Raw genomic sequence first — 72,089 nt, 5'->3', positions numbered from 1 at the left:
CATTAGCCCGGATGCGCGAAAAATATTACTGGCCTGGTATGGGTACCGATGTTCAAACTTATGTTAGGGAATGTGAGGTATGTAAGGGAAATGAAACCCAAAACTCTTTCCAGAAACCACTCATGGGAAAGCAGCACGTAACTGAAAGACCTTTCCAACGATTATTTGTTGATTTTATGGGCCCTTACCCACGTAAGTGTGATGGTAATGTGTATGTGTTTGTTTGTCTTGACAATTTTTCCAAGTATGTCTTTTTAAAACCTATGCGTAAAGCCACGTCTATATATGTTATTCAGTTTTTAGAGAAAGAGGTTTTTCACATGTTTGGAGTCCCAGAATATATCCACTCAGATAATGGCAAACAATTTGTGTCCGATCTGTTTACAGAGTTTTTAGAAAAATATGGAACAAAACATGGGTTGGATTTTATATAAGGTGCCACGATTTTCAAACTTTTTTCGATTAGTAGGGGTTGAGGGGGTCCTAAAAATCACCAAAATGGAATCCGCAGCTCTAGGAAACTCTTAGTTTATGAAATATAAGCTTTTTAATTTCGAAATTTTGTAAAATTTAAACTTAAGCCCTGGACTTAAAATTCGGGTCGGATATGTCGACAGCGGTATCAAAAGACGCGTATTTGCGTCAAGATTCAGAATCTGAAAGCAGAAACTATATTTTTTTATCTCGTTTAAAAGTTAGAATTACTGTGCATGGCGTAGCCGGTGTTGGATCGGCTAAGGGTTGTTTTTTTAAAGTGCGGCCGAAGGCCGCTTACGCAGAAGGGTGTGGATATACCACACACCCGGACTTGGTTTGGCGTAGCCCAGGGTTATTTTTTATAAGCGCGTCCGAAGGCCGCCTATGCAGAAAGGTGTTCTACGCAGAATTACTCTGCATGGCCACCAAAAAAGAGGTTTTTAAAATTTTTGGTAAACAAAGACTAGAAAATTTAAAGATACATATACATCAGATAAAACGTATTTTTAAAGTTATTTTTCGATTTTTTTAATTTTTGAAATCCATCCACTAGTTTCGGAGATATGAATTTTCATAATTTCGCCTTTTGACATGGAATTACCCCCAAACCTTTCATTTGCACCAAAATAGAAATATACCGTTGGAGTCAGCATAAAAATCTCTATAAAGTCCGGTTTGTTATTTTTTTTTTTGACAATTGTATGTATTCTGCACTTGAGCCCTTTTTCTAAATTCTTATCATAAAAAATTTTAATATTTACTTAAAAATCTCGCGTTACGGTAAATTAAATACATTAATTTCAAATTTGTTGGAATATCCAAGTAGTTCGACTACGCTCAGTACCAAACACCCTTTATAACGAAATGTAACAAACAACAATATGTAACTGTATACTCTTTTCTCTCATTATAACTTTAATATGAAACATTGCTCTTTAATATTCTTTACAGTCCTTTGTTAACCGTATACGGGAGCGCATCGCTATTTTCTATATATGTGCTTAAATAAAACTTTACTTTAACTGTGCTTAGCTGGAATCCACCGTGTTATAATTTCTTATAGGTTATGGGCCCAGCCCACAAGTGCATTAAAGTATTTTAGTCGGACTTAAGTAATTAATTTAAAACGAAAAGTTTTCCTATTTACGCGAGACGTGATATTAATAAAAAAAAAATAATAGAAATGGCTGGTGTCGTGCGGATCGAGCCGCTAAACGCGGATAATTATGACACGTGGCGACTACAAATTCGAGCAATCCTCGTAAAAAACGACATGTGGTCATACGTTGACGGTAGCAAGGAATGTCCTACTGAGGCTGCAGAAGCAGCAGTGTGGAAAACTAATGACCAAAAAGCGTGCGTTGATATTACGCTAGCCATGAGTGCCAGTGAGTTAGGATTGATTTCCGAATGCGAAAACGCGCGGAAAATGTGGGTAAAATTAGAATCAACGTATCAGTCAAAGGGACCTGCGCGAAAAGCCACGCTCTTGAAGAAAGTTGCGTTGGCACGTATGAAAGAAAGTGATTTGGTTAGAGACCATTTAAATGACTACTTTGACGCTGTTGCTAAATTAAAACAAATCGGAGTTGAAATCGGTGATGAACTTTTAGCTATATTGCTCTTTTATAGTTTACCGGATTCTTACGAAACGTTTCGGTACGCTTTAGAAACACGTGATGAACTACCAAAACCCCACATACTTCGCGTTAAGATTCTGGAAGAGTCGGAGTCCAGAAAAGCTAAAGATGAGAGAAGTGAAAATGACGTGCTTTATGCCAAAACCCGGCAAAATAAAACAACCGGTTATAAAAGCAACAATACCCAGCATAGTGCATCGAAAAATCGCAATATTGTTTGTTATAAGTGCGGGAAAGGCGGTCACATCACGAGAGAGTGCAGATCAAAGGTAGATCACAAAATGCACAAAAGGAAGGAAGAAAAATGCCGCGAACAACAAACTGCTTCGTTAAACGTCACCGAATCCGTATTCTTGTGTCCAAATGGAAAGAAAAAATGGTGCCTAGACAGTGGTTGCACATCGCACATGAGTTCCAACAAAAACAAGTTCCTCGCGATGTCTGAAGTGAATCAAGTGCTCAATTTAGCAAACGAAAATTCAACAGTTATAAACGGTATCGGTGATGTGAGAATGACAATGGACAAAAAGGAAATAACGCTTAAAGATGTACTTTATGTGTCGGATCTGCGCACTAATTTACTATCGGTATCGAAAATAACCGATAAAGGCTATGAAGTGCATTTTCGGCAAAACGATGCGTTGGTAATCGATAAAAATAAAAATGTGTTGTTCTCACCTGAACGTGATGAAAACTTATATTTTGTGAAAAATGTGGCCGAAAGTACAGCTTTTTTGGTAAAACCAAAAAACGACGTCGATTTGTGGCACAGCCGATTGGGCCACTTAAATGAACATGACTTAAAAAATATGGCTAAAAATGGCAATGTTCATGGTCTAAAAATTGAGTCCGATCAAAATATGTCGGAGTGTGAAGTGTGCATTAGTGAGAAGTTAACTCGAGCTGTTTTTCCTAAAGCGACTGGTAACCGCACAAACGAGTTACTCGAAATCGTATACACGGACGTATGTGGACCAATGAGGCAGGCCTCAAACGGCGGTGCAAAATATTTTGTAACATTCATAGACGATAAATATCGTTGGTGTGAAATATATATATTATAAAACAAAAATCCGAAGTATTCGAAACTTTTAAAAAATTTAAAGCTGTCGCGGAAAATTTCACGGGTCAAAAAATCAAGTCACTGCAGTCGGATAACGGACGTGAATTCTGCAACAGTCATTTTGACAATTTCCTGCAAACACATGGTATTAAACGGCGTTTAACAGCACCGTACACACCCCAACAAAATGGGGTGGCAGAACGCAAAAACCGTACGCTAGTCGACATGGCGAGATGTATGATGAAATAAGCTGGTGTTCCGCCATCGTTTTGGGCGCAGGCCATTAATACAGCTTGCTACATACGAAACAGGTGTATAACAAAGTCGACCAGAGAAATTCCATATAAGACTTGGACAGATAAAATACCGACAGTTATTCATATGAAAGTTTTCGGTTCGAAAGCATATGTTCTAAATAAAGAAAAATCAAAGAGTCAATTCGATTCTCGAGCTGAACAGTGCGTGTTTGTAGGTTACTCCTCAGAATCTAAAGCTTACCGTTTGTGGTCGAAATAACATAGAAAAATAATAATCAGTCGTGACGTTAAATTTGTAAATGAACCCGGTTTCGACAATAATTATGAAGAGTTTTTAGAGAAAGAAAAAGAAAATCTAATTGAAATCGAACTGAGAAAGAACCAAAACAAAGAGAATATTAGTAATGAGAATCGTTGTGACAGTGACTCAGGTGTAAAAGAAACAAAACGCGGTAAAGGCCGACCAAAGCTATTGCGATTAGGGCTGCGCGGTAGACCTAAGAAAATTTATAATCTCGCTTCTTCCGGCGACACAGAAGAAGATGAATTCGAGGAATGTGAGGTGGCCTGCCTCGGCGTAGACCCTTCGAGTCCCCGTGAAGCATTGATTACGGACAACAGCTGCGTGGAAAACAGCAATCGAAGACGAATACTTGGCGCAAATATTCAACAAAACTTGGGATATTGTCCAGCGTCCTTCCCAAAGAAAAGTTGTCAGTAATCGCCTTGTATTCCAAAGGAAAGATGATGGGAGGAAGAAAGCGCGCCTAGTAGCAAAGGTTTTCGCCCAGGGACAAGGCGAATACTTCCAAGATACTTATTCACCAGTAGCACGTTCATTGTCAATCCGTCTACTAACAGCTTTATCAGCGGAAATGGATTTGGAAATTCACCAGATGGATGTAGTTACTGCCTACCTCAATAGCGAACTCGATGAAAGTGTATTCATGGAAGTGCCAGTAACGCTCGTAGAAACATTAACCAAACTTAAATCCGGCTACCCGTTGGGTAGTAATAATATTACGTATATCACTCAAGATGTCAAAGATACAACCAAAAAATGGCTCGCAGGCTTGCAGAAGTACTCAGATCCAGTTTGCCTCCTAAAGAAGGCGATATATGGTTTGCGTCAATCCGGTTTGATGTGGTACAACAGGTTAACCGAGAAATTACATACTATGGGTTTGAAGGCAACAAAACAAGATCCACGCCTATTTATTAAGCGCGAGAGTGTACAAATTTTAATGATCACGGTATATGTAGATGATATATTACTCGCTTCAAATGATAAGGTGTGGCTTAATGAAGTGAAAAGAGAGTTGGGCAAATCATTCGAAATGAAAGACATTGGTCCCGTCAAACGTTGTATTGGTATAGATTTTAAGCAAAACTTAAATTCGCACAATGTATTTTTATCTCAAAAAACCTATACTGAAACAATTCTAGAACGCTTTAACATGAGCCAGAGCAAACCTGCGTGTACTCCAATGGAAAGCAATTGCAAGTTAACAAAGCCGGAGAAAGCCAACGAAGAGGTCATGGCAAAGTACCCGTTTCAAAAGCTGATAGGTGCTTTAATGTATCTGGCTGTAACAACGAGACCTGACATAGCATATGCTGTTAATTACATGAGTCAGTTCAATACAAATTACAACGACGAACACTGGAAGGCGGCGAAACGAATCCTTCGATATTTAAATGGTACTAAAGATTACGGCTTACTTTACGAGAAAAACAGCAAAGAAATATACGGTGTCGTTAATGCTGACTGGGGAGCAAACCTTGCTGATAGAAGATCGTATACGGGATATGCTTTTGTATTGGCGGGTGCGGCAATCAGCTGGGAAGCGCGAAAACAGCGAACAGTCGCATTATCTTCGACGGAGCGCACAGTCGCATTATCTTCGACGGAAGCTGAATATATGGCTATCTCCGAAGCAACAAAAGAAGCGCTATATATTCAGGGCATTTTAAATGACCTAGGCGTGCCAAGCCAACAAATTTTAATGATAGTCAAAGCGCGCAAAAACTTATCAAGTGCATAGGCTATCGTTCGCGAACAAAACACATCGACGTGCGTCACCATTTCGTCAAAGAATGCTATCGATGTGGTAAAATCGGTCTGGAATACCTACAAACAGAAGGTATGCCAGCAGACGTGTTAACTAAAGGCTTAAGTGCCGTGAAGCATCGCCAATGCGTAACAGCCCTGGGCATTCTATCGATGTAATGTAGTCTCACGACATGGAGGGGAGGTGTTGGAATATCCAAGTAGTTCGACTACGCTCAGTACCAAACACCCTTTATAACGAAATATAACAAACAACAATATGTAACTGTATACTCTTTTCTCTTATTATAACTTTAATATGAAACATTGCTCTTTAATATTCTTTACAGTCCTTTGTTAACCGTATACCGGAACGCATCGCTATTTTCTATATATGTTCTCAAATAAAACTTTACTTTAACTGCGCTTAGCTGGAATCCACCGTGTTATAATTTCTTATAAAATTATTCAGAGAATTACAAAAACAAAATACATTGATAGTGTATGTTTGTTTGCATTTATGTCGACGTGCCACCACCTTATAATGTTCTACCAAGATAAAAAGCTATTGTTGCGGAGCTGGCAACACTATTCACCACCTTCATTTGTTTTCGGTTGTTTAATTGCAGTAACGAAAAAGCGACAATAGTATCGACGGGCTTTCCGCGAATATCTTTTAAACGAGATAAAAAATATAGTTTCTGCTTTCGGATTCTAAATCTTGACGCAAATACGCGTCTTTTGATACCACTATCGACATGTGCGACTCGAATTTTAAGTGCAGGACTTAAGTTGAAATTTTACTTAATTTGGAAATTAAAAAGCTTATATTTCATAAACTAATACTGTTTTCACACAGACGGCTTATTGAATAATAAAGGCAGTTTTCTACATTAAGACGCTTATTGAGCTCAATCTTCCCTACAAAATTCGAATCTATAATTATTTCATTAGTAGCTAATCGAATGCCTAATGTAGTCAAAAGCACAATGCAACTCTGTTGGCAGCCTTCCGATTCTTAGTTTTTTGTGTGTTCAGTGCTTAAAAATGTCATTTGTCAAAGTAAATGTCATTGTCTGCATGGCGGAACGATACAAGGTGGCCGCATCGAACAGCTGATTATAACCTTTTTTATTTTATTTGATACATCAACTACCGGCGCAGTACGATTTTGACATTTGTCCGTCGAATTTACAAGTACATGGCATTTTTTTATGTTTGTAGGTATGTCACCATGCTGCCACCTTGTATCGTTCCGCCATGATTGTCTGTCATATAGCATTGTCATTTTATTCGCTTGACATTTCATCCTTCATACTAATCGAGCAGTTACTTCTGTGTGAAAGCAAACATTTACGATTCCATTAGAAGGTGAAATGAGATCATTAAGTTTTTGTGTGAAAACAGTATAAGAGTTTCCTAGAGTTGCGGACGATAATTTTGTGATTTCGAAAAAAAAATTGGAAAATCGTGGCACCTTATTCAAAATATTCCCCCAAAACATATTCGAACTGCATTATACTCTACCCAAGGGAGTGCAGCGGAGAGAGTGAATCGCTCAGTGCTACAAATTGTGAGATATTTCATTAAGGAAAATCGAAAGATTTGGGATAGGTGCATTAGCGATGCGGCTTTTGCTCTTCGTAGCGCCATACACACCTCGATAAACTGCTCGCCATACTCTGCCACGTTTGGCTTGCCGATGATGCAACATGGCGTATATGAAATATGTCGCAAACTAGGCGCCGTTAAGGACACTGATCTACAAATATATGCACGAGCAGACAGATTACAAGCAATTAGGGATTCAATTATGAGGGAACTCAAATTAGCACATGAGCGAAGCCAAAAAGTTTACAACACCCTATCCAAAGATGTGAAATTCCAAATCGGACAAGTGGTATATCGCCGAAATTTCAAACAGAGTTCACAAATTAACAATTACAACGCTAAACTTGTCCCAAAGCAAGTTAAGTGTGTCGTGCTGAAAGCGATCGGCAACTCTAAGTACGAACTCGGAGATACCGATGGCAAGAAAGTCGGCGTATACCACGCTAAGGATATCTTTGTTGCGTAGTTACATGTTGAATGTTAGTTTGGGGTTGTATGTTAAATGTAGATGTGTTATGTTTTCTAGCTTTAGTTTTTGACTTGACCATGAAAGTAATTATTTATGCAAATATTTATATTTATGACTATTTTTATACTGACATTACTGACTTATTTACTCACATATATATTTATTTATTTATATTTTTTTATTTATTTATTTTATTATTATTATATATATTTTTTATTACCATTTTACTCTGTGATATTTTTTTCTAAATTACTACAAATTGTGATAGAGACTTATACTAGGTTTAAACACACACCAAATTGGCAATTTATACTCTTTGGGCAATTTATTACTAATTTGTCATATTATTAATTTGTCATATAATAAATTGTAATAATAAATTGCCAATTTAAAAAAAATTGCGTAATAAATTGTTTCAACCTGCAAATGCAACATTGTAAAGTGTGTTTATTGAGTATATTTAAACGTCACTTACGCATGGCTGAACTATATGGTTGGCTCATTTCATCAGCTGATTTTATGTCTTTCATTTCAGTGGAGTAGGGACTGTCAAAAGAAGATGGCAAAATCAAAATGAAAACAAAACACTGAACACATTTTCTTACAACACACAAAAATTTCAAAGTTTAATGTTTTCATTCCATTCTATTCACCTATTACCAACACGCACATTTTGACAGTCTCAACAAAGATATGTTGTTACTGTAGAGATGAGCCAACCAGCTATCAAATTACTATTGTGTAAGCTAAATAGAGTTGTATGAACACCACTCAATTTAAATCGAAATAGCCTCAATTTATTTTTCTGTTTGAACATAGTATAAGATGCATATCTGTGATATAGGCTCAGATATTTACCAGTGATATAACTTTACATTTAACATGCATGTCCTTCTAGTCATTAAAATAGGCATACGTCTGTGAGAGTAGAAAATTGAATAATTTTTCGTGCTGCCATTATAATTGTTGAACCCAAAACCCTAAATAATCAAAATAATAGGGAATAGTCCGGCCTTAGGTCGTGGGTCAAAGCCACACGTTAGGCGCTTGAAATAAGCTTTAGGACAGACTGCGCTTTGAATTTTTTTTACGCCCACGCACCATGTTGGATGCAACATCGGCGGTTGCGAGCCTGTAGCGGAATAACTTTGTAATTTTTAATTGTCACCTCCCATTGTAGGCTGGAACGCTTTCCAGCATAGGTTTGTAGGTACATATATATGTACGTTCTTTGTAGCCACGTCTCTCTTCGACGCAGGCGCCTCCGTCACGGGGTTAATCGGTAAGTGCTAGAGTAGTAATTTATTAACATTACTTCATACATACTAACATACGTATACAGTGAAATTCCCCATTACGGACAGTCTTTATAACCGGACACATTTTGGGCACACAGGTTATTCATTCATTTTTTCATACAAATATCATCCTAATAAACGGGCACTCTAATAACCGGACGCGGACAAAGTATTTCAAACCATTTTCATAAAAAAATTTCTCATAACCGGACAAAATTCAAAAGCATCACAAGCAAGCTTTGTTGTTCATTATAAAAATGAAATAGGTGATTCCCCTTTTAACATGTATGCACACATTCAAGCCGTGTGTTTCAAATTAAGGGAAGTTTTCCATTCAGTTTGTTGTCAGTTGCATGCGAACGGTTGCGTTCAAAGTTCGTAAAAATATGGCGCCGAAAAAGAAGGTACTTTCTATTAGAGAAAAAATGGAAATTATTAATGTTTTCGAAAGACATAAATTATCAGTACGTGGAGTTATAAAAAGGTAAAGTATAGTGAGCCCAAAAATTTAATGGTAGTAGGTACACGTTTCTTTCGCTTTGAAAGGTTCAATATTGTCAAAACACAAGCTGCTGAAATCAACAAAAATAAAGAAAAAAATCGTTATAAATCGAAATCTGGAGTTAAGGTGGCTCTGAAATAGATAAGATGTGTTTTAGTTGGCTCGCTAAAGCTAGAAGTCAAAACATTCCGATTCCTGGTCCAATTTTGAAAGCAAGGCAATGGAAATTGCAGGCAAACTGGGTGTACCTAATTTTAATGCTTCAGATGGATGGTTAAACAAGTGGCGAATAAGGAATAATGTTGCTTTTAAATGCGTATTTGGTGAAGCTGCAGATGTAAACCAGGATGGTGTCGAACAGTTTAGGACAAAACTGCCATCTCTGTTGGCCGGTTACACGCCTCAAGACATTTACAACGCAGATGAAAGTGGCTTTTTCTTTCGTGCCTTACCTGATCCGAAAAATGTGTGGGCGGTAAGTTATCAAAAGAAACGTGGCTGGAGATAAGGAGTTCAATTTACAATGTACTTAATGGATATATGTATATGTATTTATATATAATACTAAAGTATGCAAATATTCGTTACTTCCAAAAATTTCTTAGATAAACCATGTACAATATAATTTATATGTGTGGTATATATTTTGTGACTTCATCCCTTATAAGCAGACATCTTCCATAGCCGGACAAAGACACTGCGACGGTGAGTGTTCGGTTATAAGGAATTTCACTGTATATCCATTTTTTTATTTTAAACAAACCTACTGGAAGCCAGCAGAGGCTAAGGAGTTGTTGGGCTACAGTGGCAGCCCGATAATCATGCACACTATGTATTCAGCAATTTTCAGTTGAACCTTTTATTCAGCTCGGTTTTTATGCTGAAGTTTTGTTTTCATATTAAATAAATTTCGATTCAAATTTGATCCATTTTTTTATTCTGTTCTCTTTGTATATGAATTTCCTCTTGTTTTAAGGTTTTTGCGTCAATCTTTTTTGCCAATAAATAAAAAGCTTTCTTTAGGCTTCCTAAGCTTTTCACAGTATATTCTATATATCTATCTATATATGAATGCACCGTAGGGTTGGAAACACTAGTATTAGTTATCTTTTAGTTTTAGCCTTAAGGAAAAATCAATACAATCGATTTTTTTTTTTTATTTTGTTTATCATTATTTTAGGATAAATATTTAATAAAGATTTATATCAAGAAGAATTTCCGAGCTCTAGGCCACACATATATATTAATAATAAAAATGCAATTAATTATACCATATATGTTGTATTCATTTATTTTGTCGATATTTCGATTGCAATAAGAAATCATCTTCAGGGCTGTAAAAAATAAATTTTTCTATGTATAAAAACCACAAATGCACAAACATAATCCAACATTTACACTTGTGAATGCACATTGTCGACTAATTTAATATTTCAGTGCAGAACACAGAATATCATAAACAGAAAACAAAGATGTATACAAATAAATAAAATAAATAAATGTAAGGCGCGATAACCTCCGAAGAGATCTAAGGCCGAGCTTCTCTTCCAATTTGCGTCGTGCTCCTCTTGATTTTCCCTACAAATTGGCCCGACGGGACCTACATGATTTTATGCCGACTCCGAACGGCATCTGCAAGGCAGATGAGTTTTCACTGAGAGCTTTTCATGGCATAAATACACCCGGAACGCTTGCCAGACACTGCCGAGGGGCGACCCCGCTAAGAAAAATTTTCTTCTAATTGAAAAACCTTATTTCTAAAATTTTTGATGTTGCTTTGCCCGGGGTTTGAACCCAGGGCATCCGGTGTGGCAGGCGGAGCACGCTACCATCACACCACAGTGGCCGCAAATAATAAGCAGTAATAATAAACAAAATATCTGCTAACAACAACGTATATATTAACTTGTTGGACACCCTCAGCATTATTGTAGCTAACTTCTCTTCATTACCAAATGTCTGTATGCGTGAGCGATGTTGTCGGTGTCGCTCTTAAAATGTATGCGTAAGTCATTAGGTGTATTGATAATATGTAGCATTTCGAGAGTGTACCGCTTGGAATATTGTTTTTCTTCTTGCAATATTGTAACATTCTCTAAGTCCGGAGAGTGTCCCGTGGTCTTGTAATGTTGCGATAAAGCCGTTCTGTTGTCGTTAGAGTGGTCGCAATTTTTGATGTTCGATTTGTGAGCGGAAATCCTTGTCTTTAGTTTTGATTTAGTAGTACCCACATATACTTTGTTGAATACGTGGGACCCGTCGCCATTACATTTAATTTTGTATATTACGTCGGATTTCTCGTATTTTTCGATTTTGCTTTTTGTATTGCTGTATATTTGTTGTAGGGTATTTTTATATTGGAACGCGATTTGAAATTTTTCTTTGTCATACATGTTTGAATGTTTTATTAGGTTACACAAACCAGGTACAAATACGGCACTCTTATATATTTTGTTTATGTTTTGTTCTTTATTTTTATTCGTAGCGTAAAATTGGTGGATATAACCATTAATAAGGTGGATGGGAAACTCGTTGTTTTGAAGTATTTTTTTGATGATGCTTATATTTTTCGGGTGATATATTCTATCGCTGATAGAGAGAACTCGCCTGATACAATTTTTGGCAGTGTTTATTATTATACTCCTATCATGTTTCGAGTTAAAATTTATTAACCTCCCGGAAGCCGTAGGCTTTTTATACCAGTCAAAGGTTAGGTGGTTGTTATTTCTTATTACTACCGTGTCCAGAAACAGCGAAAGAGTTTTTATAACATTTCATAAAGAAATTCAAACTATCATATTTATTAGTTTAATGGGTTGAGTCTAGCTCACTATCATCGACTGCAATATGGGGGACGTGAATTTGAGGCTACTGTGACAGACCAGACCCGCTAGTAACCTGGGACCGCAACGGACAGACAAATGTCAAGCAAAGGGGGCGTTTCTGCAATGTAGGAGTCAGTGCAACGCCCAAGGCTGCGTCGAGGTTTTACGCAGAAGGGGAGGGATGACTCCGCCTCACACGGGCATGCCTTTTCTTTCTGCTTTCCTTCCGTAACGTAGATTTCAGGCATGAACCTCTTTTTGTTTATATTACTGTAGGTAAAGATGGTGAACAAACACTCACCCCAGGGGCTTGCCAGCATGCCTCCTCCGCCTTACCCCGACAGTCAGTTATATAACAATGCCGCCCAACGAAATATCCCAGTTTAAATTTTTTTCTTTGGGTTCATTTTCCTCATTATTAATCCTAGTTTCAGTTTTTGACTCTTTTGCAAATTCCTTTTCCTTACGTCATTCGTACCTTTCAATTCTCTATTTTATTTAGTTTTTTTTTGAAATTCTTCCTTATTTCATTTATTTCATACCCTTCTTTATTTATATGACAAGTCCGATGCGATTTGTACCACTACAACCAATACGAGGGGGAATACTCAGCTTACGGTAGGAGTTCCTTATAGGAAAGCTTGCGTAAGTGGGATCCTACGGTAAAGCTATTATGATAGGGGGTGGAAGTTTTCGGTTGCAGGCCACTGTTCAAGCTGCCGTGCAAATAATCCAGCACTGTTTGCTCATGAGGTTTACAGTGCGCCTGAGCCACAGACAATTCAACAGCGTATGGAAGCCAAGCTTAATGCCAAGGCCTCTCGACTTGATGTTGCATACTCGACTGATATAACTTGTAGGGGAGACGTAGCTGACTTGGACTTAGACAAATTACGGACGGACATTTCACATTCATAACGACCTTGCCGAGGTACAACACCAACACACACCGAGCGTATTAATAAATACATAAAAAAAAAATAGCAACAACAACATCAAACAAAAACAAGTAAGGAAGGATAAGTTCGGTTGTAATCGAACATTACATTCTCAGCTGAGAGCTTTGGAGACAAAATAAGGGAAAATCACTATGTAGGAAAAATGAACCTAGGGTAACCCTGGAATGTGTTTGTATGACATGGGTATCAAATGGAAGGTATTAAAGAGTATTTTAAAAGGGAGTGGGCCATAGTTCTATAGGTGGACGCCTTTCTGAGATATCGCCATAAAGGTGGACCAGGGGTGACTCTAGAATGTGTTTGTACGATATGGGTATCAAATGAAAGGTGCTAGTGAGTATTTTAAAAGGGAGTGGCCTTAGTTCTTTGGGTGGACGCCTTTTCGAGATGTCGCCATAAATGTGGACCAGGGGTGACTCTATAATGTGTTTGTACGACATGGGTATTAAATTAAAGGTATTAATGAGGGTTTTAAAAGGGAGTGTCCCTTAGTTGTATATGTGAAGGCGTTTTCAAGATATCGAACAAAATGTGGACCAGGGTGACCCAGAACATCATCTGTCGGGTACCGCTAATTTTTTTTATGTATGTAATACCACGAGCAGTATTCTTGCGAATATTCCAGGGGCGTTTGATTTCGCCCTGCAGAACTTTTTCATTTTCTTCTACTTAGTATGGTAGGTGTCACACCCATTTTACAAAGTTTTCTCTAAAGTTATAGTTCGGGTCAATAAACCAATCCAATTACCATGTTTCATCGCATTTTTTCACTTTTCTTAATTTTCGATATCGAAAAAGTGGGCGTGGTCATAGTCGGATTTCGGACATATTTTATACCAAGATAAAGTGAGTTCAGATAAGTACGTGAACTAAGTTTAGTAAAGATATATCGATTTTTGCTGAAGTTATCGTGTTAACGGCCGAGCGGAAGGACAGACGGTAGACTGTCTATAAAAAATCGGGCGTGGCTTCAACTGATTTCGCCCATTTTCACAGAAAACAGTTATCGTCATAGAATCTATGGTCCTACCAAATTTCACAAGGATTGGTAAATTTTTGTTCGACTTATGGCATTAAAAGTATTCTAAACGAATTATCATATCATTACAGGAGTTGATTTTTGACATAATTTACTTATATACTGTAAGGATATTAAATTTTTTGTTAAAATTTGACTTAAAAAAATTTTTTTTTTTAAGTAGGCGTGTTCGTCATCCGATTTTGCTAATTTTTAGTTCACGCACATATAGTAATAGGAGTATCCCTCCTGCCGAATTTTATCATGATATCTTCAACGACTGCCAAATTACAGCTTGCAAAACTTTTAAATTACATTCTTTTAAAAGTGGGATGTGCCATGCCCGTTGTCCAGAATTTTACTAATTTTCTATTTTGCGTCATAAGGTCAATGCACCTACCAAGTTTCATCGCTTTATTCGTCTTTGGTAATGAATTATCGCACTTTTTCGGTTTTTCGAAATTTTCGGCGTGGTTGTAATCCGATTTCGATCATTTTAAAGAGCGATCTGAGATGAGCACTCTGGAACTTACGTACCAAATTTCATTAAGATAACTCAAAATTTACTCATGTTATCGTGTTTACGGACGGACATGGCTAAATTTACTTCTTTTTTCGCCCAGATCATTTTGATATATAGAAGTCTATATCTATCTCGATTAGTTTATGCCGCTACGGATTACCGTTATGCGAACAAAGTTAATATACTCTGTGAGCTCTGCTCAGCTGAGTATAATAAGCTGCCTAAATACGTCGTCTAGCAATGAAGATACTCCTTTTCGTTTTAGTATAAATGTAAGCTATGTGAAATTAATAATTAAAATGTTATACATTTTTAAAATATATAATTAAATTTTAGTACCATCGCATTCTCAAAATCTGGTTTTTGTGTTAATTTCCAGTTTTTCTAATTCGCCGAGATTTTCTAGGGAAGTGTTGATAGAATATTTAACTCCACCTCGTCGATCTCGCCCCATAACCGCTTTGAGACCTTCAGCATCTGACGATTTAATGCGAGATTTTCTCGAAGCATTTTAGTCTGATCATCGAATTGAGTCTTATTTATTGCCTAAAAATTAAATAAGCTACCTTTGTATACATCGGTCAAAAAGCCTATATTGTTTTATAAGTTTGCAAATTCCAAGTTTTACTTCTTATAAATAATTTGTAAAACTGTCTATTTATTAAAACATGTGTCAACTTATAACAAATTGTACTTTATGGAGTGAAGCAAAACTTGGTGAAAATTGCAAACAAAATTAACTGAACGGAGACTTATCATATGTGTCATGTTGTAAGTTCGTTGGTTGCATCTTTTGTGAATTACTTGTTAATTGTTTTAATTGTATGTATATTACATATACGTTCAGTCCTTCATACAAATTAACAAATTACATTATGTGATTCCACTGATTCAAGGTGTGGCTGGTTTTCTGTGATAAAAGTTTCTAACAATAGAATACTGTTAATATATATATTTTTAGTTTTGCAACGATGCAACCATAGCATTTTTCATAAAAAGAATTTTTATAAAGGGGCTTTAAACGACATGAACAAGTACAAATTTATTCCAAGAATTTGATGCTCCTTTGCCGAAAAATACGACCCACATCCTGCAATAACAGCTATCATTATTTCTGAGCAACTAAAAAACTAGTAAATATACCAATCGTATTATGTTCTTTACTAGATAATTGCGCTATTTCAACTTCGGTATATTGGGAGTTAAATAAAGTGCATTCTTTGAGTTCATTTTCGAATGTAGTTGTTTCCATATTCTCGTGTATTATATATTTATGTTGTTTATATTTTATAAATTATTGCAAATGGGCCCTCGCGAAGGGCAGACATCTTGCCGCGATGCGAGGGCTTAGTCGCTGACCACGGGACTATGCCACCCAGTAGGATGCAGGTTCACATGGATCTCCATGGCTGCGGTGGCCTAGTCCTGGGGTGAGCGATGACCAAGATCTGTCCCCTCCCAATCCAGGGTGTTATGCGGCACCGTGCCCATTGGATGGTTTGCAGCCGGGAGGTTAATCTGGCTGTATTTGTACGGAGCCTCTCTGACACCGGGCCGCCTCAGAGAGTAAAAATGGTCTTACCGCGGTAAGGGGCTCTGCCGCGGCGGACGACACTTTTCCCCCTTTCAATAAGGTGACCCTAAGCTGGCCTCGTCTAGCAAGGGGTCGTACGAACAAGATGAACAACAAAAATAAAAATAAACAAGCAAATGATAATCCTTTCTCCTCCACACGGAGAAGGACAACAGCATTGGCATCCATACGCCCTAGTGAACGAGGGAGGGCTACCAATGCTACCAACGCTAAAGTGAAGAGCGACTTGGTGGGGGGCGGCAATAGTATGGCGGCGAAGGGAGTTGCGCTGGTAACGGCGAACCCTGACGCGCCTGCTGTTGTCGGACACCGACCAAGCGCCGGAACGGCAACCTTTTTTCCCACGGCTGTGGCAGGGGTCTCTGGACCTGGCCACTCCGAGCCAAGGGAAAACGGGGCCGCAACAGCTACTTTAACCGGGGGAGCGACTGCGTTGGAAACGACGGGTCGGCTCCCCATGGACGACAAGAGGGCAACCTCAGTCAACACAGTCTTAGGTGATCGGACGGGGGCAAGCACCAGTATGGCGGCGAAGGTAGTTGCGCTGGCAACGGCGAACACTGACGCGCCTGCTGATGCTGGGCGCCCGTCTGACGCCGGTATGGCGACTGTTCTCCCCACGGCTGTGACAGGGGTCCCACGATCTGGTCACACTGAGCCAAAGGAGAAAGGAGCCATAATGAAGACATCATCCGGGGGTACGACCGCGAGGGCAACTACGGGTCGGACCCCTTCTCAAGAAGATTCCCACAAGGGATCGTTCCACAGGAACAAAAGAAGGGCTGCAAAAGTCCTGTCAAGGTATGAGGGTGTTCCGCTGGAAACGCTGTCAGAGAGCGCCAGGAATTCGGTGGAAAGGGCGCGAGCTCTACTGCCGAATTTTCGGGGTTCTCTGCCAACAAGCGCAACCCCATATAAACGTCAAAGGTCCGATGAGGATATCAAACCACCGCCGAAAAGGCACCAGAATCACCCCGCGGTAGCCAAACCCAGCTTTGCCGAGGTAGCCAAGGGCCGGATCCTTATAGGAATCCTGGACCGAGGGAATGACCGTGGTGCAATCCCTAAAGACCAGTGGCCGTACGTCCGGAATGAAATCGGCAACGCCGTTCTCGACGTGCTGATGGAGTCTCCGGGTAGTCCGCCGCGAGGTTCTGATGCAGGATGGTACCAGGGCCAAATCAAGGTACTCGCTTGCGAGGACGCAAGGTCTGTTGCGCTGTACAAGGCAGCAGCCGCAAAGCTGGGACAAGTCTATCCCGGGGCGATTATCGAGGTCGTTGACTGGAAGGACATTCCGGCTCGGCCAAGGGCCAGGGCATGGGTTCCAGCGGTTCCAGCAGAACCTGAGAGAATTCTCAGGATGCTGCAACTGATGAACCCGGCTCTCCCAACGCAGGACTGGAGTGTCATCCAAGTCGAGGACGCTGAAGGACCTAGGAGACAGGTCGTGTTAGCCCTGAATAAGGAAGCTCTCGAGCCCCTTAGACGGATCAAAGGAAGAGTGTTTTACGGCCTCGGGGAGGTCGTAATTCACGTATACCGTGGGGACGCACAGCGCGCATCCCTTTCGAGTGCCTCTTTGGACACGGACATTGAGGCACCCGAAGTGGAAGCGGAAATCTCCGACGCCGAAAGCCTGGTTTCCGCCACGTCAAATTGCGCAGGGGCTCTGGGCAATTTGTCGATGGAGGATGCTCTGCTGGATAGCGACGGAGAGGATCCCAACATCACGGTGATGAAGGCAGGGGAGTCTGAGCAAGCTCATGCTGAGGTTGCTCCAGATAAACCTGCACAAAAGTAAGGCAGCCTCGGCTGCTCTCATCAGTCGCCTTTCTAAAGGCGACGTCGAAGTGGTCCTTATCCAAGAACCCTGGGTGAACAACTCAAGGATTTGCGGATTGGGGGCCACTGGGTTTAAGCTCATCCGAGCTGCAGATGAAGGTAAAGTGAGAACATGCATTTTAGTAAAGTCTGAGCTAAATATCTTTCTCTTGCCTAATTATAGCAATGGTGACGTCACAGCGGCCAGTTTGTCAAGCGGAGGCACCCAATTAACGCTAGCCTCCGTTTATATGCCGTACGACGCAGAGGAACCTCCTCCGCAAAAGACGGTAAAGCATCTGGTGGCCGACTCAAGCCATCTGTTAATTGGGACAGACGCAAACGCCCACCACGTGCAGTGGGGTAGTTCCGACATAAACACTCGGGGTGAGTCACTTTTTGAGTACCTTTTAACAACTAACCTTGTAGTTTGCAATGTAGGTAATGAACCAACTTTTATTACTAAAAACCGTAGAGAGGTTATTGACCTCACTATTTGTAGCGAAAGCGTTTATGGGTGGGTTAAAAAATGGCGTGTTCTTGAGGAACATTCCTTTTCAGACCACCGCTATATTGAAGTAATGTTAGAGTTCTTCGTCGATCAGCCCATTGCGAGACGTAACCCACGTAATACAAACTGGGAACTACATAATGAGCTGTTAGCAAGAGAACTACCAGAACTGCCCCCACAAAGCCTCTCATCAACGATGGAGCTAGAGGGTCTGGTAGAAACCTTCACATCGGCTTTCTCAAAAGCCTTAGAACAGGCCTGTCCATTGCCAAAACCGCGCGGTAAGCGTAAACCTCACTGGTGGTCCCATGATCTGGACCTACTTCGTAAATCCTGTAGAGAACAGTTTAACAAAGCCAAATTTCTTGATAACGGGTCACAATGGCTAGAATACAAGGACAAACTAAGAACGTACAAAAAAGTCCTGAGACAAGGGAAGAGAACTTCATGGAGAAACTTCTGCACTGGAGTCGAAAGTGTCGTGGACACATCCAGGCTACGGTGCGTGCTTTCTAAGACGCAAACAGCTATTAGCTTTCTGCGGAGACCGAATGGTACCTGGACCAGCACAGAAGGGGAAACTCTAGAGCTGCTCCTGGACACACATTTCCCGGGAAATATGACAAACGCACCGGAAGTACCTGCAGCAAACCAAGCTGTGAATATACCCATCACTGAGGAGAGAGTGAGGAGGGCAGTCAAAAGTTTTAAACCTTTTAAGGCTGCTGGACCAGACGGGATTGTACCCGCTCAACTTATCTACTCCTTGGAGGTATCAGCCAACTGGCTGCGGCACATATATACCGCTTGTTTGGCTATGAACTATATTCCGTGTGCATGGAGGAGCGCCACGGTCATATTCATTCCTAAGGCAGGCAAAGCCTCTCATTACGAGCCGAAGGACTATAGACCTATCAGTCTTTCATCCTTCGTACTCAAGACCCTAGAGAGAATAGTTAGCGATTTTCTCACTACAAGCATTGATAGGAATCTCATTTCGGACTATCAACACGCGTACACCAAAGGTAAATCTACGGAGACTGCGCTACACAGCCTAGTCTCTACTATAGAAACATCCTTGTTCCAAAAGGATTATTGTCTTGTGGCCTTCCTAGACATTGAAGGAGCATTCAACAACATAAGTCCAGACGCCGTTAACATTGCTTTAACTGATCTGGACGTAAATAGACCCCCAGTGGGACTAATTGATCAACTGCTCAGGGGAAGGAAAGTGCTCTCCTCACTGGGGAAGGTTGAGGTAACACGATTTGTCGCAAGGGGCACGCCCCAGGGTGGTGTCCTTTCCCCCTTACTATGGAACCTAACGGTAAACTCGCTATTAAGAGATACTAGTTGGGGGAGCGGGAAGGTCGTGGCATATGCTGATGACCTAGCGATTATCTACAGAGGCAAGTTTCCTCAAACTTTGTGCGACTTGATGCAGGTAGCATTGCGAGAGGTTTCCTTGTGGGCTTCCCGATGTGGACTCAGCGTCAACTCCGATAAAGTAGAGCTTGTCTTATATACCAAACGATACAAAATACCATCGTTGGACCTACCTGAACTAAATGGGGTGCGCCTAAGCCTGGCAGATAAAGCCAAATTTTTAGGCGTAGTTTTAGACAAAAAGCTGAACTGGAAGGACAACGTTATCCAGCGACAAAAGAAAGCGTACATTGCATTATATATGTACGTGTAAAAGAGCCATTGGCAAAAAATGGGGACTCACCCCCAACATATGCAGATGGATTTATACCGCGATTATCAGACCCATACTGCTGTATGGGGTAATCGTATGGTGGCCAGCCTTGAGCAAGGCGTCAAACCTAAACTTGTTAGGTAAAGTCCACAGATCCAGCATGATAAGCATAAGCGGGGCTCTAAGAACAACGCCTAGCGATGCTCTTCAGGTCATTCTTGACATTTTTCCACTGGATCTGGCTGGTCATCGAGCAGCGGCAACGTCAGCCCTGCGTCTAAGGGAGTTGTCGTGCTGGAACAACAGTACCACAGGACACTCAAGTATACTAAACAAATACAGTTTTCTCCCTCCTAGCACGGATCGCTGTGCGACCACAACAGTTGCGGAAACCAACTTTAAGATAAACATACCCAGCAGGGATGACTGGACGGAGTCGGACAAGTGCCTTGCTATGGGCAACAGCATTTCCATATACACGGACGGCTCCAAGCTAAACGGGAGAGTTGGGGGTGGAGTATACTCAAGGGACTTTGACCTCCAGCTCTCATTCAGACTACCCGACCACTGCAGTGTATTCCAGGCAGAAGTTGCAGCCATAATGGAAGCCGCAGCTAGGATAGGGACATACATTGTCGGCAAAGAAATTTTTATCTTCAGCGACAGCCAAGCTGCCATAAAATCTCTGGGCTCCCACTCGTTCAATTCTGAACTAGCACTAAACTGTCACCGATCTCTTCAAGAGATGGCTCAACAGAACCGTGTACACCTCACATGGGTCCCTGGACATAGGGATATCGAGGGAAACTGTATTGCAGATGAACTCGCTAGGCAGGGTACAACCAAGCAGGTTCTTCCTGGACAAGAACGCTTAGGTATGCCCCTGTCCACATGCAAGCTAATGCTAAAAGAGCACATCTACCGTCAAGCCGACGAAAGATGGCTACAAACACCGGGATGTCGAACGTCGAAAGAAACCTGGCCTAAATGGGATCCTAAAAGGTCCCGTCACGTTTACAACCTAAGAAGGGATACAATTTCCACACTTGTAGGGGCACTAACGGGTCATTGCCTCATAGGTAGGCATGCAGAAAGGCTAGGAGCGCCTTATCGTCGTTGCTGTAGGAGTTGTAAAGAGGATGAGGAGGAGGAAACGGTGGTTCACCTCATTTGCAACTGCCCAGCGCTAAGCGGAGCACGGCAGCGCTTTCTGGGAGCTCCATTTCTTGATACTATGAGTCAGGTTGTGGAGCATGACGTCAAGGACCTGGTAGATTTCATCAGGTCCTCAAAATGGTTCGAAGAGGAGAGGTAACGGTGTTTTTCGTGGTATCTCAACGGGCCTAGTACTACTGGCCTAAGTGTGCCCTCGGGCAGCCACCCCAACCTAACCTAACCTTGCAAATGGGTATAAATCTATTATCGCTTGGGATTGAAAAAAATGTATAACAGGTTTCATCTTTTTCAACAGTGGAAATATTCATATCAATGCAACTGCAGCTCAATATTCCTAATGCTTTATCTGGTTCTACTGGTCTTACGAAGAAATCTTCCACATTTTTGAAAAAGTGACCTGTAAAAGCCTTTTTCTCTGCTTTTTGTTCCTCTCCTATGCATTTGAAAGCTCCTCTGTTTCGGACGAAGCAAAACGAATTTTTATACTCAGCTGAGCAGAGCTCACATAGTATATTAATTTTGTTCGCATAATGGTACTGTGGCATTACCACAATACAAGGTATTTGTATTTATGTAAATGCCAGAATGAGTCTAACTTGTAATGTAGAACCAAATGTATTTCACTTTCGACCACACGCAAATAACTCATAGCGGCATAGATAAGTGATATTGAACCCAGCGGGGAGCCGTATCCGTTTACAGTTGTTTAACCCGTATGCGTCACACTGACCAGCTCACGTATCGATCAGCATGACTGATCGACAGCGTCGGTTTGTCAATGTGAGTGCACAAATATTATTACATAGTTAGGTAATAAGAATATTTTGCTGACTTTGTATATAGAAACAGAATGTAGTTATTTTTAGTGTGTAAGTATTGTATGTAAAAATTGTAATAGTATTGTAAGACATTTTTACTATAAAAGAGAGAGCATTTCTTAATAAAAGACAATCAGATTTCTGCGCTGAACATAAGCGCCCACCAAATCTATTTGTTTAATTTCCGTAAATATTATATGGCGATCCTGCCAGCTTGATCAGAAATTGGAAAAACTGCTAAAGATCTTGCTGGAGGAAAAGATCCTGACAAATCCGGTTAAGATCTGAAAGGCCCTGCCCAGTTTAAAATATAGATAAATTTTTTTTGAGATCATGCTGGATAAAAATCCTGCACCGAGGAAAAGGAGCAACAACTGCATAACCATCGAAATCTAGATCAACCCAAGTCACGTTGTATGACTATTAACAATAATATTTTAACGGCCTACTACCAATAAGCATAAGGAAGCAAAATAACGAAAGCTCAATAATAAAATTGACTGACAGCAAGCGCATAGATGGAGTGGAATAAACATAATATCTGACCGGCGTCCGAACACTAACTAAAAGCATAATAACAAACCAGCAGGACATGATTGGCAGTACGACTGGTATATTAAGTATATTTAAATTATTTAAATTTTTAGAATAAATTGAGCGGCCTTAGGAACGCTTACCCATGACCACAAATTTTATTTTTGCTTAGGCATTTTTTTTTAATCAGGAATTGTAACTTAAAATTAAAATAATATTTCAAATTTGCAATGTTAAAAGTTAATTAATTTGTTCAACTAAAATTTAAAGAACAATGATTTGAAAAAAAAAGTATTAATTAAATGTTAAAAAAAAATTTAATTAAAAATTTAGTTTCAAAATTTAAGTACATAAATTGGAATGCGAGGGAAATATTGGGAACACCCAATTAAATGGGAGGATAAAATAATTTTAGATGCAGGAAAAGTAGATTATGAAAAAAAACTACAATGGTTAAAGTCGTTTTGGAAGAAAATAAGAATGGACAGGGAACCTACAATAGAAGACATTAAAAAGTCTACGACCAAAGAAGAAAAAAATAGCTAGGATGATAAAAATGACTTTCCAATATAGGGAGCGATATTAAAATTATAATACCTCTGAAAACAAATTCTATTTATGAATAAATAAAAATGAAACAAAATCGCCTAGGAAGAAAGTTTTAGATATTTTTGTAAAATTAGTTAAAAGAAAAAAAATATAGGTACTAAGCTATTGAATCATAAATTTTTTTTGAAATGTTATAAATGTTAACCTAAATAAAAATATTTTAATAAATATTTTAGAATAACATTTTTTATAATACAAAAGTTATAAATAAAATGGAGTGTCTAGGATAAAGAAAAAAAATCAAAGAAATTTTATTGGAATTTAAACCCTTATTTACTGAAATAGGAATGTAATTACAGAAGTTTCAAAATGTCTTGGTGGGCAAAAATAGCCCAAGGCATTATGATAGCCATAGCTGGCTACGAAGTAGGGAAAGAAAATTCTGAAATATCAGAAAATAAAATAGTAAAATATGAACCACCAGCCGAGGTAGAAACAAAAAATACCCCAAACATTCCAGATGTTAGGCTAGCAGTTTTAATCTGCGTAATCGGGCTATTGATCACTGCAATGGCCATGATACTCAAAAGTTGTATGAAAATTAAATATAGGCAATTAAAACCCGTTCAAGCTCGTATCTAAGGAATTCTATTTTTAGTACCCTATTACTTAGACTTACACCCTGCTATTTTAAAACCAAACCCAAAGCTGAGGAAGAGCAACAAATAATTCAAAAAATAATTCTTAAAATGTCGCAATTAACAGTGAAGGCAGACACATTAACCCTGTCAAAGTTTAATAGCAAATTAAAATTTGCATAATTCCATTGAATGTTCCTGACAAAGATGGTCACGAAGCAATAGGAAATTCTAGGACAGTGGAAATAGGCAAACACAAGATATGAAAAAAAACTAAAATTTTAAAACCAGCCCATAACAAAAAAAAAAAAAAAAAAACATGAGGAAAATGTCACAAAGAGAACCTATAAAAATATATGTGAAGCGCTATATAAATTTGCAATAATGAGACATGTCGCGTTCCTTTTCATACAAAAATGGTAGCGTAAGAAAAACAAGCAACCTGATTGTTGATGATAAAATTGACTTAAGACAATTACTTATCAGGCTATACACACGTTGTAAAAATGGCGCCAATCTAGGACTTGTAAAGAATAAAAACACAGTTGTCCTCAGGGACAAATTGATGAAAAATAATTGAATATATACTCGAGTAGGCAAATTTAAAATGATAATAATAGTTAAGTGCCTTAAAAAGGATTCACTTAAAAAATATCTTTAAGAAATAAATTTTTACACAAACGAATATTTTCTGAACAACTAAACTTTTTTAATCACCAAAAAATCTTTTCAATATTTTTACAAAAAACTCTTAACATATTCGTTCAAAAGAAATAATATAAAAGTACAGTGTATTGACAACAAGTATACACCCAGAAAAATAACATTCGTTAAATCTAACAATTTCCGTGGTTAATTTTACTACAATGGAAATTGTTGTTGCAAAAATGCTCAGCTAACTGCAAACGTTGGTCAAATTAACAATTTTTTTTCGGTTAGTGCATACTCTGTATAATTTGTTGTTGTCATTTAAACAATTTTATCTTGTTATATTAACTTCTAATAGTTAAATAGTTAAAAGTTAAAATTTCTTTATATTTTGTTGTTTTCGGAAATCGCAAAAAATTGCAAAAAATCGCAAATGTAAGTACAAACATAAAATTAGAATTTTATTCGGTAAACAAAATAAAACTTTTTTATATAAGGGATATGCTGATGCTAAAGCCTGCGATACAATATCTGTTGATACGACTTTCCTGGAAGAAATTGAAAATTCACCATATTTACACTGCAGCCAATGTTACAGTAAACGATGTTGAAAACTGTTTAAACAAGCTGAAGACTTCCCTCTATGATCGCGGTGAGACCCTACAACCAATAATTATTACAGTTGGCTATAATTTATGTGACGCCAAGTTTTATGTTTACTTTGATGAAATCAACTATGATATGCCTTGTTTTTTAAGTGCGTTTTATACGTGTTTTAAGACATTTCATGTGCTGAATTTTAAATACCCCAGCGATAGCTTAGAATTTTTGTTGTTTGTTCAAAAGTATTTTTATTCGATAAATTTAGAAGGCCACTAGGCATCTCCAAATGTACTGCGTTTAATTAACGATGTAAAATAATATGATAAGAAAACTTTGTTAATAAGCGTACATATATGTATGTGCATATGTATAATAATTCAATATGGTATCGTGCTTTTTGTGTGAACAAGTTTTTCAAAATATGGATTTTCTTGAAATTCACTTTAAAGTCATCAAAGATGTCATTCCCTATATTATTTATTTTGATGACTTCGAAATGAATAACCCTCTAGGGTCTCATAAAGGAGATCAATTTTTTGCTGCTTTCTATTATACTTTTTCTTCAATACCTGAGCACTATCCCTCTTCACTGGAAAATATGTTTCCAGCTCCCTTTTTTAAAAGTAGCCACGGAAAAGAAGCCTCTCTAAAATTTTTGGTGGAAGGAATAAAAGATCTAGAGGAGAATGGTATATGTAGTAAAGTAAATGGCACAGAAAGACGATATTTCTTTGTACTACTGCTTATCACTGGGGATAATTTAGGGCTGAATAGTGTTCTCGGCTTCTTATATAACAAGACAGAATGTTTTACGTGATGCGGGAAAGTGAGGATAAGCTTCGAACAGAATTAAACTATATGCAAGGATTACATTTAAATGAGACATACGAAAAGCGAATTAAATTATTTGGTATATCAGAGGAATCTATTTTTAATTCCATAAGCTGCTTTCATGTTACTCAAAATATGTATGGAGACATCATGCATGATGTTTTCGAAGGAATTTGCCATTAGACATCTGTAAGATCTTGCTTCATTTTACTGAAACAAAAAAATGCTTAGATATAGCTACTATGAATGCAAGAAAGAGTATGTTTCAAGATGGCGAAACCGAAATTGGTAATATTACTCCTAATATAAACATTTCTCATTTAAAAAGAAGTAAATTAAGCATGTCTGCTCGTGAAATGGGGACCTTCTGCCATTTTCTTCCACTAATGATAGGTGATTTAATTCCAACAGATAGCAAGCATTCGCAATTGCTATGTCCATTAATTCAAATATTAGATTTATTGCTCAGGACAGAATTTGATGACAATCTTTTAAGCGATATGCAGGAAACAACACCATAGGCTTTACATTGAACTTTTTGGATCTTCGTTAAAACCCAAATTTCATTTTCTGATTCACTACCCAAAATTTATAAAAAATGTTGGACCATTAAAAAATCTCTGGTGCTTTAAATTCGAATCTAAACATAGGGAATTAAAAACATAAATGAATTCAATAACATCGAGAAAAAATACGAGCATTTCAATTGCAACTAAATGTTTACTTAAATTCTCTAATAGAATATTGCTCGAAAAAGGTTTTGAAGATAAGTATACAACAGGATTGGTTAATAACGGCACAATTTTAAGTAAGACATATTTCAGTAACACAAGCAATGTTTCGAATATTGAATTTCTTTCACAAAATATATCTGTAAATAGTTCGTATAATTTTACAGATAGAATCACTATAAAAAGTACTTTGTACAAAGTGAGTTATTTTTTACTTTCAAAACTTTAGATATTTTTGAGATTAAGGACATAATTTTACTAGAAAGTTACGAAGTAGGTTTTCTTTGCATCAAGCGCAAAATTGAATGTTTTTCTGAACACTTCCAGTCATATTTGGTTTCACTGAAAGAAAGTAATTTTACGATTCTACAGCCGTCCGAATTTTACAAGTCACCTTTACATATAAATCGTTTTCCAAATGGAAATTTATATATAAGACCGAAATTCCATTAATACAATTGGGCAATTCACGACAGTCTGCATATAAAGTTAACTGTTTAAAAATTATTTCTCTTCTGTGTATTTTTTTTTTTTTTTTTTAAACTGTGTTCAAAATATAACCACATAAACAGAGAACCTGATAAGCAGGCTTTCGTGAATACGCCAAATGTATGTTTGTACACATATATATATATTCTATTAAAAAAACATGTTTAGGCTAAGAAAAATTAATGACCTCTTTAAGGAAAATTGAGACATAGGTGTTTTAAACACATTTTAGCCTCAAAATTCAAGTCATATATTTGCAAAAAGGTTCATGCAAACGGTATGCAATTTTCGTAAAGACTGTTATGGATAATTAAAAATACGCTTTTAAAGCTTTTACTACGCTGTATATTTTTTTTTAGAAGTTTAGTATGTTTAATTTTTCTGGAGAAAATTTTATGTATTGTAACGAATTTACTGCAAATCCTCTTATTTGCAACCTTCTGCTAAGTTCGAATCACTAAACTGTTGAATAAATTACTCCAATATTTAATAATGCAAAATGGCCTTTATTAAAGTAGAATAGCACTACTATTGCCCGACAGATAGCGTAATTAATTCAAACTTATTCTCGTGCCTTTACTGCTGCCGCTTTTATACTGTGTGATTTCCTCGTTGTATCTTCTAGGCGCTTCCAGAATTTGCTTAGTTACTGGTATATAATTAACTACAGATGCAAGTGTGTAAGTCTCATATGCGCGTGTATTTGTGAGCGACACTTCCACAATTACAATTACATACTTTTGGGAGCATCTGAGATAAGATATCTGCATGTCTTTGTGCGTTGCTTCTCCGCTCCGTGTACGTACATATGTGTAGACATGTTGATTTATTCGTTTATGTAGATACACAATTTATGGATGTGCATACAAGTCACTCTTAGCATCGGCTTAGAGATGATAGTATCCCTTAGTGCTGCTAATATTCGTCACACTGCCCTCCACCTCTCCAAATCTCTCGATCTAAACGCTGCCAGCCTTTCAAAATGAACCACTTTCATTTTGGTTAGTGGTTTGCCAATGGTTTGTATGCGGTACACAACATCGTTGATCCGTTTTACAACTTTGTATGGGCCTTCCCAATTACACTGCAATTTCGGTAACAAACCTCTTTTTTCGTTGTGGGTTGTATAACAGCACCAAATCTCCTTCCTGAAACCCGTCCGAATTAATTGCTTTATCGTACCTCGCTTTCATCTTGTCACTCATAATCTTTGATCGTTGCCTTACAAGATTGTGTATCTCTCTCAGCTCTTCTTCCAAGACACCAGTGGATTTCTTGACATTTCTCTCCGCATCGGCATTTATCTCAAACTTCAAATCAGCTGGCAGTCGAAGGTCATTGCCATAAATTACCTTTGCGGGAGTTTGGCCCGTTGTCTCATGCATTGCCGATCGGTAAGCCATCAATAATTTTGATATGTGTGTATCCCACTCTTTATGGTACTTGTCTACTACTTTCCATAAGTGCTCCTCCAAGGTTCTATTGAATCGTTCCAACATACCTTCGGACTGAGGATGCAATGCAGCTGTCCGTGGTTTTCGAATGCCCAATTTCTTACACATTCCTTGAAACACCGCTGATTCGAAACTCCTGCCTTGGTCAGAATTTAACTCCATTGGTACACCATACCTTGCAACCCAATTGTTTGTAAACACTTCTGCTACTGTTTCCGCTTCTTGATTATACCTCTGGCCATTTGCTGAAATAATCCATAACCACCAGTACATATTTGTTTCCGCAGTTGCTAGTAGGAAATGGACCTGCGACATCCATAGCGATCCTTTCAAAAGGCGCTCCTGAGTTATATTGCTTCATCTGGCCATGACTTAGGGTTTTGGGCCCTTTCGCTCTGCTGCGGATATCAATTCTAAACTGTTCCACTGTGCCCAATATGACTTCGCAATGGGACTCTCTGCTGACATTTCTTCTCGGTTTGGTCCTTCGTTCGAGCCCTTGCATAACATGTGACAGATCTGTATCTTCTAGCTGACACTTTCTTAGTTGCTCCTTGTCCCATTCATACGGACACGTTATAGCCATTAGCCGGACATCTATAATGTCTTCTTTAGCCTCGTCATTTGAACAGTGCTTGCATTCCAAACTACATGGTCTTCGTGACATTGCATCGACATTCCCATGGGGACTACCTTTCCAATGCTCAATGGGAAATTCTTAGCTTTGTAGCCGCTCGATCCACAGTGCCAATTGTCCTTCTGGATTACGGAACTGCAGAAGCCATTTCAACGCTGCGTGATCTGTCCTGACGTGGAATCGCTGGCCGTAGAGGTATTTGTGAAAATGTTTAATGCATTCTACCAATGCCAACAGCTCTCTCGGTGTAACGCAATAGTTCCTCTCTGGTTTTCCAATTGAACGGCTGTAGTATGCAACTAACTTCTGCTGTCCATCGACCAGTTGTGATAAAACGCCTCCCATGGCATATCCACTCGCATCTGTATCTAGAATAAAGGTTGCTCCTGAAATCGGATATGCCAACATTGTGGCAGTGCAAAAACGCTCTTTCAATGTTTGGAAAGCCACTTCTTGCTCCTTCTTCCATTCAAAAGCTTTATTTTTTCTTGTAAGCTCATGGAGGCTATGGGCTACGCTGAAATTTTCCCTTTTTTTTAAACGTACACATATTCATTTATGTTTAAAACGTTATCTAAAAGACTGTTATGGATAGATAACTTAAGAAGAGCGGAAGAAGCTTGAACAATGTAAATTTTTGGTGAATTATTTTTTTATTATCTATTTAAAAGAAATAAATAAGTTTTCGTGAATAAAATGTAAATTTTATGTTTTAATCTTTACAACGTTGATATTTAAATTAAAGTAGATATGTAACCACAAAGATTTTAATGTTATTTTAACTATTCTACAAAAATTTTATTGTATCTAAAGTTGTGGTAGTACTAAGCCATTAAAATTGTTATCACACAATTTATTTTGTAGGACTACAATGTAAGTAGTAGGACTACCATATAAATAGTACTATGACAATTTTTATCGTTTAGTACTATGTACCACAATTTTTGTAAGAATACAACTTTTATAGTAACTTGACAGTAAAAATAGTTATTTCTACAAATTTTGTGGTTATATGACAATTTTTACACTACTTTTTACCAACTTTTGTGGGAAGATGGAAATAATTATTAATATAAGTTAATTTTACCAATCTTTATAGGTTGGAGCCATACGAACCTACTTTTATGGTTAGGTTAAACAACTTCATATGGTTAAATATCAACCGTTTCTTTTTGGTAAAAGTAACAATTTTTAACCACGACTTCAGTAAAGGTTTTTAACTATTTTCTATTGGTTGGTTTCGCCCATATTTATAGGTTGGAGCCGTTTTAACATAGTTTTTCGGTTAGTTTTACCAAAAATTTTTTTGAGTGTAGGCGCCACACTACTTCCCCGCCAGACTAGCGCAAGTAAATTTAAAGCTAGGTGAATTATGAATAGATTCGTGAGACTATTAGTCGAAAGTACCTGATAAAAATGCTGGCTTTAAACGATCTAGTGAAACATTGACTGGCTTTCCTTTGATAATAATTGTGTAAAATTTCGAATAACGTTTTTTGACCTTATGCGTACCATCATATGGTGGAGTAAGTGCAGGAGAAATCGCATCATTTCGAACAAAAACATGCGTGGAATTCATTAAATTTGAATTGACAAAAGGCTTTTTAACTGTATGATGTTCCGTATCTGATGGACGCATGGATCGCATTATATCTGTTAAGTTTTTTACGAACTCGTTCTGTGCAATGAATTTACTGTCGATAAATATTTCGCCTGGCAACTTTAATGAAGCAGCAAAAACCATTTCAGCAGGGCTGGCTCTAATAACTGGTCTATACGTAGACCGAAGGCCCGGAAGAATGAGAGGTAGATGTTGAGACCAATTGTTGGTTTTGAAACACATTAAAGCTGCCTTTAATGTAGGATGCCATCGTTCTATTAAACCATTCGCTTGCGGATGATAAGCTGTTGTTTTAATATGGTTGATTCCAAGAAGTTTTGATAACTGAGTAAAAAGTGTGGATATAAACTGCCTTCCTTGATCGGAAGTAATGCGAAGTGGTAAAACCTTGAAATCCAATCACTTACGAGTTTGCTTGTTACAGTTTCCGCGCTGATATCAGTAATTGGAAAAGCTTCAGGCCATCTTGAGAATCGACCAATAAGAGTAAGACAATAACTAAATTCATTTGAGGGGGGTAAAGGACCAATTAAATGAGACCTGTAAAGTACTGAGTACATACTTGTACTAGTACCAAATAAGTACAAGTACTCAAGTACTTCAAATCTAAGTACAAAGTATAAGTACTACAGTACTTGTACTTCGAATCCGAAAGTACAAGTAGATATACTTACGAAATACTTGCAAGTACACGAACGTACTTTTTCTGATAAAATATATCAGTTTGATTCATAAATGGAAAATCAAAATATGAGTGAAATTCATATTAGAAAGCAACAAGAAGTAAAACAACATATTAAATAAGTATAAATTGAACAACAGCTAACAATATTAAAGTAGTTTTGTATTTGCCTTCATTAGTACTAGCTTTTCAAAGGAAAAGCCCGTCATTGATTGCTTTCTAGGACTATAAACTATGCCTGCTAAGGAAAATAAACGCTCTACTGGGTCGGAGGAAGCTGAGGACGTATTCATTTTGAGTGATAGGTCCTTCATAAGAGGATAACTATGAAGCATATTGAAATCTGTTGATGTGTCATTAAAACAACATAAAACTCTTCTTCAGCCATTTTGTCAAAGTTAGGTGATCGTAAGGTTGCTGGCTTCAAAACCGTCAATACGTATCAAAGTACTTCGAAAGTACTTTACTTGTACTTCAACAATTCAAGTACAAGTACCTCGATACTTATACTTGTACAAATTTTTCGAAGTACTGAGGTACTGATACTTGTACTTGTACTGGTATTTTTCTTTACAGGTCTGAATTAAATCAATATTAATGTGCTCAAAGCGCTGAGATGGAAGTACGTACCGATGTAAAGATGTCGATGTGTGTGTTCACAATTTCGAGTTGACAATTGATGCAGTTTTTAACGAAAATTGCAATATCTTTTTGCATGTGCGGCCACACGAAACGTTCACGAATGGTTTTAGAAGTAGCTTTGATACCGCAATTAAATTGTCTCTACAAGGACGTGGTATGAAAGGCCTTACATAAGACGTCGAAAAGTTGCAAACGATAGGATTGGAGAACTGCGGAAAGTTAAAAGGTTTGAGCTGAAGAGACAATGTTTTAGACTCAAGAAAAGCTTTTAGTTCCACGCATTCGCGCTGTTCTTTTGCTATAGTATCAAAATCTATAACTGTACTCATCGATTGCAAAGCATTTACTCGGGATAATATATCAACTGTAATGTTCTAATTGCCCGGAACATTATTAATGCATCTTGGCCTATGAAATCTAAGTGACGAATTTTACGAGGTGTTGATGAGTCTTGTTTTTTCAAGAAAACAAATGTTAGCGGTTTCTGATCTGTCCAAATGATGAAATCGTGTCCTTCTAAAGTATATCTAGAATGTTTTACAGCTAAAAATATTGCCAATAACTCACGATCATATGTGCTATATTTTTGTTGAGCAGCAGGTAGTTTTTTCGAAAAGAAACCAAGTGGCTGTGGTTGATTTTTGACAATTTGATGTAAAGCCGCACGAACGGCCGTGTTACTAGCATTGCTGCATAATACAATTTGTGCTTTGGGTTGAGGGTGAGTCAAAAGAGTAAAGTTGGCAAGAGTCTGCTTACATTGCTCGAAGTGATGTTTTGTCTCTGGCGTCCATGTAATTGGGCTTTTGTCTTTTTTCTTGTTTCCTGGAATTTACTTTATAAGGGTTGTTGATGTACAATTGCATGCGGAATGAATATCCTATAAAAATTTATCATGTTCAGAAAACCTTTAAGTTCAAAAACTTTCTTGGGTATCGGATAATTCACGATGGCTTACATTTTTGCTGGATTTGGTGCTATGCCTGTACTGGAAATCACATGTCCTAAGAAAAGTATTTCAGACTTTCCAAATTCACATTTTGAGGGATTAATGGTGAGGCTAAAGAAACGCAACCGTTCAAAAACTTTACGAAAATGTTGTAAATGTTCAGCTGATGATGACGACGCTACACAAATGTCATCCAGATAGCAAAATGTCAATTCTAAACCTGCTAAAATTTCATGCATGAAACGCTGGAATGTCTGTGCTGCGTTACGAAGGCCAAATGTAATAGGTGTAAACTTGAAATGGCAAAAAAGTGTTATTATAGCCGTCTTCGGAATATCCTGCGTTCTAAACGGAATTTGATTATAAACACGATTTAAATCGATTTTACTAAAAACACAATTTCCGTACATAATATTACTAATGTCTTGCATGTGAGGCAAGGGATATTTATCTGGCATCGTTTGTGCGTTGAGTGCTCTTTAGTCCCCGCAAGGCCGCCAAGATCCGTTTGGTTTACGAACCATATGAAGTGGTGAGGCATACGGACTTTTCGATAGTCTACATATGCCAAGCTGCATAAGGAAAAAAAAATTATTCCTTTGCAGCTTTCAATTTCTCGTCAGTGATTCGACGAGGTTTTGCGGTGACAGGTGGGCCATGTTTTTCAATTACATGCTCGGTTGCCGTAGATGAGGACGATGAAACTTTGTTTAACTGAGTTATGTCAGAAAATTCAGCTAAGAGCTGACTATAGGGTGAGGATGAATCACACGTCTTAATTGAACTGTAATTTTTGCTTAATATGTTGATACCTTTCGTTTGAAATTTAGTGAGTGCATCGAAGATGGACGAGTTTTTAACATCAACAACTAACCCGAAATTATTTAAAAAATCAGCCCCAATTATATTGTAATGCGTGGATGCTATTACAAACGTCCATTCGAATTTTCGTTTAAGTCCAAAATCAATCGGTATTGGAATGGTGCCAAAAGCTGGAATAGGGCTGTTGTTTGTTGCGAAAAGTACGGAAGAGGTTCTTGCCAAATTTCCAATACCCGAGGAAGAAATCAAAGAAACATCTGCACCAGTATCGATTAAAAACTTGCGTTTGGTGGAGCGATCTGTGATAAAAAGAGGTTTGGAAAAAAAACGAGTTGTTAGAAAGTCCAGAGCTTATTGCAATTTGATCACCAACGATGCTATCAAATGACGTCGTCGACGAAACTAGTTTTTTTGATAAGAACAGGGTTTCTTGCACTGATTTGCTTTTTCACCAAAATAGGTACCCAAGTTCTCAAAGATCAAATAATTGCACTAACCCAAGAGGTTGTGCATGCGACAATCCCGCAAAAATAAAAATATATTCTTCATTAATATCATGACGATTCTGTCTTGGTGGCCGCCGCAGAAATCGCATTGCGTAAAAGACCAAAAATATATTGCTGGAAAATACGAAGAAACCAAAAAGTATTAAGATATGAAAAAATTTTTGCACCCACTGCACCATCCTTTTACCCATTAATTAAAACTACTTTTGCTCTCCCATCAATAAAAACCCAAATTTTTTTTTTTTTCGAATAAATAATGAAATATTTCTTACTTTATGTGTCCTTAGTTAACTAGAATTCGACAAGCAATGAAAATCATTATTTAATAAAAAAGGTTAATACAAAAGTCATACATCTCTAGTTAGTTGAAATATCACATTATAGAAATAATTATAAATTTATTAGCCGGGGTCAATTTAAGGAAAACCTCTTAGAGAGGTCATAATCTTAGGAAAAATATTTTACCTTAGCCACCGGTAGAATAGGAAGTATTAATAGGAAAAATATTTTTTTTAATCTAACACAGCTGAATATTAAGGAAATAAACTTTTAATTCCCCAAGACCTTCGGTCATAAGTTAGATAATAAATATAAGGGGAAGTATAAAGTAAAGAATATTGATAAAAATAACAATTTCACTCTGATACCACATAGAGTAGAAAATAGTGATAGGAACAAAAAAGATAAGGAAATAATAGTCAATAAAAATAGGCTTAAACCAATATAAAACATCTGCTAGTAAGTCACTTAACACAAAAAAAAATTACTTTTTTCTTCACAAAGCACTTTTTCTTCACAAGAATTCCATTTTACTCACTAAACAAAAATCAGCACAATAGATACGAAAATGTAAGCAAACAAAAGCCAAGAAAAAAATATGGCTGAAAAAAATTACGTAGTTGTAATAAATGACTGCATATGAAACGGAAAATCTCATAAAATAATTTTGTCCAGCTAGCTTGTTCTACACGAAACACTGTGCACCGTTCAACCGTCCTGCCGATACCCCCTCTCCTACGACGACCGTTAGCCACCGCTCCCCCTCACCATCTTTAAACGGAAAGCTGCTGCCTCCAGCCGTGTGTGCGTGTGTTCGTAACACATAAATATTGTGTTTTTATTCAGTAGGCGTTTGTGGGACCTTTACTCGACTCTGGATTGACTGAGCGTGACCCCATCCGTAGACAAAACCCACCTCATAGGCGGTACCATGTGTTCGGTATACATATGTATGTACACAGGTGCATAAGTATATGCATAAGAAAGTTATTATGCACTCTCCTACCTTTGATCTTAAGATTGCAAATTATGTATACTTAGCTGAATAACTTGGAATAAAGTTAGTTGTGAAATAGAACTCGACATGTGCGTTTGAATAGTCATGAGTACACTACATGGTGGCAGCGGTTTAAAAAGCCGACACGCGGTATGTATATACGGCGAAAAAAAAAATATTAAAATAAAAGAATAATACACCCTTTAACGGGCCAACTTATTGTGGAAAAAAAAATCGAATAATGCCTGATTCTCCAAGCACAGCTAACTTAGCGGTGGGAAGCATAACCAGCAGCTTTACTGTGAACTCCCCTGATGCATTCTCATTCAGTAATCCAAGCGAGTGGCCCAGGTGGCTACGTCGGTTTGAACGGCTCCGCATAGCTTCCAAATTAAACAATGCGTCAGAAGAAGAAAAAATTAACACACTGGTCTATCTGATGGAAGATCACGCTGATAATATTTTTTTATCTTTCACGTTGTCAGCGGCAGAAAAGAAGGTGTACTCCAAGGTAGTAGAGGCTTTTACAAAGCACTTCGTACTTAAAACCAACGTTATATATGAGAGAGAAAGATTTAACCATAGAGGTCAACTTGAAGGTGAACTGATAGAAGACTTCATCACAGACTTATATTTTTTGTCCAAAAATTGCAAATACGGGACATTGAGAGACGAAATGATTCGCGATAAGATTGACGTTGGCGTACGTTACCGTAAGCTATCCGAAAAACTTCAGTTAGTCACCGATTTAACCTTGGAAAAAGCAATAATAGAAGTGAGACAACACCAAGCCGTTAAAAGGCAACAACTAGATTTAACGTCATCTGTAAAGAAACTAACGATGGGCTCTCACACGCATAAAAAAACACAAAGAAACAAACGATGAGTATATATACAAGAAATCATGTAATAAAAACAAATGTATGTGGTGCGGCTCTCCTACAATTCATAAGCGGCAGGTAAACCGCCAAGCCAAAGGGAAAACATGCAAGAAATGCAACAAGCTAAATCATTTCGCAAGCATATGTTTAGCTAAGACAAAAAATGGGCAAGCATAACGTAAACGAAGATTTAGTGCACGACAATTATTTGGGTATGCTTAACGTTAATAGCATAAACAATGAGATGAGTATGTCGTGGGATGCTAACATTCTCTTGAATAATAGGAATGTGACTTTCATTGTTGACACTGGGTCGCGAGTTGACGTTATAAATTAGAAATTTCAAACAAAACAAGTAAAGGTGTCTAAGTTTGGGTGTAACCGAATATTATATACTCAGCGTGAGCTTCAATTGCACATTTCATTTCAGATAAATTACTTTTCTACATAACACGTGGCACCGCCCGTTTAAAAAAATTTCTCCCCATTTCCTTTTACAATAAAACTTGATAAGTGAAATATCATTTATTCAAAACTATTTTTTGGTAAGTTATATCTTATTATTCTAGTCTACGACCCTTTTAAACTTGTTTTATATCTAAGTTGCCATTGTCTTTAACCGATCCCGTCCATTTATATTAGAAATATTTTCTATTATAGGGAAAATTTGTGTACCCAATATTATTACGATCCTTTAATATTTCTTCGAGTTGTGGCCCCCGAAACACAGAAAATTGCTTAGTCATATATGGGGCGGTGCCACACCCATTTTTTTAAATTTTAGGGTTTTCCAATTTAATGTTATAAATCAATTTAAAAAGTTAAATTCTATTGATACAAACCTCTATTTCGCTAAGATATAGTTTATTACTTTCGTCTACGACCCTTTTAAAAATCTTTTATATAAAAGTGGGCGTGGTCTTTAACCGATCTTGTCCATTTTTCTTGAAATATTTACTGCTATAAGGAAAATCTGTGTCCCCAATTCGATCCGTTAATATTTCTTCGAGTTATGGCTCCCGAAACATAGAAAATTGCTTAGTCCTAAAAGGGGTGGTGCCACGCCCATTTTTTTAAATTTGAAGGTTTTCCTATTTATTGTTATAAATCCACTTGGGAAATGAAATACCATTGATAAAAAGCTCTTTTTTGCAAAGATATAGATTATTTTATTCGCCCACGAACCTTTTAAAAATCTTTTATATAAAAGTGGGCCGTGGTACTTAACCGATTTCGTTAATTTTTCTTCAAAGCATTCCTTATAGTTAAGGAAACCCCTCCGCCGAATTTTGTTATAATAGGTTTACCGATTTTTGATTTATGATTAATAATATTTGTAAAATTGATTTTATCACAAGTGGGCGGTGGCACACCCATTTTAAAAGAAATTTTCAAATTTTTATCAAGTGTCTCAATATCAGTCCACACGTCAAATTTCAACATTCTAGGTGTATTATTTACTAAATAATCAGGTTTTTTGTATTTCCAAAATGTTATATATATATAAAGTGGGCGTGGTTTTCAACTTATTCTGGGTTCAGAAAAGCTCGTGTACCAAAGTGGGTGAAGATACCTCAATATTTACTCAAGTTATCGTGTTAACGGGCAGACGGACGGACCGACATGGCTCAATCAAATTTTTTTTCGACACTGATGATTTTGATATATCTATATATATGAGTATACAAATTGCAGGCCCTGATGGACGCACACTAATCGTTATCGGTATTTTCCAAGCAAGGCTTGAACAAAAAAAAAAAAACAAAAAAAAGGACATGTGGCACTCGGGGACTACCGCGGCAAAGCTATTGCATATTATCAACTTATGCAATTATAATACTTATGCAACATTTTGTTTTCTTTGATATTAATTCAAGTTTTGTCTTTGATATTAATTCAAGTTAACCTTTTTAAGCGTGGTGACCGATAAGAAAATAAATTTTTTACTTTTATTGAATAAATAAGAAGTTAATATTTAACTTTCACTTTAACTCTAACTTTAACATTCACTTTAACTTTAACTTTCACTTTAACTTTAACATTCATTTTAACTTTAACTTTAACTTTATTTTTAATTTTAACTTTAACTTTAATTTTAACATTAACTTTAACTTTAATTTTAACTTTAACTTAAACTTTACCTTTAACTTTAACTTTAACTTTAACTTTAACATCAACTTTAACTTTAACTTTAACTTACTCAAAGTATGTTTGAGCTCTAGGCCAATATATACATATGTTTATTAAAATACAGCAAATGTGTTTAAACAATGTATATTTATTTGTCGAATGGTTTGTCTTGCCAATATTTCGACTTCAATCTGAAGTCATCTTCAGGACTGAAAAAAACGAAAAACATTTATAGAGACATTGGTACATACATACATAATTATACAATTGTCGCAAGTGCCAACTTACACTTATGACTGCACCTGGTCGACTAACTTTATATTTTATATTTTAACAAACAAGGGTAAAAGAACATTAAAAAACATTAAAAAAACATAAACAATAAAATACAGTAATCAACAATACATTAATTCTCCAACCGTAAGCGACGCTCACATTAGCATCAGGTGAACAATTGTGCAAACGAAGTCACACTCTTATTATAAGCCTTTTTTGTTGTTGTTGATAAGTTCTCTATAGGCGTAGGCGCAATGGTCTGTGTCTGATTTGAAATTTATGCGTTTGTCACTTGGTGTATTTATTATGTGTAACATTTCAAGTATATAGCGTTTATTGCTGTTTCTCTCATGCTGCATTATTGTTACATTTTCCAAGTCGGGAGAGTGTCCAGTGGTTCTACAGTGCTGAGTTAAAGCTGTCTTATTGTCATTAGGGTTGTCACGATTTTTGATATTTGATTTATGTCCGACAAATAAATATACATTGTTTAAACACATTTGCTGTATTTTAATAAACATATGTATATATTGGCCTAGAGCTCAAACATATTTTGAATATCAACCATAAGACCTCCGCAAAGATGAGGAAAATTATGGAACAGGGCAAAATCGTAATCGTCCTTAGTGGGCGTTACGCAGGCCGCAAGGCTATCATTGTGAAAACGTCAGATGACGGCACACCGGAGAAACCATTCGGACATGCACTCGTCGCCGGCATTGATCGGTATCCACGTAAAGTGACGAAGAAAATGGGCAAGACCAAGTTGAAGAAGAAGTCAAAGATCAAGCCTTTCCTCAAAGTATTAAACTACAATCATCTGATGCCAACTCGTTATGCTGTGCATGATATTTCTTTCGATAAGCTGTCGCCAAAAGACTTGAAGGATCCCGTAAAGAAGAAGACACATCGTTTCCAAACGCGCGTTAAATTCGAGTCGACATACAAGGAGGGCAAGAACAAGTGGTTCTTCCAAAAGCTGCGTTTCTAAATATTAGTTTAATTGGTACGTAGTTAAGCCCCCTTTAGTTTTTATACATTTAAAAACATAATTTTATATGTTTTTATTGTGATGAGATCAGTTGGAGATGTGAGAGTGTTATATTGTAATCAATAACGTTCTTAAATAAAATGTTTCTTAAATATATTAACTAAAAGGCCGGAATACAAGAAATTTAACTTTAACTTTAAATTTAACTTTAACTTTAATTTACACTTTAACTTTAACTTTAACTGTAACTTTAACCTTAACTTTAACTGTAACTTTAACTTTAACTTTGACTTTAACTTTAACTTTGACTTTAAGTTTAACTTTAACTTTAACTTTAACTTTAAATTTAACTTTAACTTTAACTTTAACTTTAACTTTAACTTTAACTTTAACTTTAACTTTAACTTTAACTTTAACCTTAACTTTAACTTTAACTTTAACTTTAACTTTGACTTTGACTTTAACTTTAACTTTCATTTTAACTTTAACTTTATTTTTAACTTTAACTTTAACTTTCGCTTTAACTTCAACATTCACTTTAACTTTAGCTTTAACTATAACTTTAACTTTAACTTTAACTTCAACTTTAACTTTAAATTTAACTTTAACTTTAACTTTAACTTTAACTTTAACTTTAACTTTAACTGTAACTTTAACTTTAAATTTAACTTTAACTTTAACTTTAGCTTTAACTTTAACTTTAACTTTAACGTTAACTTTAACTTTAACTTTAACTTTAAATTTAACTTTAACTTTAACTTTAACAACTTTAACTTTAACTTTAACTTTAAATTTAACTTTAACTTTTGCTTTAACTTTAACTTTGGCTTTAACTTTAACTTTACCTTTAACTTTAACTTTAACTTTAACTTTAACTTTAACTTTAACTTTAACTTTAACTTTAACTTTAACTTTCACTTTAACTTTAACTTTATTTTTAATTTTAGCTTTAACTTTAACTTTCGCTTTAACTTTAACTTTAACTTTAACTTTAACTTTAACATTCACTTTAACTTTAACTTTAACTTTAACTTTAACTGTGACTTTAACTTTAACTTTAAATTTAACTTTAACTTTAACTTTAACTTTAGCTTTAACTTTAACTTTAACTTTAACTTTAACTTTAACTTTAACTTTAACTTTAACTTTAACTTTAACTTTAACTTTAACTTTAACTTTAAAGTTAACTTTAACTTTAACTTTAACTTTAAATTTAACTTTAACTTTAACTTTAACAACTTTAACTTTAACGTTAACTTTAATTTTAACTTTAACTTTAACTTTAAATTTAACTTTAACTTTAACTTTAACTTTAACAACTTTAACTTTAACTTTAGCTTTAACTTTAACTTTAATTTTAACTTTAACTTTAACTTTAACTTTGGCTTTAACTTTAACTTTAACTTCAACTTTAACTTTAACTTTCACTTTAACTTTAACTTAATTTTTAATTTTAACTTTAACTTTCGCTTTAACTTTAACTTTAACTTTAACTTCAACTTTAACTTTAACTTTAACTTTAACTTTAACTTTAACGTTAACTTTAAATTTAACTTTAATTTTAACTTTAACTTTAACTTTAAATTTAACTTTAACTTTAACTTTAACTTTAACTTTAACTTTAACTTTAACTTTAACAACTTTAACTTTAACTTTAGCTTTAACTTTAACTTTGGCTTTAACTTTAACTTTAACTTTAACTTTAACTTCAACTTCAACTTTAACTTTAACTTTCACTTTAACTTTAACTTTAACTTTATTTTTAACTTTAACTTTAACTTTCGCTTTAACTTTAACTTTAACTTTAATTTCCACTTTAACTTTATTTTTAACTTTAACTTTAACTTTAACGTTAAATTTAACTTTAACTTTAATTTTCACTTTAACTTTATTTTTAACTTTAACTTTAGCTTTAACTTTAACTTTAACTTTCACTTTCACTTTAACTTTAACTTTAACTTTAACTTTAACTTTAACTTTATTTTTAATTTTAACTTTAACTTTAACATTAACTTTAACATTAACTTTAACTTTAACTTTAATTTTAACTTTAACTTTACCTTTAACTTTAACTTTAACTTTAACTTTAACTTTAACTTTAACATTAACTTTAACTTTAACTTTAACTTTAACATTAACTTTAACTTTAACTTTAACTTTAAATTTAACTTTAACTTTAACTTTAACTTTAACTTTAACTTTAATTTACACTTTAACTTTAACTTTAACTTTAACTTAACTTTAACTTTAACTTTAACTTTAACTTTAACTTTAACTTTAACTTTAACTTTAACTTTAACTTTAACTTTAACTTTAACTTTAACTGTAACTTTAACCTTAACTTCAACTTTAACTTTGACTTTAACTTTAAATCTAATTTTAATTTTAACTTTAATTTTAACTTTAACTTTGACTTTAACTTTAACTTTAACTTTAACTTTAACTTTAACTTTAACTTTAAATTTAACTTTAACTTTAACTTTAACTTTAACTTTAATTTTAACTTTAACTTTAACTTTAACCTTAACTTTAACTTTAACTTTAACTTTCATTTTAACTTTATCTTTATTTTTAACTTTAACTTTAACTTTCGCTTTAACTTTAACATTCACTTTAACTTTAACTTTAACTTTAACTTTAACAACTTTAACTTTAAATTTAACTTTAGCTTTAACTTTAACTTTAACTTTAACTTTAACTTTAACTTTAACTTTAACTTTAACTTTAACTTTAACTTTAACTTTAACTTTAACTTTAACTTTAACTTTAACTTTAACTTTAACTTTAACTTTAACTTTAACTTCAACTTTAACTTTAACTTTAACTTTAAATTTAACTTTAACTTTAACTTTAACTTTAACTTTAACTGTAACTTTAACTTTAACTTTAAATTTAACTTTAACTTTAACTTTAATTTTAACTTTAGCTTTAACTTTAACTTTAACTATAACTTTAACTTTAACGTTAAATTTAACTTTAACTTTAACTTTAAATTTAACTTTAATTTTAACTTTAACTTTAACTTTAACAACTTTAACTTTAACTTTAACTTTAACTTTAGCTTTAACTTTAACTTTAGCGTTAACTTTAACTTTAACTTTAACTTTAACTTTAACTTTAACTTTAAATTTAACTTTAACTTTAACTTTAACAACTTTAACTTTAATTTTAACTTTAGCTTTAACTTTAAATTTAACTTTAATTTTAATTTTAACTTTAACTTTAACTTTAGCTTTAACTTTAACTTTAACTTTAACTTTAACTTTAACCTTAACTTTAACTTTAACTTTAACTTTAACTTTAACTTTAACTTTAACTTTAACTTTAACTTTTACTTTAACTTTAACTTTATTTTTAACTTTAGCTCTAACTTTAACTTTCGATTTAACTTTAACTTTAACTTTAACTTCAACTTTAACTTTAACTTTATTTTTAACTTTAACTTTAACTTTCGCTTTAACTTTAACATTCACTTTAACTTTAACTTTAACTTTAACTTTAACTTTAACTTTAACTTTAACTTTAACTTTAACTTTAACTTTAACTTTAACTTTAACTTTAACTTTAACTTTAACTTTAACTTTAACTTTAACTTTAACTTTAACTTTAACTTTAACTTTAACTTTAACTTTCACTTTAACTTTAACTTTATTTTTAACTTTAACTTTAACTTTCGCTTTAACTTTAACTTTAACTTTAACTTTTACTTTTACTTTAACTTTAACTTTAACTTTAACTTTAACTTTAACTTTAACTTTAACTTTAACTTTAACTTTAACTTTAACTTTAACCTTAACTTTAACTTTAACTTTAACTTTAACTTTAACTTTAACTTTAACTTTAACTTTAACTTTAACTTTAACTTTAACTTTAACTTTAACTTTAACTTTAACTTTAACTTTAACTTTAACTTTAATTTTAACTTTAGCTTTAAATTCTATTGATACAAACCTCTATTTCGCTAAGATATAGTTTATTACTTTCGTCTACGACCCTTTTAAAAATCTTTTATATAAAAGTGGGCGTGGTCTTTAACCGATCTTGTCCATTTTTCTTGAAATATTTACTGCTATAAGGAAAATCTGTGTCCCCAATTCGATCCGTTAATATTTCTTCGAGTTATGGCTCCCGAAACATAGAAAATTGCTTAGTCCTAAAAGGGGTGGTGCCACGCCCATTTTTTTAAATTTGAAGGTTTTCCTATTTATTGTTATAAATCCACTTGGGAAATGAAATACCATTGATATAAAGCTCTTTTTTGCAAAGATATAGATTATTTTATTCGCCCACGAACCTTTTAAAAATCTTTTATATAAAAGTGGGCCGTGGTACTTAACCGATTTCGTTAATTTTTCTTCAAAGCATTCCTTATAGTTAAGGAAACCCCTCCGCCGAATTTTGTTATAATAGGTTTACCGATTTTTGATTTATGATTAATAATATTTGTAAAATTGATTTTATCACAAGTGGGCGGTGGCACACCCATTTTAAAAGAAATTTTCAAATGTTTATCAAGTGTCTCAATATCAGTCCACACGTCAAATTTCAACATTCTAGGTGTATTATTTACTAAATAATCAGGTTTTTTGTATTTCCAAAATGTATATATATATAAAGTGGGCGTGGTTTTCAACTTATTCTGGGTTCAGAAAAGCTCGTGTACCAAAGTGGGTGAAGATACCTCAATATTTACTCAAGTTATCGTGTTAACGGGCAGACGGACGGACCGACATGGCTCAATCAAATTTTTTTTCGACACTGATGATTTTGATATATCTATATATATGAGTATACAAATTGCAGGCCCTGATGGACGCACACTAATCGTTATCGGTATTTTCCAAGCAAGGATTGAACAAGCAAAAAAAAAACAAAAAAAAGGACATGTGGCACTCGGGGACTACCGCGGTAAAGCTATTGCATATTATCAACTTATGCAATTATAATACTTATGCAACATTTTGTTTTCTTTGATATTAATTCAAGTTTTGTCTTTGATATTAATTCAAGGTAACCTTTTTAAGCGTGGTGACCGATAAGAAAATAAATTTTTTACTTTTATTGAATAAATAAGAAGTTAATATTTAACTTTCACTTTAACTCTAACTTTAACTTTCACTTTAACTTTAACTTTCACTTTAACTTTAACATTCATTTTAACTTTAACTTTAACTTCAACTTTATTTTTAATTTTAACTTTAACTTTAATTTTAACATTAACTTTAACTTTAACTGTAACTTTAACCTTAACTTCAACTTTAACTTTGACTTTAACTTTAAATCTAATTTTAACTTTAACTTTAATTTTAACTTTAACTTTGACTTTAACTTTAACTTTAACTTTAACTTTAACTTTAACTTTAACTTTAACTTTAAATTTAACTTTAACTTTAACTTTAACTTTAACTTTAACTTTAACTTTAATTTTAACTTTAACTTTAACTTTAACTTTAACCTTAACTTTAACTTTAACTTTAACTTTCATTTTAACTTTATCTTTATTTTTAACTTTAACTTTCGCTTTAACTTTAACATTCACTTTAACTTTAACTTTAACTTTAACTTTAACTTTAACTTTAACAACTTTAACTTTAACTTTAACTTTAGTTTTAACTTTAACTTTAACTTTAACTTTAACTTTAACTTTAACTTTAACTTTAACTTCAACTTTAACTTTAACTTTAACTTTAAATTTAACTTTAACTTTAACTTTAACTGTAACTTTAACTTTAACTTTAAATTTAACTTTAACTTTAACTTTAATTTTAACTTTAGCTTTAACTTTAACTTTAACTATAACTTTAACTTTAACGTTAAATTTAACTTTAACTTTAACTTTAAATTTAACTTTAATTTTAACTTTAACTTTAACTTTAACAACTTTAACTTTAAGTTTAACTTTAACTTTAACTTTAACTTTAGCTTTAACTTTAACTTTAGCGTTAACTTTAACTTTAACTTTAACTTTAACTTTAACTTTAAATTTAACTTTAACTTTAACAACTTTAACTTTAATTTTAACTTTAGCTTTAACTTTAACTTTAACTTTAACTTTAACTTTAATTTTAACTTTAACTTTAACTTTAACTTTAACTTTAACCTTAACTTTAACTTCAACTTTAACTTTAACTTTAACTTTAACTTTTACTTTAACTTTAACTTTATTTTTAACTTTAGCTCTAACTTTAACTTTCGATTTAACTTTAACTTTAACTTTAACTTTAACTTCAACTTTAACTATAACTTTATTTTTAACTTTAACTTTAACTTTCGCTTTAACTTTAACATTCACTTTAACTTTAACTTTAACTTTAACTTTAACTTTAACTTTAACTTTAACTTTAACTTTAACTTTAACTTTAACTTTAACTTTAACTTTAACTTTAACTTTAACTTTAACTTTAACTTTAACTTTAACTTTAACTTTAACTTTAACTTTAACTTTCACTTTAACTTTAACTTTATTTTTAACTTTAACTTTAACTTTCGCTTTAACTTTAACTTTAACTTTAACTTTTACTTTAACTTTAACTTTAACTTTAACTTTAACTTTAACTTTAACTTTAACTTTAACTTTAACTTTAACTTTAACTTTAACTTTAACTTTAACTTTAACTTTAACTTTAACTTTAACTTTAACTTTAACTTTAACTTTAACTTTAACTTTAACTTTAACTTTAACTTTAACTTTAACTTTAACTTTAACTTTAACTTTAACTTTAACTTTAATTTTAACTTTAGCTTTAAATTCTATTGATACAAACCTCTATTTCGCTAAGATATAGTTTATTACTTTCGTCTACGACCCTTTTAAAAATCTTTTATATAAAAGTGGGCGTGATCTTTAACCGATCTTGTCCATTTTTCTTGAAATATTTACTGCTATAAGGAAAATCTGTGTCCCCAATTCGATCCGTTAATATTTCTTCGAGTTATGGCTCCCGAAACATAGAAAATTGCTTAGTCCTAAAAGGGGTGGTGCCACGCCCATTTTTTTAAATTTGAAGGTTTTCCTATTTATTGTTATAAATCCACTTGGGAAATGAAATACCATTGATATAAAGCTCTTTTTTGCAAAGATATAGATTATTTTATTCGCCCACGAACCTTTTAAAAATCTTTTATATAAAAGTGGGCCGTGGTACTTAACCGATTTCGTTAATTTTTCTTCAAAGCATTCCTTATAGTTAAGGAAACCCCTCCGCCGAATTTTGTTATAATAGGTTTACCGATTTTTGATTTATGATTAATAATATTTGTAAAATTGATTTTATCACAAGTGGGCGGTGGCACACCCATTTTAAAAGAAATTTTCAAATTTTTATCAAGTGTCTCAATATCAGTCCACACGTCAAATTTCAACATTCTAGGTGTATTATTTACTAAATAATCAGGTTTTTTGTATTTCCAAAATGTTATATATATATAAAGTGGGCGTGGTTTTCAACTTATTCTGGGTTCAGAAAAGCTCGTGTACCAAAGTGGGTGAAGATACCTCAATATTTACTCAAGTTATCGTGTTAACGGGCAGACGGACGGACCGACATGGCTCAATCAAATTTTTTTTTGACACTGATGATTTTGATATATCTATATATATGAGTATACAAATTGCAGGCCCTGATGGACGCACACTAATCGTTATCGGTATTTTCCAAGCAAGGATTGAACAAACAAAAAAAAAAAACAAAAAAAAGGACATGTGGCACTCGGGGACTACCGCGGTAAAGCTATTGCATATTATCAACTTATGCAATTATAATACTTATGCAACATTTTGTTTTCTTTGATATTAATTCAAGTTTTGTCTTTGATATTAATTCAAGGTAACCTTTTTAAGCGTGGTGACCGATAAGAAAATAAATTTTTTACTTTTATTGAATAAATAAGAAGTTAATATTTAACTTTCACTTTAACTCTAACTTTAACTTTCACTTTAACTTTAACTTTCACTTTAACTTTAACATTCATTTTAACTTTAACTTTAACTTTAACTTTAACTTTATTTTTAATTTTAACTTTAACTAATTTTTTTGTTGGTTTTTTGGCCTTTAGTTTGTAAAAATGTTTGTAAATTGTCGAGCTCGAGGCCATACAATATTAAATAACAAACAAATAATAACTGTTTATTTGTATATGTTATATATTGTCGTTTTTTATTTATCGATATTTCGACTTCAATTAGAAGTCATCTTCAGGACTAGAAATACAAAAATACAAGTATTATAATAAAAAACATAAAAGTACATGTATACATTTGACTTACATCGTTGGATGTACCAGATCGACTAATTTAAAATTTGATATGACAAAAACGAAAATAAACATAAAAAGTAAACAAATAAAGAACCGTAATTATAAACAAAATTCTTAACTAACAACAATATAGCATAAAAAGTTAAAATGTGAGCGACACCCATAGCATACCATAATACATACTTATGCTATGGGTGTCGCTCACATTTTAACTTTTTATGCTATATTGTTGTTAGTTAAGAATTTTGTTTATAATTACGGTTCTTTATTTGTTTACTTTTTATGTTTATTTTCGTTTTTGTCATATCAAATTTTAAATTAGTCGATCTGGTACATCCAACGATGTAAGTCAAATGTATACATGTACTTTTATGTTTTTTATTATAATACTTGTATTTTTGTATTTCTAGTCCTGAAGATGACTTCTAATTGAAGTCGAAATATCGATAAATAAAAAACGACAATATATAACATATACAAATAAACAGTTATTATTTGTTTGTTATTTAATATTGTATGGCCTCGAGCTCGACAATTTACAAACACTTTTTTAACTTTAACTTTAATTTTAACATTAACTTTAACTTTAATTTTAACTTTAACTTTAACTTTACCTTTAACTTTAACTTTAACTTTAACTTTAACTTTTACTTTAACATCAACTTTAACTTTAACTTTAACTTACTCAAAGTATGTTTGAGCTCTAGGCCAATATATACATATGTTTATTAAAATACAGCAAATGTGTTTAAACAATGTATATTTATTTGTCGAATGGTTTGTCTTGCCAATATTTCGACTTCAATCTGAAGTCATCTTCAGGACTGAAAAAAACGAAAAACATTTATAGAGACAATGGTACATACATACATAATTATACAATTGTCGCAAGTGCCAACTTACACTTATGACTGCACCTGGTCGACTAACTTTATATTTTATATTTTAACAAACAAGGGTAAAAGAACATTAAAAAACATTAAAAAACATAAACAATAAAATACAGTAATCAACAATACATTAATTCTCCAACCGTAAGCGACGCTCACATCAGCATCAGGTGAACAATTGTGCAAACGAAGTCACACTCTTATTATAAGCCTTTTTTGTTGTTGTTGATAAGTTCTCTATAGGCGTAGGCGCAATGGTCTGTGTCTGATTTGAAATTTATGCGTTTGTCACTTGGTGTATTTATTATGTGTAACATTTCAAGTATATAGCGTTTATTGCTGTTTCTCTCATGTTGCATTATTGTTACATTTTCCAAGTCGGGAGAGTGTCCAGTGGTTCTACAGTGCTGAGTTAAAGCTGTCTTATTGTCATTAGGGTTGTCACGATTTTTGATATTTGATTTATGTCCGACAAATAAATATACATTGTTTAAACACATTTGCTGTACTTTAATAAACATATGTATATATTGGCATAGAGCTTAAACATATTTTGAATATATTAACTAAAAGGCCGGAATACAAGAAATTTAACTTTAACTTTAAATTTAACTTTAACTTTAATTTACACTTTAACTTTAACTTTAACTGTAACTTTAACCTTAACTTTAACTGTAACTTTAACTTTAACTTTGACTTTAACTTTAACTTTAACTTTGACTTTAAGTTTAACTTTAACTTTAACTTTAAATTTAACTTTAACTTTAACTTTAACTTTAACTTTAACTTTAACTTTAACCTTAACTTTAACTTTAACTTTAACTTTGACTTTGACTTTAACTTTAACTTTCATTTTAACTTTAACTTTATTTTTAACTTTAACTTTAACTTTCGCTTTAACTTCAACATTCACTTTAACTTTAGCTTTAACTATAACTTTAACTTTAACTTCAACTTTAACTTTAAATTTAACTTTAACTTTAACTTTAACTTTAACTGTAACTTTAACTTTAAATTTAACTTTAACTTTAACTTTAGCTTTAACTTTAACTTTAACTTTAACTTTAACGTTAACTTTAACTTTAACTTTAACTTTAAATTTAACTTTAACTTTAACCTTAACAACTTTAACTTTAACTTTAAATTTAACTTTAACTTTTGCTTTAACTTTAACTTTGGCTTTAACTTTAACTTTACCTTTAACTTTAACTTTAACTTTAACTTCAACTTTAACTTTAACTTTAACTTTCACTTTCACTTTAACTTTAACTTTATTTTTAATTTTAGCTTTAACTTTAACTTTCGCTTTAACTTTAACTTTAACTTTAACTTTAACATTCACTTTAACTTTAACTTTAACTTTAACTTTAACTTTAACTTTAACTGTGACTTTAACTTTAACTTTAAATTTAACTTTAACTTTAACTTTAACTTTAGCTTTAACTTTAACTTTAACTTTAACTTTAACTTTAACTTTAACTTTAACTTTAACTTTAACTTTAACTTTAACTTTAACGTTAACTTTAACTTTAACTTTAACTTTAACTTTAACTTTAACAACTTTAACTTTAACTTTAACTTTAACGTTAACTTTATTTTTAACTTTAACTTTAACTTTCGCTTTAACTTTAACATTCACTTTAACTTTAACTTTAACTTTAACTTTAACTTTAACTTTAACTTTAACGTTAACTTTAACTTTAACTTTAAATTTAACTTTAACTTTAACTTTAACAACTTTAACTTTAACTTTAACGTTAACTTTAATTTTAACTTTAACTTTAACTTTAAATTTAACTTTAACTTTAACTTTAACAACTTTAACTTTAACTTTAGCTTTAACTTTAACTTTAATTTTAACTTTAACTTTAACTTTAACTTTGGCTTTAACTTTAACTTTAACTTTAACTTTAACTTCAACTTTAACTTTAACTTTCACTTTAACTTTAACTTAATTTTTAATTTTAACTTTAACTTTCGCTTTAACTTTAACTTTAACTTTAACTTCAACTTTAACTTTAACTTTAACTTTAACTTTAACTTTAACTTTAACTTTAACGTTAACTTTAAATTTAACTTTAATTTTAACTTTAACTTTAACTTTAAATTTAACTTTAACTTTAACTTTAACTTTAACTTTAACAACTTTAACTTTAACTTTAGCTTTAACTTTAACTTTGGCTTTAACTTTAACTTTAACTTTAACTTTAACTTTAACTTTAACTTTAACTTTAACTTTAACTTTAACTTTAACTTTAACTTTAACTTTAACTTTAACTTTAATTTCAACTTCAACTTTAACTTTAACTTTCACTTTAACTTTAACTTTAACTTTATTTTTAACTTTAACTTTAACTTTAACTTTCGCTTTAACTTTAACTTTAACTTTAATTTTCACTTTAACTTTATTTTTAACTTTAACTTTAACTTTAACTTTAACGTTAAATTTAACTTTAACTTTAATTTTCACTTTAACTTTATTTTTAACTTTAACTTTAGCTTTAACTTTAACTTTAACTTTAACTTTCACTTTCACTTTAACTTTAACTTTAACTTTAACTTTAACTTTAACTTTAACTTTAACTTTAACTTTAACTTTAACTTTAAATTTAACTTTAACTTTAACTTTAATTTACACTTTAACTTTAACTTTAACTTTAACTTAACTTTAACTTTAACTTTAACTTTAACTTTAACTTTAACTTTAACTTTAACTTTAACTTTAACTTTAACTTTAACTTTAACTTTAACTGTAACTTTAACCTTAACTTCAACTTTAACTTTGACTTTAACTTTAAATCTAATTTTAACTTTAACTTTAACTTTAACTTTGACTTTAACTTTAACTTTAACTTTAATTTTAACTTTAACATTAACTTTAACATTAACTTTAACTTTAACTTTAATTTTAACTTTAACTTTAACTTTACCTTTAACTTTAACTTTAACTTTAACTTTAAGTTTAACTTTAACTTTAACTTTAACATTAACTTTAACTTTAACATTAACTTTAACTTTAACTTTAAATTTAACTTTAACTTTAACTTTAGCTTTTATTTACACTTTAACTTTAACTTTAACTTTAACTTAACTTTAACTTTAACTTTAACTTTAACTTTAACTTTAACTTTAACTTTAACTTTAACTTTAACTTTAACTGTAACTTTAACCTTAACTTCAACTTTAACTTTGACTTTAACTTTAAATCTAATTTTAACTTTAACTTTAACTTTGACTTTAACTTTAACTTTAACTTTAACTTTAACTTTAACTTTAACTTTAACTTTAACTTTAAATTTAACTTTAACTTTAACTTTAATTTTAACTTTAACTTTAACTTTAACCTTAACTTTAACTTTAACTTTCATTTTAACTTTATCTTTATTTTTAACTTTAACTTTAACTTTCGCTTTAACTTTAACATTCACTTTAACTTTAACTTTAACTTTAACAACTTTAAATTTAACTTTAACTTTAGCTTTAACTTTAACTTTAACTTTAACTTTAACTTTAACTTTAACTTCAACTTTAACTTTAACTTTAACTTTAACTTTAACTTTAAATTTAACTTTAACTTTAACTTTAACTGTAACTATAACTTTAACTTTAAATTTAACTTTAACTTTAATTTTAACTTTAGCTTTAACTTTAACTTTAACTTTAACTTTAACGTTAAATTTAACTTTAACTTTAACTTTAAATTTAACTTTAATTTTAACTTTAAATTTAACAACTTTAACTTTAACTTTAACTTTAGCTTTAACTTTAACTTTAGCGTTAACTTTAACTTTAACTTTAACTTTAACTTTAAATTTAACTTTAACTTTAACTTTAACTTTAACAACTTTAACTTTAATTTTAACTTTAGCTTTAACTTTAACTTTAACTTTAACTTTAACTTTAACTTTAACTTTAACTTTAACCTTAACTTTAACTTCAACTTTAACTTTAACTTTAACTTTCACTTTAACTTATCTTTATTTTTAACTTTAGCTCTAACTTTAACTTTCGATTTAACTTTAACTTTAACTTCAACTTTAACTTTAACTTTATTTTTAACTTTAACTTTAACTTTCGCTTTAACTTTAACATTCACTTTAACTTTAACTTTAACTTTGACTTTAACTTTAACTTTAACTTTAACTTTAACTTTAACTTTAACTTTAACTTTAACTTTAACTTTAACTTTAACTTTAACTTTAACTTTAACTTTAACTTTAACTTTAACTTTAACTTTAACTTTAACTTTAACTTTAACTTTAACTTTAACTTTAACTTTCACTTTAACTTTAACTTTATTTTTAACTTTAACTTTAACTTTCGCTTTAACTTTAACTTTTACTTTAACTTTAACTTTAACTTTAACTTTAACTTTAACTTTAACTTTAACTTTAACTTTAACTTTAACTTTAACTTTAACTTTAACTTTAACTTTAACTTTAAATTTAACTTTAACTTTAACTTTAATTTTAACTTTAGCTTTAACTTTAACTTTAACTTTAACTTTAACTTTAACTTTAACGTTAAATTTAACTTTAATTTTAACTTTAAATTTAACTTTAATTTTAACTTTAACTTTAACAACTTTAACTTTAACTTTAGCTTTAACTTTAACTTTAACTTTAGCTTTAACTTTAACTTTAACGTAAACTTTAACTTTAACTTTAACTTTAACTTTAAATTTAACTTTAACTTTAACTTTAACTTTAACAATTTTAACTTTAATTTTAACTTTAGCTTTAACTTTAACTTTAACTTTAACTTTAACTTTAACTTTAACTTTAACCTTAACTTTAACTTCAACTTTAACTTTAACTTTAACTTTAACTTTCACTTTAACTTTAACTTTATTTTTAACTTTAGCTCTAACTTTAACTTTCGATTTAACTTTAACTTTAACTTTAACTTCAACTTTAACTTTAACTTTATTTTTAACTTTAACTTTCGCTTTAACTTTAACATTCACTTTAACTTTAACTTTAACTTTAACTTTAACTTTAACTTTAACTTTAACTTTAACTTTAACTTTAACTTTAACTTTAACTTTAACCTTAACTTTAACTTTAACTTTAACTTTAACTTTCACTTTAACTTTAACTTTATTTTTAACTTTAACTTTAACTTTCGCTTTAACTTTAACTTTAACTTTAACTTTTATTTTAACTTTAACTTTGACTTTAACTTTAACTTTCATTTTAACTTTAACTTTAACTTTAACTTTAACTTTAACTTTAACTTTAACTTTAACTTTAACTTTAACTTTAACTTTAACTTTAACTTTAACTTTAACTTTAACTTTAACTTTAACTTTAACTTTAACTTTAACTTTAACTTTAACTTTAACTTTAACTTTAACTTTAACTTTAACTTTAACTTTAACTTTAACTTTAACTTTAACTTTAACTTTAACTTTAACTTTATTTTTAACTTTAATTTTAACTTTCGCTTTAACTTTAACTTTAACTTTAACTTTAACTTTAACTTTAACTTTAACTTTAACTTTAACTTTAACTTTCACTTTAACTTTAACTTTAGTTTTAACATTAACTTTAACTTTCGCTTTAACTTTAACTTTGACCGTGACTTTAACTTTAACTTTAACTTTAACTTTCGCTTTAACTTTAACTTTAACTTTCGCTTTAACTTTAACTTTAACTTTAACTTTAACTTTAACTTTAACTTTAACTTTAACTTTAACTTTAACTTTAACTTTAACTTTAACTTTAACTTTAACTTTAACTTTAACTTTAACTTTAACTTTAACTTTAACTTTAACTTTAACTTTAACTTTAACTTTAACTTTAACTTTAACTTTAACTTTAACTTTAACTTTAACTTTAACTTTAACTTTAACTTTAACTACTTTAACTTTAACTTTAACTTTAACTTTAACTTTAACTTTAACTTTAACTTTAACTTTAACTTTAACTTTAACTTTAACTTTAACTTTAACTTTAACTTTAACTTTAACTTTAACTTTAACTTTAACTTTAACTTTAACTTTAACTTTAACTTTAACTTTAACTTTAACTTTAACTTTAACTTTAACTTTAACTTTAACTTTAACTTTAACTTTAACTTTCACTTTAACTTTAACTTTATATTTAACTTTAACTTTCGCTTTAACTTTAACTTTAACTTTTACTTTAACTTTGACTTTGACTTTAACTTTAACTTTAACTTTAACGTTAACTTTAACTTTAACTTTAACTTTAACTTTAACTTTAACTTTAACTTTAACTTTAACTTTAACTTTAACTTTAACTTTAACTTTAACTTTAACTTTAACTTTAACTTTAACTTTAACTTCAACTTTAACTTTAACTTTAACTTTAACTTTAACTGTGACTTTAACTTTAAATTTAACTTTAACTTTAACTTTAGCTTTAACTTTAACTTTAACTTTAACTTTAACTTTAACTTTAACTTTAACTTTAACTTTAACTTTAACTTTAACTTTAACTTTAACTTTAACGTTAACTTTAACTTTAACTTTAACTTTAACTTTAACTTTAACTTTAACTTTAACTTTAACTTTAACTTTAACTTTAACTTTAACTTTAACTTTAACTTTAACTTTAACTTTAACTTTAACTTTAACTTTAACTTTAACTTTAACTTTAACTTTAAATTTAACTTTAACTTTAACTTTAACTTTAACTTTAACAACTTTAACTTTAACTTTAACTTTAACGTTAACTTTAACTTTAACTTTAACTTTAACTTTAACTTTAACTTTAACTTTAACTTTAACTTTAACTTTAACTTTAACTTTAACTTTAACTTTAACTTTAACTTTAACTTTAACTTTAACTTTAAATTTAACTTTAACTTTAACTTTAACAACTTTAACTTTAACTTTACCTTTAACTTTAACTTTGGCTTTAACTTTAACTTTAACTTTAGCTTTAACTTTAACTTTAACTTTAACTTTAACTTTAACTTTAACTTTAACTTCAACATTAACTTTAACTTTCACTTTAACTTTAACTTGAACTTTAACTTTAACTTTAACTTTAACTTTCACTTTAACTTTAACTTTATTTTTAACTTTAGCTTTAACTTTAACTTTCGCTTTAACTTTAACTTTAACTTTAACTTCAACTTTAACTTTAACTTTAACTTTATTTTTAACTTTAACTTTAACTTTCGCTTTAACTTTAACATTCACTTTAACTTTAACTTTAACTTTAACTTTAACCTTAACTTTATTTTTAACTTTAACTTTAACTTTCGCTTTAACTTTAACTTTAACTTTCACTTTAACTTTAACTTTATTTTTAACTTTAACTTTAACTTTAACTTTCGCTTTAACTTTAACTTTAACTTTAACTTTAACTTTAACTTTAACTTTAACTTTTACTTTAACTTTGACTTTGACTTTAACTTTAACTTTCATTTTAACTTTAACTTTAACTTTCGCTTTAACTTTGTACATTCACTTTAACTTTAACTTTAACTTTAACTTTAACTTTAACTTTAACTTTAACTTTAACTTTAACTTTAACTTTAACTTTAACTTTAACTTTAACTTTAACTTTAACTTTAACTTTAATTTTAACTTTAACTTTAACTTTAACTTTAACTTTAACTTTAACTTTAACTTTAACTTTAACTTTAACTTTAACTTTAACTTTAACTTTAACTTTAACTTTAACTTCAACTTTAACTTTAACTTTAACTGTGACTTTAACTTTAACTTTAAATTTAACTTTAACTTTAACTTTAGCTTTAACTTTAACTTTAACTTTAACTTTAACGTTAACTTTAACTTTAACTTTAACTTTAACTTTAACTTTAACTTTAAATTTAACTTTAACTTTAACTTTAACAACTTTAACTTTAACTTTAACGTTAACTTTAACTTTAACTTTAACTTTAACTTTAAATTTAACTTTAACTTTAACTTTAATTTACACTTTAACTTTAACTTTAACTTTAACTTTAACTTAACTTTAACTTTAACTTTAACTGTAACTTTAAATTTAACTTTAACTTTAACTTTAACAACTTTAACTTTAACTTTAACGTTAACTTTAACTTTAACTTTAACTTTAACTTTAACTTTAATTTTAACTTTAACTTTAATTTACACTTTAACTTTAACTTTAACTTTAACTTTAACTTTAACTTAACTTTAACTTTAACTTTAACTTTAACTTTAACTTTAACTTTAACTTTAACTTTAACTTTAACTTTAACTTTAACTTTAACTTTAACTTTAACTGTAACTTCAACTTTAACGTTAACTTTAACTTTAACTTTAACTTTAACTTTAACTTTAACTTTAACTTTAACTTTAATTTACACTTTAACTTTAACTTTAACTTTAACTTTAACTTTAACTTTAACTTAACTTTAACTTTAACTTTAACTTTAACTGTAACTTTGACCTTAACTTTAACTGTAACTTCAACTTTAACTTTAACTTTAATTTACACTTTAACTTTAACTTTAACTTTAACTTTAATTTACACTTTAACTTTAACTTTAACTTTAACTTTAACTTTAACTTTAACTTTAACTTTAACTTTAACTTTAAATTTAACTTTAACTTTAACAACTTTAACTTTAACGTTAACTTTAACTTTAACTTTAACTTTAACTTTAACTTTAACTTTAACTTTAACTTTAACTTTAACTTTAACTTTAACTTTAACTTTAATTTACACTTTAACTTTAACTTTAACTTTAACTTTAACTTAACTTTAACTTTAACTTTAACTTTAACTTTAACTTTAACTTTAACTTTAACTTTAACTTTAACTTTAACTTTAACTTTAACTTTAACTTTAACTTTAACTGTAACTTTAACCTTAACTTTAACTGTAACTTCAACTTTAACTTTGACTTTAACTTTAAATCTAATTTTAACTTTAACTTTAACTTTGACTTTAACTTTAACTTTAACTTTAACTTTAACTTTAACTTTAACTTTAACTTAACTTTAACTTTAACTTTAACTTTAACTTTAACTTTAACTTTAACTTTAACTTTAACTTTAACTTTAACTTTAACTTTAACTTTAACTGTAACTTTAACCTTAACTTTAACTGTAACTTCAACTTTAACTTTGACTTTAACTTTAAATCTAATTTTAACTTTAACTTTAACTTTGACTTTAACTTTAACTTTAACTTTAACTTTAACTTTAAATTTAACTTTAACTTTAACTTTAACTTTAATTTTAACTTTAACTTTAACTTTAACTTTAACTTTAACTTTAACCTTAACTTTAACTTTAACTTTCATTTTAAATTTATCTTTATTTTTAACTTTAACTTTAACTTTCGCTTTAACTTTAACATTCACTTTAACTTTAACTTTAACTTTAACTTTAACAACTTTAACTTTAACTTTAGCTTTAACTTTAACTTTAACTTTAACTTTAACTTTAACTTTAACTTTAACTTTAACTTTAACTTTTACTTCAACTTTAACTTTAACTTTAACTTTAACTTTAAATTTAACTTTAACTTTAACTTTAACTTTAACTTTAACTTTAACTTTAACTTTAACTTTAACTTTAACTTTAACTTTAACTTTAACTGTAACTTTAACTTTAACTTTAACTTTAAATTTAACTTTAACTTTAACTTTAATTTTAACTTTAGCTTTAACTTTAACTTTAACTTTAACTTTAACGTTAAATTTAACTTTAACTTTAACTTTAAATTTAACTTTAATTTTAACTTTAACTTTAACAACTTTAACTTTAACTTTAACTTTAACTTTAACTTTAGCTTTAACTTTAACTTTAACGTTAACTTTAACTTTAACTTTAACTTTAAATTTAACTTTAACTTTAACTTTAACTTTAACTTTAACTGTGACTTTAACTTTAACTTTAAATTTAACTTTAACTTTAACTTTAGCTTTAACTTTAACTTTAACTTTAACGTTAACTTTAACTTTAACGTTAACTTTAACTTTAACTTTAACTTTAACTTTAACTTTAACTTTAACTTTAACTTTAACTTTAAATTTAACTTTAACTTTAACAACTTTAACTTTAACTTTAACGTTAACTTTAACTTTAACTTTAACTTTAACTTTAACTTTAAATTTAACTTTAACTTTAACTTTAATTTACACTTTAACTTTAACTTTAACTTTAACTTAACTTTAACTTTAACTTTAACTTTAACTGTAACTTTAAATTTAACTTTAACTTTAACTTTAACAACTTTAACTTTAACTTTAACGTTAACTTTAACTTTAACTTTAATTTTAACTTTAACTTTAATTTACACTTTAACTTTAACTTTAACTTTAACTTTAACTTTAACTTTAACTTTAACTTTAACTTTAACTTTAACTTTAACTTTAACTTTAACTTTAACTTTAACTTTAACTTTAACTTTAACTTTAACTTTAACTTTAACTTTAACTTTAACTTTAACTGTAACTTTAACTTTAACTTTAAATTTAACTTTAACTTTAACTTTAACAACTTTAACTTTAACTTTAACGTTAACTTTAACTTTAACTTTAACTTTAACTTTAATTTACACTTTAACTTTAACTTTAACTTTAACTTTAACTTAACTTTAACTTTAACTTTAACTTTAACTTTAACTTTAACTTAACTTTAACTTTAACTTTAACTTTAACTTTAACTTTAACTTTAACTTTAACTTTAACTTTAACTTTAACTTTAACTTTAACTGTAACTTTAACCTTAACTTTAACTGTAACTTCAACTTTAACTTTAACTTTAATTTACACTTTAACTTTAACTTTAACTTTAACTTTAATTTACACTTTAACTTTAACTTTAACTTTAACTTAACTTTAACTTTAACTTTAACTTTAACTTTAACTTTAACTTTAACTTTAACTTTAACTTTAACTTTAACTTTAACTTTAACTTTAACTTTAACTTTAACTTTAACTTTAACTTTAACTTTAACTTTAAATTTAACTTTAACTTTAACTTTAACAACTTTAACTTTAACGTTAACTTTAACTTTAACTTTAACTTTAACTTTAACTTTAACTTTAACCTTAACTTTAACTTTAACTTTAACTTTCATTTTAACTTTATCTTTATTTTTAACTTTAACTTTAACTTTCGCTTTAACTTTAACATTCACTTTAACTTTAACTTTAACTTTAACTTTAACAACTTTAACTTTAACTTTAGCTTTAACTTTAACTTTAACTTTAACTTTAACTTTAACTTTAACTTTAACTTTAACTTCAACTTTAACTTTAACTTTAATTTTAACTTTAACTTTAACTTTAACTTTAACCTTAACTTTAACTTTAACTTTAACTTTCATTTTAACTTTATCTTTATTTTTAACTTTAACTTTAACTTTCGCTTTAACTTTAACATTCACTTTAACTTTAACTTTAACTTTAACTTTAACAACTTTAACTTTAACTTTAGCTTTAACTTTAACTTTAACTTTAACTTTAACTTTAACTTTAACTTTAACTTCAACTTTAACTTTAACTTTAATTTTAACTTTAACTTTAACTTTCGCTTTAACTTTAACATTCACTTTAACTTTAACTTTAACTTTAACAACTTTAACTTTAACTTTAGCTTTAACTTTAACTTTAACTTTAACTTTAACTTTAACTTTAAATTTAACTTTAACTTTAACTTTAACTTTAACTTTAACTTTAACCTTAACTTTAACTTTAACTTTAACTTTCATTTTAACTTTATCTTTATTTTTAACTTTAACTTTAACTTTCGCTTTAACTTTAACATTCACTTTAACTTTAACTTTAACTTTAACTTTAACAACTTTAACTTTAACTTTAGCTTTAACTTTAACTTTAACTTTAACTTTAACTTTAACTTTAACTTTAACTTTAACTTTAACTTTAACTTTAACTTTAACTTTCATTTTAACTTTATCTTTATTTTTAACTTTAACTTTAACTTTCGCTTTAACTTTAACATTCACTTTAACTTTAACTTTAACTTTAACAACTTTAACTTTAACTTTAGCTTTAACTTTAACTTTAACTTTAACTTTAACTTTAAATTTAACTTTAACTTTAACTTTAACTTTAACTTTAACTTTAACTGTAACTTTAACTTTAACTTTAAATTTAACTTTAACTTTAATTTTAACTTTAGCTTTAACTTTAAATTTAACTTTAACTTTAACTTTAACGTTAACTTTAACTTTAACTTTAATTTTAACTTTAACTTTAATTTACACTTTAACTTTAACTTTAACTTTAACTTAACTTTAACTTTAACTTTAACTTTAACTTTAACTTTAACTTTAACTTTAACTTTAACTTTAACTTTAACTTTAACTTTAACTGTAACTTTAACTTTAACTTTAAATTTAACTTTAACTTTAACTTTAACAACTTTAACTTTAACTTTAACGTTAACTTTAACTTTAACTTTAACTTTAACTTTAATTTACACTTTAACTTTAACTTTAACTTTAACTTTAATTTAACTTTAACTTTAACTTTAACTTTAACTTTAACTTTAACTTTAACTTAACTTTAACTTTAACTTTAACTTTAACTTTAACTTTAACTTTAACTTTAACTTTAACTTTAACTTTAACTTTAACTTTAACTTTAACTTTAACTTTAACTGTAACTTTAACCTTAACTTTAACTGTAACTTCAACTTTAACTTTAACTTTAATTTACACTTTAACTTTAACTTTAACTTTAACTTTAATTTACACTTTAACTTTAACTTTAACTTTAACTTAACTTTAACTTTAACTTTAACTTTAACTTTAACTTTAACTTTAACTTTAACTTTAACTTTAACTTTAACTTTAACTTTAACTTTAACTTTAAATTTAACTTTAACTTTAACTTTAACAACTTTAACTTTAACGTTAACTTTAACTTTAACTTTAACTTTAACTTTAACTTTAACTTTAATTTACACTTTAACTCTAACTTTAACTTTAACTTTAACTTAACTTTAACTTTAACTTTAACTTTAACTTTAACTTTAACTTTAACTTTAACTTTAACTTTAACTTTAACTTTAACTTTCACTTTCACTTTAACTTTAACTTTATTTTTAACTTTAACTTTAACTTTAACTTTAACTTTCGCTTTAACTTTAACTTTAACTTTTACTTTAACTTTGACTTTGACTTTAACTTTAACTTTAACAACTTTAACTTTAACGTTAACTTTAACTTTAACTTTAACTTTAACTTTAACTTTAACTTTAACTTTAACTTTAACTTTAACTTTAACTTTAACTTTAACTTTAACTTTAACTTTAACTTTAACTTTAACTTTAACTTTAACTTTCACTTTCACTTTAACTTTAACTTTATTTTTAACTTTAACTTTAACTTTAACTTTAACTTTCGCTTTAACTTTAACTTTAACTTTTACTTTAACTTTGACTTTGACTTTAACTTTAACTTTAACAACTTTAACTTTAACGTTAACTTTAACTTTAACTTTAACTTTAACTTTAACTTTAATTTACACTTTAACTTTAATTTACACTTTAACTTTAACTTTAACTTTAACTTAACTTTAACTTTAACTTTAACTTTAACTTTAACTTTAACTTTAACTTTAACTTTAACTTTAACTTTAACTTTAACTTTAACTTTAACTTTAACTTTAACTTTAACTTTAACTTTAACTTTAACTTTAACTTTAACTTTAACTTTAACTTTCACTTTCACTTTAACTTTAACTTTATTTTTAACTTTAACTTTAACTTTAACTTTAACTTTCGCTTTAACTTTAACTTTAACTTTTACTTTAACTTTGACTTTGACTTTAACTTTAACTTTAACAACTTTAACTTTAACGTTAACTTTAACTTTAACTTTAACTTTAACTTTAACTTTAATTTACACTTTAACTTTAATTTACACTTTAACTTTAACTTTAACTTTAACTTAACTTTAACTTTAACTTTAACTTTAACTTTAACTTTAACTTTAACTTTAACTTTAACTTTAACTTTAAAGTATATAGCGTTTATTGCTGTTTCTCTCATGCTGCATTATTGTTACATTTTCCAAGTCGGGAGAGTGTCCAGTGGTTCTACAGTGCTGAGTTAAAGCTGTCTTATTGTCATTAGGGTTGTCACGATTTTTGATATTTGATTTATGTCCGACAAATAAATATACATTGTTTAAACACATTTGCTGTATTTTAATAAACATATGTATATATTGGCCTAGAGCTCAAACATATTTTGAATATCAACCATAAGACCTCCGCAAAGATGAGGAAAATTATGAAACAGGGCAAAATCGTAATCGTCCTTAGTGGGCGTTACGCAGGCCGCAAGGCTATCATTGTGAAAACGTCAGATGACGGCACACCGGAGAAACCATTCGGACATGCACTCGTCGCCGGCATTGATCGGTATCCACGTAAAGTGACGAAGAAAATGGGCAAGACCAAGTTGAAGAAGAAGTCAAAGATCAAGCCTTTCCTCAAAGTATTAAACTACAATCATCTGATGCCAACTCGTTATGCTGTGCATTATATTTCTTTCGATAAGCTGTCGCCAAAAGACTTGAAGGATCCCGTAAAGAAGAAGACACATCGTTTCCAAACGCGCGTTAAATTCGAGTCGACATACAAGGAGGGCAAGAACAAGTGGTTCTTCCAAAAGCTGCGTTTCTAAATATTAGTTTAATTGGTACGTAGTTAAGCCCCCTTTAGTTTTTATACATTTAAAAACATAATTTTATATGTTTTTATTGTGATGAGATCAGTTGGAGATGTGAGAGTGTTATATTGTAATCAATAACGTTCTTAAATAAAATGTTTCTTAAATATATTAACTAAAAGGCCGGAATACAAGAAATTTAACTTTAACTTTAAATTTAACTTTAACTTTAATTTACACTTTAACTTTAACTTTAACTGTAACTTTAACCTTAACTTTAACTGTAACTTTAACTTTAACTTTGACTTTAACTTTAACTTTGACTTTAAGTTTAACTTTAACTTTAACTTTAACTTTAACTTTAAATTTAACTTTAACTTTAACTTTAACTTTAACTTTAACTTTCATTTTAACTTTAACTTTATTTTTAACTTTAACTTTAACTTTCGCTTTAACTTCAACATTCACTTTAACTTTAGCTTTAACTATAACTTTAACTTTAACTTTAACTTCAACTTTAACTTTAAATTTAACTTTAACTTTAACTTTAACTTTAACTTTAACTTTAACTTTAACTTTAACTGTAACTTTAACTTTAAATTTAACTTTAACTTTAACTTTAGCTTTAACTTTAACTTTAACTTTAACTTTAACGTTAACTTTAACTTTAACTTTAACTTTAAATTTAACTTTATCTTTAACTTTAACAACTTTAACTTTAACTTTAACTTTAAATTTAACTTTAACTTTTGCTTTAACTTTAACTTTGGCTTTAACTTTAACTTTACCTTTAACTTTAACTTTAACTTTAACTTTAACTTTAACTTTAACTTTAACTTTCACTTTAACTTTAACTTTATTTTTAATTTTAGCTTTAACTTTAACTTTCGCTTTAACTTTAACTTTAACTTTAACTTTAACATTCACTTTAACTTTAACTTTAACTTTAACTTTAACTTTAACTGTGACTTTAACTTTAACTTTAAATTTAACTTTAACTTTAACTTTAGCTTTAACTTTAACTTTAACTTTAACTTTAACTTTAACTTTAACTTTAACTTTAACTTTAACTTTAACTTTAACTTTAACTTTAACTTTAACTTTAACTTTAACGTTAACTTTAACTTTAACTTTAACTTTAACTTTAAATTTAACTTTAACTTTAACTTTAACGTTAACTTTATTTTTAACTTTAACTTTAACTTTCGCTTTAACTTTAACATTCACTTTAACTTTAACTTTAACTTTAACTTTAACTTTAACTTTAACTTTAACTTTAACTTTAACTTTAACTTTAACTTTAACTGTGACTTTAACTTTAACTTTAAATTTAAATTTAACTTTAACTTTAACTTTAGCTTTAACTTTAACTTTAACTTTAACTTTAACTTTAACTTTAACTTTAACTTTAACGTTAACTTTAACTTTAACTTTAAATTTAACTTTAACTTTAACAACTTTAACTTTAACGTTAACTTTAATTTTAACTTTAACTTTAACTTTAAATTTAACTTTAACTTTAACTTTAACTTTAACAACTTTAACTTTAACTTTAGCTTTAACTTTAATTTTAACTTTAACTTTAACTTTAACTTTGGCTTTAACTTTAACTTTAACTTCAACTTTAACTTTAACTTTCACTTTAACTTTAACTTTAACTAAATTTTTAATTTTAACTTTAACTTTCGCTTTAACTTTAACTTTAACTTTAACTTCAACTTTAACTTTAACTTTAACTTTAACTTTAACTTTAACTTTAACTTTAACGTTAACTTTAAATTTAACTTTAATTTTAACTTTAACTTTAACTTTAAATTTAACTTTAACTTTAACTTTAACTTTAACTTTAACTTTAACTTTAACTTTAACTTTAACTTTAACAACTTTAACTTTAACTTTAGCTTTAACTTTAACTTTAACTTTGGCTTTAACTTTAACTTTAACTTTAACTTTAACTTCAACTTCAACTTTAACTTTAACTTTCACTTTAACTTTAACTTTATTTTTAACTTTAACTTTAACTTTAACTTTCGCTTTAACTTTAACTTTAACTTTAATTTTCACTTTAACTTTATTTTTAACTTTAACTTTAACTTTAACGTTAAATTTAACTTCAACTTTAATTTTCACTTTAACTTTATTTTTAACTTTAACTTTAGCTTTAACTTTAACTTTAACTTTCACTTTCACTTTAACTTTAAGGTTAACTTTAACTTTAACTTTAACTTTAACTTTATTTTTAATTTTAACTTTAACTTTAACATTAACTTTAACATTAACTTTAACTTTAACTTTAATTTTAACTTTAACTTTAACTTTACCTTTAACTTTAACTTTAACTTTAACTTTAACTTTAACTTTAACTTTAACTTTAACATTAACTTTAACTTTAACTTTAACATTAACTTTAACTTTAACTTTAACTTTAAATTTAACTTTAACTTTAATTTACACTTTAACTTTAACTTTAACTTTAACTTAACTTTAACTTTAACTTTAACTTTAACTTTAACTTTAACTTTAACTTTAACTTTAACTTTAACTTTAACTGTAACTTTAACCTTAACTTCAACTTTAACTTTGACTTTAACTTTAAATCTAATTTTAACTTTAACTTTAATTTTAACTTTAACTTTGACTTTAACTTTAACTTTAACTTTAACTTTAACTTTAACTTTAACTTTAACTTTAACTTTAACTTTAACTTTAAATTTAACTTTAACTTTAACTTTAACTTTAACTTTAACTTTAACTTTAATTTTAACTTTAACTTTAACTTTAACTTTAACTTTAACCTTAACTTTAACTTTAACTTTAACTTTCATTTTAACTTTATCTTTATTTTTAACTTTAACTTTAACTTTCGCTTTAACTTTAACATTCACTTTAACTTTAACTTTAACTTTGACAACTTTAACTTTAACTTTAGCTTTAACTTTAACTTTAACTTTAACTTTAACTTTAACTTTAACTTTAACTTTAACTTTAACTTTAACTTTAACTTCAACTTTAACTTTAACTTTAACTTTAAATTTAACTTTAACTTTAACTTTAACTGTAACTTTAACTTTAACTTTAAATTTAACTTTAACTTTAACTTTAATTTTAACTTTAGCTTTAACTTTAACTTTAACTATAACTTTAACTTTAACGTTAAATTTAACTTTAACTTTAACTTTAAATTTAACTTTAATTTTAACTTTAACTTTAACTTTAACAACTTTAACTTTAACTTTAACTTTAACTTTAGCTTTAACTTTAACTTTAGCGTTAACTTTAACTTTAACTTTAACTTTAACTTTAAATTTAACTTTAACTTTAACTTTAACAACTTTAACTTTAATTTTAACTTTAGCTTTAACTTTAACTTTAACTTTAACTTTAACTTTAACTTTAATTTTAATTTTAACTTTAACTTTAACTTTAACTTTAACTTTAACTTTAACTTTAACTTTAACCTTAACTTTAACTTCAACTTTAACTTTAACTTTAACTTTTACTTTAACTTTAACTTTATTTTTAACTTTAGCTCTAACTTTAACTTTCGATTTAACTTTAACTTTAACTTTAACTTCAACTTTAACTTTAACTTTATTTTTAACTTTAACTTTAACTTTCGCTTTAACTTTAACATTCACTTTAACTTTAACTTTAACTTTAACTTTAACTTTAACTTTAACTTTAACTTTAACTTTAACTTTAACTTTAACTTTAACTTTAACTTTAACTTTCACTTTAACTTTAACTTTATTTTTAACTTTAACTTTAACTTTCGCTTTAACTTTAACTTTAACTTTAACTTTTACTTTTACTTTAACTTTAACTTTAACTTTAACTTTAACTTTAACTTTAACTTTAACTTTAACTTTAACTTTAACTTTAACTTTAACTTTAACCTTAACTTTAACTTTAACTTTAACTTTAACTTTAACTTTAACTTTAACTTTAACTTTAACTTTAACTTTAACTTTAACTTTAACTTTAACTTTAACTTTAACTTTAACTTTAACTTTAACTTTAATTTTAACTTTAGCTTTAAATTCTATTGATACAAACCTCTATTTCGCTAAGATATAGTTTATTACTTTCGTCTACGACCCTTTTAAAAATCTTTTATATAAAAGTGGGCGTGGTCTTTAACCGATCTTGTCCATTTTTCTTGAAATATTTACTGCTATAAGGAAAATCTGTGTCCCCAATTCGATCCGTTAATATTTCTTCGAGTTATGGCTCCCGAAACATAGAAAATTGCTTAGTCCTAAAAGGGGTGGTGCCACGCCCATTTTTTTAAATTTGAAGGTTTTCCTATTTATTGTTATAAATCCACTTGGGAAATGAAATACCATTGATATAAAGCTCTTTTTTGCAAAGATATAGATTATTTTATTCGCCCACGAACCTTTTAAAAATCTTTTATATAAAAGTGGGCCGTGGTACTTAACCGATTTCGTTAATTTTTCTTCAAAGCATTCCTTATAGTTAAGGAAACCCCTCCGCCGAATTTTGTTATAATAGGTTTACCGATTTTTGATTTATGATTAATAATATTTGTAAAATTGATTTTATCACAAGTGGGCGGTGGCACACCCATTTTAAAAGAAATTTTCAAATTTTTATCAAGTGTCTCAATATCAGTCCACACGTCAAATTTCAACATTCTAGGTGTATTATTTACTAAATAATCAGGTTTTTTGTATTTCCAAAATGTTATATATATATAAAGTGGGCGTGGTTTTCAACTTATTCTGGGTTCAGAAAAGCTCGTGTACCAAAGTGGGTGAAGATACCTCAATATTTACTCAAGTTATCGTGTTAACGGGCAGACGGACGGACCGACATGGCTCAATCAAATTTTTTTTCGACACTGATGATTTTGATATATCTATATATATGAGTATACAAATTGCAGGCCCTGATGGACGCACACTAATCGTTATCGGTATTTTCCAAGCAAGGATTGAACAAACAAAAAAAAAAACAAAAAAAAGGACATGTGGCACTCGGGGACTACCGCGGTAAAGCTATTGCATATTATCAACTTATGCAATTATAATACTTATGCAACATTTTGTTTTCTTTGATATTAATTCAAGTTTTGTCTTTGATATTAATTCAAGGTAACCTTTTTAAGCGTGGTGACCGATAAGAAAATAAATTTTTTACTTTTATTGAATAAATAAGAAGTTAATATTTAACTTTCACTTTAACTCTAACTTTAACTTTCACTTTAACTTTAACTTTCACTTTAACTTTAACATTCATTTTAACTTTAACTTTAACTTTAACTTTAACTTTATTTTTAATTTTAACTTTAACTTTAATTTTAACATTAACTTTAACTTTAACTGTAACTTTAACCTTAACTTCAACTTTAACTTTGACTTTAACTTTAAATCTAATTTTAACTTTAACTTTAATTTTAACTTTAACTTTGACTTTAACTTTAACTTTAACTTTAACTTTAACTTTAAATTTAACTTTAACTTTAACTTTAACTTTAACTTTAATTTTAACTTTAACTTTAACTTTAACTTTAACTTTAACCTTAACTTTAACTTTAACTTTAACTTTCATTTTAACTTTATCTTTATTTTTAACTTTAACTTTAACTTTCGCTTTAACTTTAACATTCACTTTAACTTTAACTTTAACTTTAACTTTAACAACTTTAACTTTAACTTTAACTTTATCTTTAACTTTAACTTTAACTTTAACTTTAACTTTAACTTTAACTTTAACTTTAACTTTAACTTTAACTTTAACTTTAACTTTAACTTTAACTTTAACTTTAACTTTAACTTTAACTTTAACTTTAACTTTAACTTTAACTTTAACTTCAACTTTAACTTTAACTTTAACTTTAAATTTAACTTTAACTTTAACTTTAACTTTAACTGTAACTTTAACTTTAACTTTAAATTTAACTTTAAATTTAACTTTAATTTTAACTTTAGCTTTAACTTTAACTTTAACTATAACTTTAACTTTAACGTTAAATTTAACTTTAACTTTAACTTTAAATTTAACTTTAATTTTAACTTTAACTTTAACTTTAACAACTTTAACTTTAACTTTAACTTTAACTTTAACTTTAACTTTAACTTTAACTTTAGCTTTAACTTTAACTTTAGCGTTAACTTTAACTTTAACTTTAACTTTAACTTTAACTTTAACTTTAACTTTAACTTTAAATTTAACTTTAACTTTAACTTTAACAACTTTAACTTTAATTTTAACTTTAGCTTTAACTTTAACTTTAACTTTAACTTTAACTTTAATTTTAACTTTAACTTTAACTTTAACTTTAACTTTAACTTTAACCTTAACTTTAACTTCAACTTTAACTTTAACTTTAACTTTTACTTTAACTTTAACTTTATTTTTAACTTTAGCTCTAACTTTAACTTTCGATTTAACTTTAACTTTAACTTTCGCTTTAACTTTAACTTTTACTTTAACTTTGACCGTGACTTTAACTTTAACTTTAACTTTAACTTTAACTTTCGCTTTAACTTTAACTTTAACTTTAACTTTAACTTTAACTTTAACTTTAACTTTAACTTTAACTTTAACTTTAACTTTAACTTTAACTTTAACTTTAACTTTAACTTTAACTTTAACTTTAACTTTAACTTTAACTTTAACTTTAACTTTAACTTTAACTTTAACTTTAACTTTAACTTTAACTTTAACTTTAACTTTAACTTTAACTTTAACTTTAACTTTAACTTTAACTTTAACTTTAACTTTAACTTTAACTTTAACTTTAACTTTAACTTTAACTTTAACTTTAACTTTAACTTTAACTTTAACTTTAACTTTAACTTTAACTTTAACTTTAACTTTAACTTTAACTTTAACTTTAACTTTAACTTTAACTTTAACTTTAACTTTAACTTTAACTTTAACTTTAACTTTAACTTTAACTTTAACTTTAACTTTAACTTTAACTTTAACTTTAACTTTAACTTTAACTTTAACTTTAACTTTAACTTTAACTTTAACTTTAACTTTAACTTTAACTTTAACTTTAACTTTAACTTTAACTTTAACTTTAACTTTAACTTTAACTTTAACTTTAACTTTAACTTTAACTTTAACTTTAACTTTCACTTTAACTTTAACTTTATATTTAACTTTAACTTTCGCTTTAACTTTAACTTTAACTTTTACTTTAACTTTGACTTTGACTTTAACTTTAACTTTAACTTTAACGTTAACTTTAACTTTAACTTTAACTTTAACTTTAACTTTAACTTTAACTTTAACTTTAACTTTAACTTTAACTTTAACTTTAACTTTAACTTTAACTTTAACTTTAACTTTAACTTCAACTTTAACTTTAACTTTAACTTTAACTTTAACTTTAACTGTGACTTTAACTTTAAATTTAACTTTAACTTTAACTTTAGCTTTAACTTTAACTTTAACTTTAACTTTAACTTTAACTTTAACTTTAACTTTAACGTTAACTTTAACTTTAACTTTAACTTTAACTTTAACTTTAACTTTAACTTTAACTTTAACTTTAACTTTAACTTTAACTTTAGCTTTAACTTTAATTTTAAATTTAACTTTAACTTTAACTTTAACTTTAACTTTAACAACTTTAACTTTAACTTTAACTTTAACGTTAACTTTAACTTTAACTTTAACTTTAACTTTAACTTTAACTTTAACTTTAACTTTAACTTTAACTTTAACTTTAACTTTAACTTTAAATTTAACTTTAACTTTAACTTTAACAACTTTAACTTTAACTTTACCTTTAACTTTAACTTTGGCTCTAACTTTAACTTTAACTTTAACTTTAACTTTAGCTTTAACTTTAACTTTAACTTTAACTTTAACTTTAACTTCAACTTTAACTTTAACTTTCACTTTAACTTTAACTTGAACTTTAACTTTAACTTTAACTTTAACTTTCACTTTAACTTTAACTTTATTTTTAACTTTAGCTTTAACTTTAACTTTCGCTTTAACTTTAACTTTAACTTTAACTTCAACTTTAACTTTAACTTTAACTTTAACTTTATTTTTAACTTTAACTTTAACTTTCGCTTTAACTTTAACATTCACTTTAACTTTAACTTTAACTTTAACCTTAACTTTATTTTTAACTTTAACTTTAACTTTCGCT

General features: G+C 30.0%; 2 pseudogenes; both read left to right on the top strand.

The window, feature by feature from the left end:
* Nucleotides 1-39,779: 39,779 nt before the first annotated feature.
* LOC137235660 (large ribosomal subunit protein eL27 pseudogene) lies at nt 39,780-40,360 on the top strand (annotated as a pseudogene).
* A 23,179-nt stretch (nt 40,361-63,539) lies between these two features.
* LOC137235659 (large ribosomal subunit protein eL27 pseudogene) lies at nt 63,540-64,120 on the top strand (annotated as a pseudogene).
* Nucleotides 64,121-72,089: the final 7,969 nt, after the last annotated feature.

This window comes from Eurosta solidaginis, unplaced genomic scaffold (genome assembly GCF_040869045.1).
Source record: "Eurosta solidaginis isolate ZX-2024a unplaced genomic scaffold, ASM4086904v1 ctg00001045.1, whole genome shotgun sequence".
Lineage (NCBI taxonomy): Eukaryota > Metazoa > Arthropoda > Insecta > Diptera > Tephritidae > Eurosta > Eurosta solidaginis.
The sequence above is the reverse complement of the archived record's forward strand: the minus strand, read 5'-3'. Positions and strand labels throughout refer to the sequence as shown.